We start from the raw sequence: 72,089 nt of genomic DNA, 5'->3' as shown, positions 1-72,089 counted from the left end.
TTAATTTCCTAAAACAAAAAGTAGAAATCAGATTAGGAAACTAAATAACTATTAAAATCAAATTAGGAAACTAAATAACTATTAAAATCAAATTAGGAAACTAAATAACTATCTTTTTGACTAAGCTGTCTTTGACCAATCTTTGACAAATTTAAGCTCCAAATAAGCTTCTATATGCATTTTAGGATGCCAAATAGGATTATCATTGAGTCCCATACGTTTTCGTTGCTTGGATCAAAGAGAAAATGCCAACTCAGCAAAATACAGTAAAACCAGCCAAACTTCCTCCTATGTGCAAACCACCTGTTTGATTTCCTTTGAAGCTGCCTTGACTTGATTCCATGACCTCTTATATATATTTATTGAATCCATGAAGTGTCGGAACCATTTCTTGCTGCCTGAAGTCCATATTTGCACGAAAACAGTTATTTGGGTCTGTAACGGCTTCCACCACTTGGATGCTTAAAACAAGCTTTGTATCTTTGGGTATTGACAAGCCCTTTTGAGAATTAATTACTCCCTATATAAAAGTATCCAGGTTTCCCTTAAATCTCTTGGCTTGAGCTCTAGTGATTGGCCTGGTCTTCATCTGTATCGAGTCTGCACCCCAGCGGGTTGTCGGTTGTGTTGGTTCGCGCGGATTCTCATCAGTAAGCTTCCAGATCACTTTTTCACATAAATGGTGGAATGTTGACCTTAATGTTTCCAAGATCATCATATTCTCTAGCTGGTCTCCCATGAGTTGGCCTTGCTTGGTGAGCAAAAATATCATCAACCCCTTCTTCAAAATCATCTCCAAAATTACCCCCTTCAAATTCTTCCTTAGGCCGTCTATGAACTACTCATCCTCGTCCTCGGCCTCCATGAAGTTCTTGCCTTGGATTTGGCCTACCTTAAGATGTTTCTAACCTATCCGTCCTTTAATCTAGGCCATCAAAATGAGCATTCATCCTTTGACGTTGTTCCAAGATCGCTATCATGTCGGTAGGCTCACCTCCACTTCCCGTTGCTCAAAAGTCACCTTTGAACCCTACGGATTCCTCTTCATTAATTCTAAATGAACTATCTCCTCTCCTCATCCTTGAATCTGCCATGTTAGTGTAAATAGCACAAAAATTCTCACCAAAATCACTCCCTCATGTGTTTCACTAAAATAAGGTCTCGACACTCGTGTTTGCACACTAATTTTGGCTTTTAACCCTCTTTTAAGCTCACACTCTCTTGTCTTTTTCCACTCAAAGAATTATCTCAAAGTTCTAATTAAACACACACAAAACAGCAGCTAGATCATAATTTTTCCTTAATTTAACTTATCAACAAAACAGCAACTAAAACAAACAAATATCGAGTGGATTGACAAAACCTATTCTCGGCCCAACTAACCAAAAAATAAGATAATTCAACAAGTAATTTTTGGAATCAATGAAGAACTGAACAGAATATTAAGAAACCAATAATTCAAGAATAGAATTTTGAAAAGAGATTCAAACAACAAACAAGAAATAATTCGAACAAATATGGAGTAGTTGTTGGTTGTTGTTCTTGTAATTTAAGTCTTTATATCAAATCCTTTACCAATTTTAATCCAAACAATTTTAGCACTCAAAATTCAATTCTCCAGCGACCAAATATTGAATAAATAGGCCATAACTCAGCAACTCCAACAATTTTTCAGCAAACAAATTCAAATTCTAAACTTCAACTAAAACCGGCCTTTTACAATTTTATTTTTTTTAATCTCCAGCTTTTTTTTTTTTAACTTGGACAATATAAAATCAACTCCATTAGCAGGAATCAACACCAAAAATTACAATTCCAATGCCAAAAATTCAACAAACCCGAACCAAACTCCAAACAAAAACAAATTGCACAATTTTTAGATTTTTATGCAATATGCTTTCAAATATCTTCTTTTTTTTTTCTTAATATATGAATGCTACTAATTAAAATTAAAATAGCAATTAAAAATCAACAATAAACCAAATTAACAAGAACAATGATGAAAAAAACAATCAACAAACTAGAAAACAAAAATTACGATGAAACAAGGAAACCAAATTTGACTAGGAAATTTTTTTTTTTTTATGCAGAACATGTATGAACTAAGAACAATCTCAACCTAATGTTAAAATTGCAAAATAACATAAAACAAAATAAATCAAATAAGATAGATCAAACCTGAATAAAATCAGGCTCTGATACCAAATGATACGAACCTAAGTCGACTTGCTCCTAAACACTTATTATGTTAGCCCGGAATCAAAAAATTAAGTTCAAGTTTTTATGGTCATGATGCAAACCCGCCCAAGCTCGCACCACCGACAACTCACTGGGGTACTGATCTGATATGGATGAAGACTGGACCGATCACTATAGCTCAAGCTAAGAGGTTTAAGGACAATCTTGCTGCCTTTATCCAGAAAGTAATTCATTCTCAAAAGGGCTTGTCCATACCTGAAGATAAAAGACCTGTTTTAAGTATACAAGTGGTGGAGGCTGATGTATCGGACACCCATACATCGGATATTTTATATCGGACACCCATGTCTCGGACATCTGATCTCGGACTTCGAATATCGAAGCCTTGCCTCGGACATCTGATCTCGGACCTCGGACATCAGATGTAACTTAGCTCGACCAGACACAACTTAGCTCAGACAGACATCAGTTAGCTCGGCCAGACACAACTTAGTTTGGACAGACATCAGTTAGCTCGGCCAGACACAAGTTATCTCGGACAGACATCAGTTAGCTCGGCCAGACACAAGTTATCTCGGACAGACATCAATTAGCTCGGATAAGCCATAAGTTAGCTCGGTTGAAGACATAATTCAGCCTAGATGTCAAAGTCAACTCGTTACCTAATTTGCGATTGACTTTATTTCTTTTTGGGTTCTTATTTATTTATTTTCTGGACAAATAACTTTAGGAAGGTTTTTATTTTATTGTAAATTAATTAATTCCTAATTTAATATAAAGGAATTAATTAATCAAACTTAGATTAGGAAAGGAAGTATAGTTGCGGTCAACTAGGTTTCTTTATGTGTGTGGCCGGGTTTTATCTACGGTTTTTAGGGTTTATTTTGTTTCTTTCAAAGCCTATTTAAAGGCTTATTTTTCAATAAGAATACAACTTTGATTTGATTGAGAAAATACTTGTGAGATTAGTTATCTTTTTGTTCTTTGAGAACACCTAAAACACCATTAGAGAATTGGTTGTTTTAGCTTGACTTATCAATAGGTTTTCCATCCCTTATTGTGGCGTCTACATTATACCAAGGTTTCTAACCACAGGTTGGTTAGGGGTTGAGGTCCATTCCATTAGAACTTGAACTTAATTGAGATCCGGGCTAATATAATACGGGTTTAGGAGCAGGTCATTCTAGGTTCGTATCATTTGGTATCAGAGCTAAATTTTGTTCAGGTTTGATCTATCTTTATTTCCTTTATTTGTTTTTGTTCTATTCTGCAATTTTAGCATTAGGTTAAGGTTGCTTCTATCACCATACACGTTCTGCATCTTAAAAGAGAAAAAAAAAATCATTCCTAGTTGAATTAGGATTTCCTAGTTTTATCGTATTTTTGTTTCCTAGTTTGTTGGTTGTTCTTCATCATTGTTCTTGTTGATTTTGGTTTTTGTTGATTTTTCTTTGCTGTTTTAGTCTTAAATATTTGCACTCATATATTCCAAAAAAAAAAAAAACTGCACATTTGTGTTTATTTGGGGGTCACGGGTTTGGTGTTTGTTTTGGAGTTGGAATTGCAATTTTGGTAATTATTCTTCCTACTACGGTTGTTTATGTTCTGTGAGTGAAAAAAAAAAAAAAAAGAAGAGGTAAAGCCGAATAAAAAAAAAAAGAAAGAAAAGAAAAATATTTCGGTTTGTTGAAGCTGCTGGTTTTTTGAATATTTATTCAATATTTGAGTTGCTGGGGAATTATTTTTGCTGCTGGATATTTGGATTTTGAGTGCTTAAATTATGTGGATTAAAATTAGTTAAAGGAATTGATACAAAACTTGAATTACAAAGAACAACAACCAACAACTTTTCTATATTTTTGTTCTCTTTGATTCTTGCTCGTATTTGAATTTCTTTTTCTAGAATTTTATTCTTGAACTCATAATCTACTACCATCTGGTGCAGTTTTCAAAAATTCCAACGTTTTCCCATTATTTTATGTGTTTTCTTGTCTAGAAAGCCGAAAAATTAGGATTTGTTGGATTCTTTCGGTATTGCCTACCTTTTGCCTTCTATTTTGTTGATAAGTTTAATTAAAACATACTAGTGATCTAATTACTATTTGTGGGTGTTTTAATTAGAACTTTGAGATAATTCATTGAGTGGAAAAAGGCAAGAGTGTGTGAGCTTAAAAGAGGGTAAAAAGCCAAAAAAAGTGTGCAAACACAAGTGTCGAGTCCTTATTTGAGTGAAACACGTAAGGGAGTGAAATCGTAAGGTCCTATTTTATTTCTATTGCATTATTATACTAACATGATAGAACCAACACTGAGGAGAGGAGAGCTAGATACAAACCTAGGACGACCTGCTCCTAAACCCGTATTATATTAGCCCGGATCTCAATTAAGTTCAAGTTCTAAAGGAATTGACCTCAACCCCTAACCAACCTGTGGTTAGAAACCTTGGTATAATGTAGAAGCCACAATAGGGGATGGAAAACCTATTGATAAGTCAAGCTAAAACAACCAATTCTCTAACGGTGTTTTAGGTGTTCTCATAGAACAAAGAGATAATTAATCTCACAAGTATTTTCTCAATCAAATCAAAGTTGTATTCATATTGAAAAATAAGCCTTTAAATAGGCTACAAAGCCATGAAATAAAGCCCTAAAAATAAAGAAAACCGGCCACCACACATAAAGAAACCTAGTTGGCCGAAACTATACTTCCTTTCCTAATCTAAGTTTGATTAATTAATTCCTTTATATTAAATTAGAAATTAATTAATTTACAATAGAAAGAATAAAATAAAAACCTTGCTAAAGTTATTTGTCCAGAAAATAAATAAATAAAAGCCAAAAAGTAATGGTAGTTTCCTAAAACAAAAAGTAAAAACAAATTAGGAAACTAAAAATGCTAGCCTTTTTTATCAAGTTAACTTTGATCAATCTTTGACCTCTTTGAGCTCTAAATCAGCTTCTAGATGCTTTTTAGGATGCCAAATAAGCTGAATATGAAGGCCCACACGTTGTCCATGCTTGGAAAAATAAGAAAAGGCTAATACAATAAAATACAGTAAAGCCAGCAAGCAATACAGTAAATTCGGCCAAATTGTTGATGCTGTCCGTACAAGCCCTTTTTGATTGCATTTGAGGCTGCTTTAAATCGATTCCATGACCTCTTAGGCATATGTATTGAACCCATAAAGCATTGGAACCATTTCATGCTTCTCAGACTCCAAACATGTAACAAAACCGTCACCCGGGTCCGTATTGGCTTCCACCACTTGGATGCTTAGAATAGGCTTTGTATCTTCAAGTATGGACAAGCTCTGTTGAGATTGATTACCCCCTGTATAAATACTCCTAGGTTGTCCTTAAATCTCTTAATTTGAGCTCTTGTGATTGGCCTAGTCTTCATCCGTGTCGAGTCAGCACCCCAGCGGGTTATCGATGGAGCGGGCTCGGGCGGAATCACATCATTCCCCTCCTCTTGAAAAGGATTTGTCCTCAAATCAAGATCATCACCTGCAGCAAAAGGAGTTAAATCAGCAACATTAAATGCAGCACTCATGTTATACTCACCCGGTAAATCAAGCTTGTAGGCATTCTTGTTATTCGGCTCCAAAACTTGAAAAGGTCCATCCATAGGCGGCATGAGCTTTGACTTTCTTTGTTTAGGAAACCTTTCCTTTCGTAAGTGCAACCAAACCAATTCTCCTGGGTCAAACACTATTACAACAAAATCTAGAAATACATGATCATTATGGTAAAAATTACACTTTTTAAAGTTAGCAAACAATATTTTCCAAATTTTCAAATTGCCACTAAGTAAAACTCTCAACAATGCAGATAAAGTTCTATGCAATAAAGACATCTTTAAATAAGTATCTTTAAAATTCATGGTCAGCAATGATTTCTTATTCATAATTACTTTATTAACATCACCAAATCTAAGATAAAAATTTATATTTTTCCTTTCTTGTCTTCCTTTTCCTTTCTCACTCACTGCCATCTCACCTTCCTCACTCTTGGCTTTTGCACCAAATTTCTCACTCTTGGTTTTATTAAAATTTTTCCACACAACCTGAGTATTAGAAGACTTACCTTGGACAGCAAGCTCACCTTTTCCCTCTTGATTGGATGGTAGTCCACTTGGAATTTCATTTGGGAAGACATCTCCAAATTCCTTCAAAAGAGAAATCATCGAACTTGGCAATTCAAGTTCTTCAAAGTTAGTTTGATCATTAAAATAATTTTCGTTATAAATCATGACCAGCAAAGGTTTCTTACACTCAATAACCTTATTAATATCCCTAAACTCAAATAAAAGTTGCTACTTGACCTTTCTTTTCTTTCTTTTTCTTTTTCTCCCTTGGATTGGCGCAAACCTTCAGATTTCCCTTCCTTCTCCAAGCTCTCGGGTTTGCCACTTTCTTTCCCCTCTCTTTCAGTTTTTCCTTGATCTTTCCACTCAATATGAGTCTTAGAAACCTTACCTTGATCAGCAACCTCATTCTTACCTTCTTGAAAGGATGGTGAAGCCGTTGGTGCCATACTTGCTTTTTCCTTTAGCTTTTCGGCTTCTCTCCTTTGTTGCAATTGTAATTGGTCTTTGTAAACCTCTTTAGGAGATAATGGTTCCAACTTGACCTTCTTCCCTGTAAACCTAAAAACAATACTATTTTCTCGACCAAAATGAGTAGCATCTTTATCAAATTGCCATGGTCTACCTAGTAGTATATGTACAGCAATCATGGGAACAATATCACATAAGACTACATCCTCATATCTACCTATACTAAATTTTACCTTGGCTTGTTTATTCACTTTTATTTCACTACTATCATTAAGCCATTGTAATCTATAAGGTTCTGGATGTTTAATAGTTATTAAGCCTAATTTATCAACTACAATGTTACTAATTACATTTGTACAACTTCCACTATCAATAATCATACTACAAATCTTACCTTGAATTTCACATCGGGTGTGGAAGATGTTCTCTCTTTGAATTTCATCCTCATCTTTGTATGCAGCAAGTACTCTCCTAGAAAGCAAGTTTAATTCAGCATTGGATGCTTGCAAGGTTTTGGGTTCATCCTCCAAGTCCTCCTCCTCTTGCTTGGCTTCATCCTCACTTTCTTCACTTTCCGATTCTAGCTCGTCATTGCCCTTTAACACCATGATTCTTCTATTCGGGCATTGGCTAGCGATGTGTCCTCCTTCCTGGCACTTAAAACACACAACATCATGAGTTCTAGAAGGTTTAGGATCTAATTTTACCTCATTCTTTGGTGCTTGGACAGATTTGATTCTAGTCTCCTTCCTTGGCCAGTTTGAACTTTCTTCTTTGACTTTCGGCTTTGGCTTGCTTTCATAGATGGGATTGTTCCTCCAGCCACTTGAATTGGACCTTCCACTGTTGGAAACACCTCCAAACCATGATCTTACACCCCTCCTCTTGAATTGATGCTCTAATTTAATAGCCACATGCAACATCTCCTCCAATTCCACATATTGTTGCAATTCTAGTTGATTGGATATTTCACGATTCAAACCACCAAGAAACCTTGCCATGGTTGGTTCCCTATCTTCATTCAAGTTCAATCTCATCATAAGCATCTCCATCTCCTTGTAATAATCCTCCACGGATCCATGTCCTTGAGATAAAGATTGAAGTCTTTGATGCAGCAACCTATGATAGTGTGATGGTACGAATCGCTTCCGCATGGCTCCTTTCATTTGTCACCATGTAGTAATCAAGTCATCACCAACTCTCCTTCAGGTGTTTTGCTCATTGGTCCACCATTGGAGTGCATAATGGCCAAACTCCATTGCTGCCAACTTCACTTTCTTAGCCTCTGAATAATTATGGCGGTTAAATATCATCTCCATCTTTTCTTCCCACTCCAAATATGCCTCGGGATCACTTTTTCCCATGAATGGTGGGATGTTGATCTTGATATTTCCCAAATCATCATCTATATCTTCCCTCCTATATCTTCCACGGCCAGCTCTATCTTGGACAGCAAAAGTTTCGTCCATACCTTCCTCAAAGTCTCCACCGAATGGCTCCTCATCAAATTCCTCTCTCGATCTCTCGCGACCTCCTCGTCCTCGGCCTCGCCCTCCATGGAATTCTTGCCTATTTCTTGTATTAGGCATTCCTTGTGAGGCTTCTAGCCTTCCCATTCTTTGGTTCATATGCTCAACTTGAGCACTAACCTGCTATATTGACTCCAAAAAAGCTCTCATGTCCACTTGGTCTCCACTCCCGGTAGCTCGAGCATCGCCATGGAATGCTACGGACTCCTCCTCATTGATCCTCAAGGGTGGCTCTCCTCTCCTCATTCTTGATTCTGTCATGTTAGTATAATAATGCAGTATTAATAAAATAGGACCTTACCAATTTCACTCCCTTACGTGTTTCACTCAAATAAGGACTCGACACTCGTATTTGCACACTTGTTTCGGCTTTTACCCTCTTTTAAGCTTACACACTCTTGCCTTTTTCCACTCAATGGATTATCTCAAAGTTCTAATTTAAACACCCACAAAACAGCAATTAGATCACTAGTATGTTTTAATTAAACTTATCAACAAAACAGAAAGCAAAAGGTAGGCAATACCGAAAGAATCCAACAAATCCTAATTTTTTGGCTTTCTAGACAAGAAAACACATTAAATAATGGGAAAACATTGGAATTTTTGAAAACTGCACCAGATGGTAGTAGATTATGAGTTCAAGAATAAAATTCCAGAAAAAGAAATTCAAATACGAACAAGAATCAAATTGAACAAAAATATAGAATAGTTGTTGGTTGTTGTTCTTTGTAATTCAAGTTTTGTATCAAATCCTTTAACTGATTTTAATCCAAATAATTTAAGCACCCAAAATCCAATTATCCAGCAGTAAAGATAATTCCCCAGCAACTCAAATATTGAATAAATAATCAAAAAACCAGCAGCTCCAACAAATTTCCAGCAAACAGGTCAAACTCCAACAAACCGAAATATTATTATTATTATTATTATTATTTTATTCGGCTTTACCTCTTCTTTTTTTTTTTTTTTCACTCACAGAACATAAACAACTGCAGTAGCAAGAATAATTACCAAAATTGCAATTCCAACACCAGAAATTCACAAAACCCGTGATCTCCAAATAAACACCAATGTGCAGTTTTTTTTTTTTTTTTTTTTTTTACATATATGTTGCTGCAAACTCTTTTTTGTTTTGTTTTTTTTTTTTTTTTTGAATATATGAATGCAAATTTTTAAGACTAAAACAGCAAAGAAAAATCAACAAAAACCAAAATTAACAAGAACAATGATGAAAGACAACCAACAAACTAGGAAACAAAAAATACGGTAAAACTAGGAATGAATTTTATTTTATTTTATTTTTTTTAATGCAGAACGTGTATGATGATAGAAGCAATCTTAACCTAATGCTAAAATTGCAGAATAACACAAAAACAAATAAAGCAAATAAAGATAGATCAAACCTGAGCAAAATTTAGCTCTGATACCAAATGATACGAACCTAGAATGACCTGCTCCTAAACCCATATTATATTAGCCCGGATCTCAATTAAGTTCAAGTTCTAATGGAATTGACCTCAACCCCTAACCAACCTGTGGTTAGAAACCTTGGTATAATGTAGATGCCACAATAGGGGATGGAAAACCTATTGATAAGTCAAGCTAAAACAACCAATTCTCTAATGGTGTTTTAGGTGTTCTCAAAGAACAAAGAGATAATTAATCTCACAAGTATTTTCTCAATCAAATCAAAGTTGCATTCATATTGAAAAATAAGCCTTTAAATAGGCTACAAAGCCATGAAATAAAACCTTAAAAATAAAGAAAATCGGCCACCACACATAAAGAAACCTAGTTGGCCGAAACTATACTTCCTTTCCTAATCTAAGTTTGATTAATTAATTCCTTTATATTAAATTAGGAATTAATTAATTTACAATAGAAAGAATAAAATAAAAACCTTCCTAAAGTTATTTGTCCAGAAAATAAATAAATAAAAGCCAAAAAGTAATGGTAGTTTCCTAAAACAAAAGGTAAAAACAAATTAGGAAACTAAAAATGCTAGCCTTTTTTAGCAAGTTGACTTTGATCAATCTTTGACCTTTTTGAGCTCCAAATCAGCTTCTAGATGCTTCTTAGGATGCCAAATAAGCTAAATATGAAGGCCCACATGTTGCCCATGCTTGGAAAAATAAGAGAAGGCTAATACAATAAAATACAGTAAAGCCAGCAAACAATACAGTAAATTCGGCCAAATTGTTGATGTTGTCTGTACAAGCCTTTTTTGATTGCATTTGAGGATGGTTTAAATCGATTCCATGACCTCTTAGGCATATGTATTGAACCCATAAAGCATTGGAACCATTTCATGCTTCCCGGACTCCAAACATGTACCAAAACCGTCACCCGGGTCCGTATTGGCTTCCACCACTTAGATGCTTAGAATAGGCTTTGTATCTTCAAGTATGGACAAGCTCTGTTGAGATTGATTACCCCCTGTATAAATACTCCCAGGTTGTACTTAAATCTCTTAATTTGAGCTCTTGTGATTGGCCTAGTCTTCATCCGTGTCGAGTCAACACCCCAGCGGGTTATCGATGGAGCACGCTCGGGCGGAATCACATCAGAGCCACCCTTGAGGATCAATGAGGAGGAGTCCGTAGCATTCCATTGCAATGCCCGAGCTACCGGGAGTGGAGATCAAGTGGACATGAGAGCTGTTTTGGAGTCAATACAGCGGGTTAGTGCTCAAGTTGAGCATATGAATCAAAGAATGGGAAGCCTAGAAGCCTCACAAGGAATGCCGAATACAAGAAATAGGCAAGAATTCCATGGAGGGCGAGGCCGAGGACGAGGAGGTCGCGAGAGACCGAGAGAGGAATTTGATGAGGAGCCATTCGGTGGAGACTTCGAAGAAGGTATGGATGAAACTGTTGCTGTTCAAGATAGAGCTGGCCGTGGAAGATATAGGAGGGAAGATATAGATGATGATTTGGGAAATATCAAGGTTAACATTCTACCTTTTATGGGTAAAAGTGATCCCGAAGCTTATTTGGAGTGGGAAGAAAAAATGGAGATGATTTTTTACTGCCACAACTATTCGGAAGGTAAGAAGGTGAAGTTGGCAGCAATGGAGTTTGGACATTATGCAGTCCAATGGTGGACCAATGAGCAAAGCACTCGAAGGAGAGTTGGTGATGACTTGATTACAACATGGCGACAAATGAAAGGAGCCATGAGAAAGCGGTTTGTGCCATCCCATTACCATAGATTGCTGCATCAAAGGCTTCAATCTTTGTCTCAAGGAAGCAAGTCCGTGGAGGATTATTACAAAGAGATGGAGATGTTAATGATGAGGCTGAATATGAATGAGGATAGGGAGGCAACAATGGCGAGATTTCTTGGTAGTTTGAACCGTGACATTGCCAACCAACTTGAATTACAACAATACTTGGAATTGGAGGAGATGTTGCATGTAGCAATTAAGCTTGAGAACCAATTCAAGAGGAAGGGTGTTAGCACACGGTTTGGAGGAGTTTCTAGCAATGGAAGGACAAGTTCAAGTGGCTAGAAAAACAATTCTACTTATGAGAGCAAGCTGAAGCCGAAGCTTAGTGAAGAAGCTACTAACCGGCCAAGAAGGGAACTTAAAGCTGAATCTGTCCAAGCCATTAAAGGTGAGGTAAAATCTGAACCTAAACCTCAAAAGTCAAGAGAAATTATTTGTTTCAAGTGCCAAGGAAGAGGACATATAGCCAGCCAATGCCCGAATATAAGAATAATGGTAATTAAGGGTAATGGAGAAGTGGAATCCGAGAGTGAGGCTAGTGGGGCTGAAACCGAGCAAGAGGAGGACTGCAATGAAGATGAAGCCGAACCTGTAGATACATCTAATGCCGAGTTGAGCTTGGTTTCAAGGAGAGTACTTGTTGTCTACAAAGATGAAGAGCAGGTACAAAGAGAAAACATCTTCCACACTCGCTGCGAAATACAAGGTAAAATTTGTAGCATGATTATAGATAGTGGGAGTTGTACTAATGTGATAAGTAATCTTGTAGTTGATAAATTAGGCTTGAAAACAATTAAATGTCCAGAACCCTATAGGTTACAATGGTTAAATGATAGTGGTGAGATGAGGGTAAATAAACAAGCCAAAGTAAAATTTAGTATAGGTAGATATGAGGATATAGTTTTATGTGATATTGTTCCCATGATTGCTGGACATATACTACTAGGTAGACCATGGCAATTTGATAAAGATGATACTCATTTTGGTCAAGAAAATAGTATTTTTTTCAGGTTTAAAGGGGAGAAGGTCAAGCTAGAACCATTATCTCCTAAAGAGGTTTACAAAGACCAATTACAAATGCAACAACGGAGAGAAGCCGAAAAGCTCAAGGAAAAAGCAAGTATGGCACCAACAGCTTCACCATCCTTTCAAGAAGGTAAGATTGAGGTTGCTGACCAAGGTAAGGTTCTAAGGTTCATATTGAGTGGAAAGATCAAGGGAAAACCTAAAGAGAGGGAAAAGGAAGTGGCAAACCCGAGAGCATGGAGAAGGAAGAAAAATCCGAAGGTGTGCGCCAATCCAAGGGAAAAAAAGAAAAAGAAAGAAAAGAAAGGTTAAGTAGTAACTTTTATTTGAGTTTAGGGAATATTAATAAGGTTATTGAGTGTAAGAAACCTTTGCTGGTCATGATTTATAAAGAAAATTATTTTAATGATCAAACTAACTTTGAAGAACTTGAATTGCCAAGTTCAATGATTTCTCTTTTAAAGGAATTTGGAGATGTCTTCCCAAATGAAATTCCAAGTGAACTACCACCTATTCGAGGGATAGAACATCAAATTGACTTTATTCCAGGAGCTGCCATACCAAATAGACCGGCTTATAGGAGCAATCCCGAGGAAACAAAGGAGCTGCAAAAACAGGTAAGTGATTTGCTTGATAAAGGATACATTCATGAGAGTTTAAGTCCATGTGCTGTTCCTGTTTTGTTGGTACCTAAAAAGGATGGTTCTTGGAGAATGTGTGTTGATTGTAGGGCTATAAATAACATTACCATCAAATATAGGCATCCCATTCCTAGATTAGATGATATGCTTGATGAGTTGCATGGTGCTTGCATGTTTACAAAAATTGATCTTAGGAGTGGTTATCATCAAATTATGATGAAAGAAGGTGATGAATGGAAAACCGTATTCAAAACTAAATATGGGCTGTATGAATGGTTAGTTATGCCTTTTGGATTATCCAATGCACCTAGTACTTTCATGAGGCTTATGAATCATGTAATGCATCCATTTATTGGTAAATTTATGGTTGTTTATTTTGATGACATTCTAATATATAACCGAAATTTGGATGACCATGTGGATCAACTTAGGCAAGTTTTGCAAGTTCTTAGAAAAGAAAGATTGTTTGCTTACATTAAAAAATGTGAATTTTGCAAAGATGAGCTTGTGTTTCTAGGGTTTGTAGTAAGTGCTGCAGGAATCAAAGTTGACCAAGCTAAGGTGAAGGCAATTCAAGAGTGGTCGGTTCCTACTTCTATCACCCAAGTGAGGAGCTTTCATGGCTTGGCAAGCTTTTATAGAAGATTTGTCAAGGATTTTAGTACCATAGCAGCACCATTGAATGAAGTTGTCAAAAAGAATGTCGGCTTTAAATGGGGGGAAGTACAAGAAAAATCTTTTAATTTGTTGAAAGAAAAATTGTGTAATGTACCTTTGTTAGTTTTGCCAAATTTTTCTAAGACTTTTGAAATTGAGTGTGATGCTTCGGGTGTAGGTATTGGAGCTGTCTTAATGCAAGAAGGAAGATCCATAGCCTACTTTAGTGAAAAATTAAATGGAGCTACCCTAAACTACCCAACTTATGACAAGGAGATGTATGCTTTGGTGAAGGCTTTGGAGACGTGGCAGCATTATCTCATGCCAAAGGAGTTTGTGATTCATACGGATCATGAGTTTTTGAAGCATATCAAGGGTCAAGGAAAGCTCAACCGAAGGAATGCCAAGTGGATTGAATTTATTGAAACCTTTCCCTATGTGATCCGCTACAAAAAAGGTAAAGAAAATGTGGTTGCCGATGCATTATCCCGAAGGTATGTACTCTTTTCTACCTTATATGCTAGATTGCTTGGATTTGAACAATTGAAAGAACTTTATGAGCATGATAGTGAATTTGGAGAAATTTTTAGAACCTGTTTGAAACATGGATTTAATAAATTTTACATATTTGAGGGATATTTGTTTAAGGAGAACAAACTTTGTGTGCCTAATTGTAGTATTAGGGAATTATTGGTTCGGGAAGGACATGGGGGTGGTTTGATGGGTCATTTTGGTATTTTGAAAACTTTATCCTTGCTGCAAGAACATTTTTATTGGCCTAACATGAGGAGAGATGTTGAGAGAATTTGTGAAAGATGTTTGAAGTGTCGAAAAACAAAATCAACATTGAAGTCGCATGGCTTGTATAAGCCTTTGCCGATTCCTACCTATCCTTGGGTAGATTTGTCTATGGATTTTATTCTTGGGTTGCCTAGGTCAAGGACAGGTAAGGATTCAATTTTTATTGTAGTAGATCGGTTTTCTAATATGGCACATTTTATTGCATGTAACAAAACTGATGATGCATCCAATATTGCTAATTTATTTTTCAAGGAAATTGTGAGATTGCATGGAATGCCAAGAACTATTGTTTCGGATAGGGATGCTAAGTTTTTAAGCTATTTTTGGAAAACTTTGTGGGCTAAATTAGGTACTAAGCTTTTATTTTCAACTACTTGTCATCCACAAACTGATGGACAAACCGAAGTAGTAAATAGAACCTTGTCTGCATTGTTGAGAGCATTAATTAGTAGAAATTTAAGAACTTGGGAAGAATGTTTGCCACATGTTGAATTTGCATATAATAGGTCTTTACATTCAGCAAGTAAATTTACTCCATTTGAAATTATTTATGGTTTTAATCCTTTGACTCCATTAGATTTAACACCTTTACCTATAAGTGAGCGTGCTAATCTAGATGGAAAACAAAAAGCTGAATTTGTAAAGCAGATTCATGAGAAGACACGAGCAAATATTGAGAGGAGGACCGAGCAATATGCAAAGGTGGCTAATCAACACCGAAAATCAATGGTGTTTGAACCTGGAGATTGGGTGTGGCTGCATTTAAGGAAAGAAAGGTTTCCTGAACAAAGGAAATCCAAACTCATGCCGAGGGGCGATGGACCTTTTCAAGTTTTGGAGAGGATAAATGACAATGCCTACAAACTTGATTTACCGGGTGAGTATAGTGTTAGTGCCACCTTTAATGTTGCTGATTTATCTCCTTTTGCTGCAGGTGATGACTTCGTTTTGAGGAAAAATCCTTTTCAAGAGGAGGGGAATGATGCAAACCCGCCGAGCTCGCACCACCAACAACTCGCTGGGGTACTGATCCGATACAGATGAAGACTGGACCGATCACTAGGGCTCAAGCTAAGAGGTTTAAGGACAATCTTGCTGCCTTTATCCAAAAAGTAATTCATTCTCAAAAGGGCTTGTCCATACCTGAAGATAAAAGACCTGTTTTAAGTATACAAGTGGTGGAGGCTGATACATCGGACACCCATACATCGGATATTTTCTATCGGACACCCATGTCTCGAACATCTGATCTCGGACTTCGGACATCGGAGCCTTGCCTCGGACATCTGATCTCGGACCTCGGACATCGGATGTAACTTAGCTCGGCCAGACACAACTTAGCTCGGACAGACATCAGTTAGCTCGGCCAGACACAACTTAGTTCGGACAGACATCAGTTAGCTCGGCCAGACACAAGTTAGCTCGGACAGACATCAGTTAGCTCGGATAGGCCATAAGTTAGCTCGGACATCAGGCAGACATAAGTTAGCTCGGTTGAAGACATAATTCAGCCTAGAGGTCAAAGTCAACTCGTTACCTAATTTGCGATTGACTTTATTTCTTTTTGGGTTCTTATTTATTTATTTTCTGGACAAATAACTTTAGGAAGGTTTTTATTTTATTGTAAATTAATTAATTCCTAATTTAATATAAAGGAATTAATTAATCAAACTTAGATTAGGAAAGGAAGTATAGTTGCGGTCAACTAGGTTTCTTTATGTGTGTGGCCGGGTTTTATCTAGGGTTTTCAGGGTTTATTTTGTTTCTTTCAAAGCCTATTTAAAGGCTTATTTTTCAATAAGAATACAACTTTAATTTGATTGAGAAAATACTTGTGAGATTAGTTATCTCTTTGTTCTTTGAGAACACCTAAAACACCATTAGAGAATTGGTTGTTTTAGCTTGACTTATCAATAGGTTTTCCATCCCCTATTGTGGCGTCTACATTATACCAAGGTTTCTAACCACAGGTTCGTTAGGGGTTGAGGTCCATTCCATTAGAACTTGAACTTAATTGAGATCCGGCTAATATAATACGGGTTTAGGAGCAGGTTGTCCTAGGTTCGTATCAGATCACCTCAACCTCTAATCAATCTATGACTAGAAACCTTGGTATATCAAAAACGCCACAATAGGCAATGGAAGGAGGCCGCGGACATTTTAGGGAAGATGTTGGAGGAAGTGATTTTGGAGATAACCTTGAAAAGGAGTATGAAGACATATTTGCATTCCAAGGAAGGAAAAACCGTGGAAGGCAAGTCCAAGAAGAAGATGATGACCTCGGAAATATTAAAGTTAACATACCATCATTTTTTGGAAAAGTGATCTGGAGGCTTACTTAGAATGGGAAGAATGAATAATCAGTATCATAACTGTAACCACATTTGATATAGCAATAATCTCTTACTGCATCATCGAAAAGACTCTACCTCTGGCCAGTGATTGTCGCTGCTAACCATTGCCTAAAACTCTAAGTGCTGCCAATGCTCTATTACCAGAAAAAGTAGTGTCAACCAATTATGCCTGAGCACCTTGCCTAGCAACAACACTAGACTACTACTATAGATAGCTAGAACAAGTTTACTAATATGATTTAGTCACTAATAAGATCTAGTCTGTTGATATGGATAGCTGAACCTAGAAGCTTTCATACCGTCTCCAAACCAAAGAGGACATGCCCTCTTAAAATGACCATGTTGTCCATAGTAGAAACATGCATCACCATTCTGGTATATCCTTGTATGGAATTTACTAGGAACGCTACAAAGAGTATGGGGTGGCCTACCAAGTCGAAGGCTAGAACCAAATTTTGAAAATTAATAATAATATAAAAATTAAAATAATTAATAAAAATATTTTTATATTTGTATTAATATACAAATAAATATATAAACATCTATATTTATAAATTAATTGTATATATGATGTCAAAACAATATAAAGATTTTACCAAAAGAATATTATGATTTTTAAACAATTATTACCTAATTTGTAAACCAAAACGTGTCTAACATTGTTTTGACCAAAACATTTGTACCACAGCATAAAATCAGGAGTGCGATAGTTCATAACCTTATATTGATAAGCTTTACACAATGTTGTTATGGTCAAACTCAAAACTTGAGTACACAAAATGATAGTACTCGCCACAACAATCCCTTTTAGGATCTCTTGGTGGTCTTGTCTATTGAAGTCCTATTGGGTAATACCTAAAGAAATACCTAATGGAACCTCATTTAAATTGCAAACAAACAAACATGTACAATATCAAATAATACCTTGATATATAAAGTTACAATAGCATGCAAGTCCACATCTATAGTTCACAACTAAAACCTATCATACTATAAGTCATAACAACATATGCATAATAGCATCATTACCATGTCCAATATTTAGGTTAGAAAATTTAATTTGAAATACAAATTATGCGAATAAGTCTAGAAAAATAAAGATAATAGGGAAAGATAAATATTGCTACTGCTTTTGCTGAGGAAAACAAGAAACAACAAGTAATGTGTGAGGTAGACTATCAGATAACTAGTGAAATAAAGATATCTTACTGAATGGTATGATACAAAAGAAAATTAATGTTTTATTTCTGTAAATCTTTCTCTCAAAACCTCTCATTCCACTGGTTTAAAAGGTTTCCCATTTAAAAATTATTTCACAAAACTCAAATTGGTATCCCAAACCATTATCATAAAACCAATGCTCAAATAGTATAAAATCAACAACAATTAGAATATAATCAAATAAATTTATCATAATATAAATATTGAGCATCAAATATATAAAAATAATTTCACAACATAATTAGAAAAGTGCAGTAAAACCGTAAATATTAAAAAATAAACAATGTACTCAGAAAAATATAAACAATGTGCTATATGATATACCTAGCTTTGTCAAGTGGTACACGGCATCCTGAAACACCATCTAATAGTAAAAAAAAAAAAAAAAAAAAAAAAACTCGTGGGATGAACCCACCTCATGATTCCTAACGTCATAAAAAAGCATAGTGGCAATACAAATCTATGGGAGCAACCCACCTTATGACCTTTAATAGTGGAAAGGTATCGTGGCAATAATGAACCCATAGGATAAACCCAACCTCATGATCCTTAGCATACTATAGGTAGCGTGGCAAACCTACATGCTATAATATAATACTGAACTGAAAAACTAATACTATATGGTACATCAATTAAATATAATAGCATAATATTCATAAAACAATCTTTGTAATATTGTACTTTTCAAAACAATATTGTACCATAAAATATAATTTAATATTCAAATTCAACCATTTATTTAAATATTTCAAAAATTCTAAATCATCATTTCTTGCCAAAACATAAATACCAATAGTAAAATATATATCACCATAATCAATTTTTAAACACTTAAACATGCTTAAAAATGTATAATTTTCAATCCGCTCTCTCAAAATCAATTATTTTTTAAAATAGTTAAAACATCATTTCAAATACCAAGATATTTAAATATCATGATCCATAAATTCACTATGAACTTATCAAAGTTTAAAACCATTTAAAATTTTATCCAAAGTCATATAAAATGATACACATATATGTAAAAGCAGATATTTATATATGCATAAAATAAACATTTAAATCAAATAATATATATATATATATATAGTATCCAAACCATATATATTGTAGTAACATGCCCAAAACTATTTGAAAATATAACCACTTATAGATACTGCTGATGCTAATTCATATTCCTCCATAAGATCGCCTCCAGGTTCAATATGGATGCCTAAAATATAATAAAATATCTTTCAAGCTCCAACAACTAGACCAAAGATATTGGTGTGCACCAAATATCTTAAAATAATTTATACAACTATAGAATTACATGAATTGGATACCAAGTAGTCCAATTATACCGCAAACCTTTACTATCTGGTACCTGAAATTAGTGTTTTTAACCCAAAGGCCAATTTTATGAAATTGAACCTTCTAATGGATCCTATTAATATTTTATTACACTAATCAGGCTTCAATTTTGTCCTATTTGATCAATTTTTGTTCAAACACAGTGCAATTTTACTCGATATTTAACTAATTAATCCGAGAATGAAATAATTATCAAAAGACATCCAAAATCTATAAACTTTATATCAATGGAAAGCTCGTGAAATTTGGCCGGCTTGGTTGCCCAAATGTGGGCATCATGGGCTTCCATGATGGCCAGCGCATGCGGTGTTATAGTGATCGGAAAGTGATTAAAACTGGCTTAATCGAATTGGTGTGACCCGATTCAAACTAGTATGTCTGAGGAAAGGTTTTTCGAGCATGGTTGATAATACGAGTACTTTGGAATTTGTTCCCTATTGAGTATGCTTCCTAACATTTATATAGAGCCTTGATCACTAGCAGAAAAAAATATGGATTAGTTTGGAAATCGATATAATACTGATGTTTAAAACTTTCCAAAACAATAACTTTTTAACTGTGACTTAGAATTTCGTCTACTACCAATCTATGAACTCATATTGACATGCTTTGTGCAACCGTATATCAATCAAACTAAAAAATTAAACATATAAAAAGTCAAACATGGGACCCATAAACAATCTAGTTGGTCAAATATAGTCAAAATTTCAAAAATTTGGACATTTTTTTGGGTAGGAATGTTACACAAAAAGTTAACTCTCGAGCATACATATAGTCGAGTTGGTCAATTTTAGTCAAACTTGATCCAAATTAAAAAACTTGGTTATTTTCTAAGATGGGTTATTATGTCGGCAGTGTATCAAAGTGGCTTAAGTTGTTTTTTTTTTTTTTTTTTTTCATTTTACATTATTTAACTTTTGTAATTACTAGTGAGTATTGCTATTTGTTTCAAATGATAAGCGGTTGAAAAGATTATTATTATTATTTATTTATTTATGTTTATTCAATATGATCTTTTACTATAATTTAAAATCTATATGGAAAAGGGGTGTTATTATCAAAGTTCTTAAACTATACTGCTAGTGACACTTAGGTCCTCAAATTATTTTTTTGACAAATTATTGAGCTTGCTAATTTGTTTCATCATTAATCTCTAACTAAATTTCCATCTAAAAGTTTGTTATCAAGGGGGATCAAAGTTAATCTTTTATATAGTTTAAAGACTACATACACAATAAACAATAAAAACTACATAAATAATAATTTTAAATACATTTTTCAATAAAATAAATATTTTTTATTGATAATTATTTAAACATCTTTAAAAAAAATTATTATTTTTTATAGAAAACCATGAAAACTGGGAAATTATTTTATCCTTTGGGATATTTTTTAAAAAGATAAAAATTTTAAAATATATAAAAATTATTTATTAATAATTTTATTTCTAAAATCAAATGTCATTTGGTAACATTTTATTTACATCCTCATTTATTTATTATAAAATATAGATTTTTTTAATTTATGGGGATGATTTATGATATTTTATAATTTTTATATTGGTTTTTTAAATTTCATATTTTATTGATAAATTTCAAACATTTAATACTCAAGTCAATTTTTAGATATACTTTTGTATATCCCAATTTATCGGGAAAAAAAAAAAGATATGGTTTTGTATAAAAAGTATAATTTTTAGATTTTAAAAAAATTTTTGATAAAAGTATTTATTTTAGTAAAATATATATTTGAAAATATTATTTAGCTTCTTTAAATATTTATTGCCTGTGCGATCCCTAAATTATATAAAAAATTTACTTTATTCTCTCATAATAACAAAATTTTGAATGTAAAGTTTTGTTAGAATTAGTGGTGAAAGAAATTAGTAAATGTTTGGAACCAATTTGTTAAAAAAATTGTTTGAGGATTCAACTATTATTAGCAGTATAATTTAGGAACTTCTGGTAACAATATTGCATAAAAAGATGAATACATAAAATTATTGTAAAAATCTAGTTACACTACTGAATTCACTTTATATAGTACTATTTATATAAGTTTATTAAAATCATGGTTTAAAATATCCAAAATTTATTTGCAACTTTTTTGAAATTTTTATTTTTTTACGGGGTCAAAATAAAATTTAAGTTCCAAATGGAAATGGATAGAATTTCCATAATATCCATTGAAATTTCAAAAATATCTATGTAATTTTTTAATTTTTAAAAAAATTATAAATATTATTGATATTTAGTAAAAACAATTATCAAATTAACTTCATTGATAATTTTTTATCCTTTAATTGTCTTTTAAACATTTAGTGATATAAGCAAAATAAAATGAATTGAATTGAATAACATTAATAAGTTCTATTTATTAAATATCGATAAAGCAAAAATACAAAGATTGTGGATTATATTTTTGAATCTGGAAAATCTTATTGTTAGGAATATTTGTTTTACAAATATGGGTAAATAGATGATAAAACATATACATGGAGATGTCACAACAAGAAGAGAATTCGATTTATATGAATCTTGGATCAATGAGGGTTGGAAGTCATTTTCATAATCCTTATTTAATGGATATTTATGGAATATTATCAAGTAGCAATTTATAGATACCATCTCAAACTCAACCATTAGAGAGTAATAGTTATACACTTAGTCAACCAATAATGCAAGATCTATATGGTTGACATATTAATAATTATATGCAAAATTATCAGAGAGATACATATTTTCATAACTACTTATCACATTTCACATTTCAAAATCAAAATGAGCAAGAAACTGACATGTGATATTAAGATGACATTTATGAACTACAATGTAATTGTAATAATCATTTTATATATTTTAGTTAATAAATAATTTTATCATATATGTTTTTGTTTTTACAAATATATTTTTATTAATAATAATTTATATATGATCATTAAATTTACTATAAATCAATTCAATAAGAACAATATAATATCCATTCAATATTTTAGCAGATTTTATAATCAATTTGATAATTGATGGATTAAATAAGCTAATTCTAAAATTTCAATTAAAATTTTTATTTTTTAAAAATAAATTTTTATTATTTTTTTATAATTTTTATCGATATTTGATATTTTTAGATATTTATATGAAAATTTTTATATTTTATATTTTTTATATTTTCATGGATATCGATTTTTTGAACTGAAATATCCTTACAATTTAAATATTTTTTATTTTTTATTATTTGGCAATTTTCATAGCCACCATCGCCCGTGGATGAGTGACAATGGTTGCTTGAGGGTCTATGGAAACCTCAGCAAGGCACGATAGCTCTCCCCCACTACTGGCTCCTGGGCATTTCTTCTTCATTTTTATGTTTTCTATTTTTTTCATTCCTTCATATGTCCATATCAACGGGCAACAACCTTTGGTGACTAGACAACCGTTGACCTACTATGAAGATCCATGGAAGAGCTTCAACAAGCCATCGGCGGTCCATTTGTTTTTGGTGGTTAGTTGCTGGTAGAAGTGAAAGAGAAGAAATCCTGAAGAAATTTTTCAAAAACAAAAAAAAAAAAAAAAAAAAGACAACAAAACAAAACAAAAAATAAATAAATAAATAAATTAAGAAAATAAAAGAAACAAAGAAAAAAAGACCAGCATCAGCCGCTGACAGAAAATGTGGTATAATTGCCAACCCACTGCTTTTTTGGCTTGAAGCGTCACATTGTTAACTGGATTTATAGGCCTTTATACCAATCTCTACATGAGCTCCAATCCATTGATAATTATTTACTCCAAGACATCTTCAAAATCGCAGATTTCGAACTAGGTATTGTATGATGTAAGCTGCCTGCATTTTTTCCCCCCCCCCCCCCCCCCCCTTAAGAAACTTGAAATTAAAAATTCAAAAGGAAAAATAATAATAGATTGAAGGGTATTTTAATAAATCAAATTTATGTGAGACAGAGTAAAATCCTTTTGGAATTGTATAAATTGTCATGTTACCTACGGGTGTACGATTTATTTCAATGTAGTTCAATTTGTTTGTTCTCGCACATTGCCAAAAGAAATTTGTATCTGATCCGTGTATGACATTGTGCATTAATAAAAGATAAATTTTTAGCGTATAATATATAAAACGTTAAGCTATTATTCAATTTATTGTGGGATCCATTTGCTTAAAATATGAAACAACACTGAAATTTTTCTCAAACAAGGCCAACAAACGAGATCTGGGATTGGGTCGAACTAGGGAGGTAATGCATATATAATATCTTCACCTCTAACCAATTCTTCATTAACCCATATAATTTACTTTCAATTTTGAAATTAACTTCTTTAATTTCAATTTTGAAATTAACATCTCTCTTTTGTTGTTTTCTTATAAAAAGTACACCACACGTAAGCATATAAATATAGTATAATATATAATTATATTATAAAGTAAAAGTGATATCATATCACAAAGAAAAAAAAAAAAACACCATCCATTAGAATTAGTAAGACAGTCAAATTCAACTTCATGATCTATAGTAATTTTAATTTGGAAAACTAAGAAAAGACCCAATAGACGGCAGGTGATCACAAGCCATCAACCGATTTGACGTGGTGGTCCTCCTCGAGCGTTTTTCTAATGTCTACTGCACTATGATGTAATCAGAGACTCTAACAAGTCGCTTAAAACAAATCCTCTTTAGTCAAGTTATAAATCATTTAAAGCGAATCCCAATAGACTCCAAGAAGAAGTTATTGAATTGCATTTTGCTTGGGCTACTGGGAGACTTCTTGGCCCCTAAGCATCACCATGACGTGTGTCCAACACTACATTTTCTTCAAAAAATAAATTAAACAACAATTGGTGTAATTTGATGTTGGACGCGACGAGAAGTCGAGCATCTAATTCTTTTCATATATATATATATATATATATTTTTTTTTTTCTTTCATAATTTTTATTATTAGCTGCTGATACAATTTAAACTGTATTTAAGATTTAGTACAATATTAAAATTCTAAAATGATAAAATATATAAATTTATATAAAGTTTAAATATTTTTAAAAGTTAATCTTTTAAGCAATCAAAAGAATAATAAGGAAAATTCTAATGTGAGAAAGATTTTATCTTCGTCATCAATTTTTGAGATTTAAAATGTATTTAATATTTATATGGGTTTGTTGAGTTGTATAAATTCTAAATATATTCTGATAATAAATTGTAAATATTATGATAATAAAACTATTGGAGTGTTTTGATAAGAGAATAACTAATATATATATATAGTTATATAGTTATATATAAGGTTGATTCCATATACCATGATTTTGACAAATATCATCTTATCTATTAAATGGTTAGATCTAATAGTGTATAAATCATGGAAATAATTACCATAACTTTCCAACGCTTATTCGCTATTAGACATACATAATCATAGGCCAAGAGGATTTATTAAAAGAAATTTATTAATTATCTTTATACATTAAAAGCTTCTCATTCATATATATATATATATATATATAAATTCAAGTTAGGGCTTTTTTTATTAACCCTTGTATTGCTTCAAATCCTAGGTTGGTACCTTATACCTTTTTTAGCCATTGTATTGTTTCAAACGTTAAAATTTAATGATTTAAAAATTAATTTGATATATATATATATATATATGTATAAATCTATATAGAATTTACTTTGACATTTTAGGATACATTTGGTGTATTAATTAAGAAGGGGGATTGTATTAAATAATCCAAAAGCAGTGTTTGGCAAAACGGCACAAGAATTCCTAAGCCTATCAAAAAATGCTTGGCCCACGAGTTATCCTCTCCACACTGATCTGTATTGATCCTAACCCCTTGGTTTAAGGTGTATTAGCCTTTATTACCCTTTTATTCCTTTTTTTTTTTTTTTTCTTTTTTTTCTTTTTTTTTTCACCTTTTTTTTTTTCTGCCTTATTACGCCCTCCCCATGTATTTTGGTTGTATTAGCCTTTTTCTCTCTCTGTTTCTTTTTGTTTGTTTCCAAAAAATCATTAATTTTCTTTTAAGATTTTTTTAATATAGTATTTGGATAAATGTTATTTATTTTTTCATATAAATTAATTTTTGATCATTTATTTAATATAGTAATAGAAAATATATATATATATATATATAATACAAGTTCCCTGTGCAATTGCACTAAACAACATATATTGTTAATAAAATACAGATTAATATAAAACAAACTAACATAATCTACCATATCAAATGTATCCTTTGGATTTTAGTATTTCACTGAATACTAATATATTCTAAGATTATATTTTAAAGTCTTAGCGTTTGTAGTATTATAGATGAAATAGAGTATTTATTTATAAAGTTCTTTTTATAAGAGATCTTTGTAAAGAAAAGTTTTTATTAAGAAGTTAATGAGAATTTGGTTTTAAGTAACAAAAAAAGGAAAAAAAAAAAAAAACTACATTAGATGGTCTTTGGTTTCCCCATAAGATGAGGTAAAAAAAAATAATAAAAATAATAAAAAATAAAAAATAAACTTTTTCAGAAGAGTTCAAAATTTACACTTTTTTAAAATAGATTTAAAAAGTTCTAATTTTAATCGATATGTGTTTGCTGAATATTGTCAAATGCCTAATTTTTTGAAAAATAGAACTTTTGGCCATTAAGAAAAGCTATTGAACCATAAATATAAAAAAGCTCCACCAAACAAATGCTTAACCTTCGAATCAATTTAATGACTAATAATAAATGTTACATCCTAATAGGACAATGATTATATATATATATATATAATCAAGCTCATATTAGATCAACATGGTTGTTTTAGCATCAAAACTTCTTTTAGTAGCTTTTGAGTCACTTTAAAATTTGAGGTATATAGCGCTAAGACTAAAATATTAAAATCCTATATGGATTTAGAGAACTGTTAATACATTTTTAAATATTAGCAATCCAAGGGATGAAAGAATCCAAGGGAGGAAGGAAATCCAATATTAATCCGATGGTTGTAAAATGAATATCTGACTTTGATTAATAGCTTACTTTTTTCTACCTTAATGGGGTGTTTGGTAAAAGGGAAAGTAGTTGAAGAAAACTGATTCTTGGGAATCAGTTTCCTGGAATTTAGTTTCCCTGAGAATGATTTTCCTGATATTCTTTTTATAGTGTTTGGTTAATTATGGAAATCCTAATACAATTTTTACCTTTTTCCTTTAACATTGTTTGGATAATATAAGGAAAACAAGAAGGAAAATAATGTAAATTATTAAAATATCCTCAAAGTTATATATGTATAAATCATATTATTCTTTTTTATTGTAATTATATTTTAAAGTATATAATTTCTTTCAACTAAAATATGTAAATAATATTTTTTTATAATTAATCTTAATTACAACCCCTAATATGACACCTCATAAATTATATTTCAAAATAAAAAATAATAACAAATACCCTAATATCAAAAAATAATAAATAAAAAAATATATTTCTGTAAATTATATAATGGCAACAATATGGATAATTAAAATGAAGTAAAAATCATGAAATAATAAGTATCAATGATTAAATCATTAAAGCATATATGAGTTTAACAACCAAAAAAAAAAAAAAAAAGAAAAAAAAACGCATATATGACTCAACTTAATAAATCCTATAAATGAAAATTGCCTAAGTTATTGAATTTTAAAAATAAGAAAAAAAAAAGAAAATATAAGACATTAATAGCCTATGGAGTTGCCAATATTTGGGCAATCATATTGAGACGCAAGTCTTCTGGACAAGTTAAGAACATGTTGACATAAGATGGATCCTTCATAATAACTTGTGCTGCATCCAATTTCTGTTGAAGAGTTAATTCTTCCATATTATGTACAATTGTATCCACCTTTGCTTAAGGATCTGAATCTTGGTTGAGAGACACAGTAACAGCTTTCACATAATCTTTTGAAATTTCAACAAGAGAAGAAATTAAAGAGGCCATTTCACTTACACTTGAAGATATCTCTTGAGAAGATTTTTTCCTCTTGTGTGATCTTTGAATATTTATGGATGTTAAAGGATTTTGTGTAGGCATAGTTGGATTTAAAGAATCTTGTTGTGCATTAAAATTATTTTGCATATCTTTAAATATAAGATCTTCCATTGTATCTTCTAGACCATCATTAACCTCATTGCCAATGTAGTTTCAATTTGTTCCACTGCATCTGCTAATGAATAAGATTCTGCTCCTGTTGCTCGGTCTTTTGCATATATATCAGCTAATGAATCATAGTGTACAAAAGGTTACATAAACAAATCTTTCACTGCCGTATGAGACTACAATGCATAAATAAAAAGAAAATAAAAATTAATATATAAAATTTTGAACTATTAAATAAATAAAAATAATAATGAAACTAACTTTTACCATTTGCCATTGATCAAATACAGCTTTCTCACAAACTACCCATTTGTTTGTGTCACACCAAGTAAATCCACTACCTTGTGTTAACATCTCATGAATAGCCATACATTGTGTCTTAAGAGTTTTGACACGTGATTTAATATGTGGGTCTGCAAGTGTAGCATTCTTAAATCCAGTGTTAGCTTTCCATTTCCCATTTAAACTTAACTCAATTAAGCATTCCACAAGTGTAGCATCTTGATGAGCATTCCAAGTGAAATTGGTCTTGGGCCTTTTAGATCGCATACATGAACTGGGAGTTGAATCATTTGCATCCATCTTAAAAAAATACAAATATGACAAAAATATTTAAATATAGAATCAATAAAATAATATCATTTCGAATACTATATGTTGCTAATAAACAATACATAGCAAGTTCTTCAAACATGAAGTAAATATATGCTAGTGAGTCATGCCTCGTCACTCATTCCACATTTGTGTTGCTAAATTTGTCCTAAATGTTTGACTTGAAACTGATGCATCTATAAATTCGATAGCCTCACCTTGTACTTGAACCCATTCTCTTTCTAAATCATCTAATTGAGACTCATAAGGATCAATTGACATCTCTTGCCTAATAACATTATGTAAAAGAGCACAAGCCATAATTAACCTATTTTGAGTCTTCACAGGATAAAAACTTGGGCTTCTAAGAATTCCCCAACGCATCTCTAATAACCCAAAACATCTTTCAATAACATTTCGAGCACTTGAATGCTTCATGTTAAAAAATTCCTCTTTGGTGGTAAGTTGATAACCATCTTTCCAATCATTTAGATGGTATCTTTGTCCTCTATATGGAGCTAGAAATCCTTCACTATTTGGATATCCAGCATCAACAAGATAATAATAACCTATAAAAAATATATAAATTCTATTAGCAAAACAAATATATATATATATATATATATTTGAAGTACTATTAAATATTTTACTAAAGAAACATACCATGTGGGACTCTTAACCCATTTCTTCTAGTAATTGCATCTCTATGTATCTTAAAATCTGCAACGGAACCTTCCTAGCCTGGTTGTATATATATGAATTGCATGTCGTGAGAGCACACTCCAAGGACATTTGTAGCAATTTCACTTTTTCTAGTACGGTACCTAGCTTTGTTACATCAGGCATATGTAATTTGATATATGTTCCATTTAGGGCCCTTAAGCAGCTCTACAAGTAAAAAAACAAAATAGTTTAAATATTTTTTTCTTCATATTTTAATAAATAATAATAATAAAAAAAAGTTAATCAATCTATACCTTGAACCACTTCCATTTGTTTGAGTTTTTAGTCACTGCTTCAGGTTTTTTGAGCAATTGTTTGTATATCGTATGATGCCATCTAATATACTATTAAAATATCTACCAATTGTCTCACCCGAACGCATAAATCTATCTTTTATTCCCCTATTTTTAGCATGATTAGTAAGTATATATAAAAAACATTGCAACTATCTCATCTACACTTACATTTTTAGTGTCACGAACCTTTCCAATTGTTCTAAGCATATAACATAATTTTTGGAAAGTACGTCTATCCATTTGAAGTTGTTCTTTACTTGCCAAATTATCCTCGTACACCATTTTATACAAATTGTTAATACGAGAAGGAAGATGCCATAATGAGGATGATTTCCTAAAATATTTAATATTATGGATTTCAAATAGTACAATCATAATATTACAAAGTATTATAATAAGATCAAATAAAAATCTAAGACCCTCTACCATTAAAATTTTTTTTTTCTCTTCGGTACCATCAATCTTGTCATGTTTAAAATGCACTGTCATAACACAAAAATATATGTTTAATTACACATATAATTCTAGCAAAGATAAGAAAATAAAAATAAAACTAATAAAAAAACACAAAAGAAGAAAGATAAGAACCAGACGTAAAAGAAACCAGATTGACATACACGCCATTCAATAAACAATAAAAAACTATTCTTTATTTTTTATTATTATTATTTTTTTTTGGGTGAGTGGAAAGGAAAAGGGATCGAGGAGATCACGTTGGAGACTTCTTTTGCTCCATTTAATGATGGATAAAAAAATCTTCTTTTTTTTTTTTCATTTTATGGAGAGAGTGGGGAAAAAGAAGGGGTAGAAGAGTGGGGACAAGGAGGGGCTCTGTTCACGTTAAATATCAATTTAACTGCGGATACGTCTTCTTTCTATCATGAACACATAAAAATTCCTTTTTTCTTTTTTTTTTTTTTCTTTAGAGCCTAGGGCAAAGGGAAGGGGGGGTGCTGTTCATGTTCTTTACCATGGACATAGTAATAGTACCATCATTATATAAAAAATATTAAAATATAAAAAATAATTAATTTACCTCAAAGTGATGTTGAGTATACAGGTGATATTGAATCTTTTGCAGTGATGAAGATGAAAAAGAAAGAAAAAGAACGGTAGGTTTTTTGTTTTTTTCTTAAATAAAGAACGACAGGATTTAAGAGAAAAAAATAGAATTAAAAAGTAATTAAATAAATTTATGCATTAAAATTAAAAGATAAAATTGCATTTAAAAAAATACGTAAAATCAAATTTCTAGGGAATTTCAAAATGACACCTCTTTGTAAGGATCCACTTTCCACCTCAGTTTCCCATATTGTGAGATTTAGTTTCTCTTAGGGTCCACAAATTCTTACTTGAAAAACTATCCAAATAAAAAGAAATTTCACTTTCCTAAAAAATTTTAAAATCCCATTAACTTTACCATTATCCAAATACCTTATAAGAGTTTTCAGTTTTCGGCTTCGTTAGGAGTTGCTCCATATTATGAAAAAATCAATAGAAGCTCTACTTAAAAATGATATGTTTAACTCGATTAATGTTTGATAAATTATTATTTTAAGACAGCTAAAAGTTACAAAAAAAGAATTAGAGTGTATGGTGAAAAATGTACCTAACTATCTTAATTATATATAATGATCAAAATAGATGTGAATAATTACTTCATTAGGTATATATTATTATATTAAATATATGGATAAAAACGAATTTTACGATATTTAAGGATATATAGTAGTTTTAATTTTAAAATTTTACCTACGTTAGAAGGAAAATATGATAAGTTATCCTTGATTACTTCTCATATTCTAGTTTTTTAATAAAATAGATTATTAAAAAATCTAACATGTATAGGTTTATTAAATACTAAATTTAATAAAAATTTGCTCATGTAAAAAAAGTGAGGGTTTAAAAGCAACCCAAACACATAAAAGTCATTATCTAGGGATATATAAAATTATGTTTAGTAAAATACTTAAATAATAAATTTATTAATATCTTTCTTCTTTCCGCCACAAGAGTACGCCATTTTCAAAATCTTTGAGCAGCTGCTTGCTTAAATTGAATGCAGGACGACATATTTGTCTAATTCTGGTGCACTTGGCTCAGGAATAGGGACTAAAGACTTTGTAAAAGGCTACTAATAATTAAGCTAAAGTCAGAAAATTGTTTGAAATTTGTACTGTACAGTACGGTTGAAAATATATATTATATTAACATATGTATGGTTGTGGTTGCGTACCCTGAATTAACAATAAATGCATTGTGCTGATCTGAGAAAAAACGATAGTTATATATTGAAATTTGACATGATATTTTTTGGGATCGTTGGGCTGGGCAATGACGTTTTCAAATATCAGTCTTCTAATAGAGTTGGTGCAACGTTTTCAAATGCACATTCTACCAGATATGCCGTATATAACAAGGTAATAAAAGACTTGAACAATTTTCTACATTATTTTGTAATCTATACTCTCATATTCTAAAACTTTTACTTAGCACATCTCTAAAACAAATGCTAGAATATGTCAAAATATCAGCACAGCACTTCAATAAGAGATATTTTTATAAAGAAAAATAAAAAATAAAAAAAAGTCAATAGTGTTTGGTAAACGACTGTTTCAAAATTGCTATGCTTAATGACATTGATTATTATGATTTTCTTTGTAGTATTATTATAATAATACGTAAATTTTTTTTTTTTTGGTGGTATTACAGCTGTTAGTTGTGTGATCTTTTCTTTTGGAGGGATATTTTGTTCAACTAAATTTTTTTATTTATTTAATAAATTATGGCTTTGTGGCTTTAAAACTGTTTGGAGGGTGCATACATAGGCCCTATATGCTTAGGTCTATCCAACCAGCTTCTTCTGATTATTAAATATTTATTTATATTAAGCAAAACAATATTCAATATATCAAAACTCATTTATTATAAAATTGGAAATTAAAAAATATATACTAGCTTTATCAATAAGGGTAAAAATTGATATTTTTGTGATAGATATGAAATAAGCGAAAATCAAAATCTAATAAGCTACTTTTTTGTTGCTTCTCAAACCAGCTTCTAGAATAATAAAGATTTTTTTAGAGTTAGATTTTTAAAATTTTACCATATATATGAGTAAGTTTTTAATTGCTTTGGAATCAATTTTGATGATAAAAAAGAAATTATAAACGAGGCCTTAATGCCAATGTCAAAAAATTCACTCACTAGCTAGATGATTGTTGGAGACAATTGTTTTCAAAACTTGCCACTACTAATTTCTAGTATATAGTATCGTGATAGTTATATGCATGGGTTGTTCCCATACTAATACTTTTGAAAAACAATTTTGACAAATAATTTTAATATTTAAATTTATCTAATTTAATGATAAAAATTTAAATTTTAACTTTAAAATTTGTCTAATCTAATGGTAGAAATTTTATTCTTTTTATATTAATTATAATTTATATTCTTATATCCAAACACTCTCAAACATTTCTATTTTCAATAAATGACATTAATTGCTCTAACGACTCAATAATGCATTCATATCTATTCAACATTTTCTTTTTTTGGTATGCTTTCTTTAACTCCTGAACAATTTCAATTTTATATGAACTACGTTCAAAGTTTTCGATTTTTTTTATTTTTATTTTTTATTTTTAAAGAGAATATCGTTTCCCATGGTGTTTGTTAATAAAATAATTTAAGCACAAACACTTGCATATCTAGATATAAGATATTTAATCCATGAGTCGATGATTATTGCGTTTGGCAGGCTTTAGTTCTTTTTATGAATTTTCCATTGATATATTTTATTTTTTAGAAATCAGTTTTTTAATTTATTTATTGGAGAAACCTCATGTTTGGTCTTTGATAAAGATTACAGCTATGGTGTTTTCCATTATTAAATTAATGGTAATTTTGTGTTTTGTGAAACAATGAAGATTCAAGCTACTGTATATTCAGAAAGGTTATTTTAAATTCAAAGCCTTTTCAAAGGTCTTAATAAATAAAGTTCTTAGAGGAAGAGTGGGCATTGGAGGGGATTATTCATTCATAAGTATCAAAATTTCCATAGAATTAAATTTGTTTAAAGGTTGAGGAGACAGAGAAATTTGATTAGAGTCCATGAATTAAATAATTGGGAATTTAACAAAGAGAACAAGGGTTGAGAACTTAGAAGAGACAGGAAGATTGTTATTGAAAATTATTTTAACTACAATAAATAATTTACATAAAAACTAATGTGTTTGGATAAAGATATAAAAGAATTAAATCCCATTTGCAAAGTATCAAAATTAGGAGGAAAATTTATTTTCAGAAAATTTATTTTTCTCGAAATTAGTTTTCTGATAATTAATTTTTCTTTTGTTATGTTTGGTGAGTAATAAGAAAATTAGAACCTGTAAATAATTAAATTTAATATTGTATAATAAATTAAGGATAAATATGTAAATTAAAAAAATTTCAAAATTATTTTCTTTAAGATTTTAAAAACGACACGTGGAACAACTTTCTTATATATTTTTCTACATTTGTGGGAATTTAATTCTCTGTATCCACACTTTTCCATATCACAATAAATATCCAAACAAAAAAAAGCATTACTTTTCTAAAAAAATTAGATTTCCACTAATTTTACCGTTAGCCAAACAGACCATAAAAAGGTTTAAAAATAGGAGGCATTCCCCATAATAATAGTATATTTTTGATATAAAATTTTGACAAACAATCTTAGGGCTTGTTTGGCCATATTTTCTGTTTTTTATTTTCAAAACATTATTTTCAAAATAGAGAATAGAAAATTATTTTATGCTGTTTAATGAGAATAAGGAGTGTTTAGCCATTAATATTTGAAAACAATTTTCAAAACTAAAAAATAAAAACATGTTCGGCTAAACATGTTTAGAAAGGTAAAAACAAAAATAAACAATAAAAAGTAAAAAAAATAAATACAATGGAAGATAAGGGGAAGTAAAAAAAGGAGATAAGGAAAAAAAACAAAAAAAAAAAGAATAACTTATAGAAAAAATAGAAAAACAATGAAAACGAAAAAGTAAAAATTGAAAAATTAAAACAAATTATCTGATAGAAATGGAAAATTAGGAAAAATAACAAGATAGAAAAGAGAGAGAGAGAGAGTATTTGATAAGGAAAAAGAACAACATGGCAAAATAAATAATTGATATAAAAAATATTTGCCAAAAAAACAATTGATAAAAGAAGTAAGATAAAAAAAATAAAAAAATAAAAAGTAAAAAACTAGTATGTGTATAACGAAAGAAACGAAGGAAAGGAAAATAAAAAATAATAAAAAATAATTGATATAACTTACAAAGGATTAAAAAAAAAGGAATAACTATTTTTTTAAGTTGTTCTATTAAAAAAAAAAAAAAGAGGAAGATAAAATAAGAAAATAAGAAAATTTAATTGGATACATTTATCAAAGCATAATATTCTATCTTTCTCTCTCTAAGATATTCCAAAGACTTGAAGTAATATTTTCTCTCTACAACTTTCTTTCTATAAGATAAAAAAACACAGACTAAAGAAAAACGATGAAGAAAACAAATTAAAATAATATGTATTTTATTATTTTCAAAACAGGTGAAAATATCGTTTTATTGTTTTCAAAATTTTTTATTTATTTTTTAAAACTGTTTTTGAAAACTGGTGGTCAAACAGGTAATCTTTTGTTTTAAAAATAGTTTTCTATTTTACAGAACAGAAAACTGTTTTAAAAAACAGATGACCAAACAGACCCTTAGTTTTTAGAAATTAGTTTTTTTTCTTTTATTTATTGGAGAAATCTCAAATTTGATCTTTGATAAAGATTATAACTATGGTGTTTTTCATTCTTAAATTAATGGTGATTTTGTGTTTTATGAAAGAATTAGGATTCAAGCTACTGCATATTCAAAAAAATTATTTAAATTCAAAGTCATTTCATGTGTCTTAATAAAATTAGATTCTTAAAGGAAAAGCAAGCATTGGAGGGGATTAGTCATTCATAAGTATTAATATTTCCATAGAATTAAATTTGTTTAAAGGTTGAGGAGAGAGAGAAATTTGATTAGAGTCCATATATTGAATAATTTGAAATTTTACAAGGACAAGAAGGGTTGAGAACTTAGGAAACCAAGAAAGATTACTATGGAAAACTATTTTAACAGCAATAAATAACTTATATTAAAAAAATGTGTTTGGATGCATATATAAAAGATTTAAGAACTTTAAAAATCTATATCTATATTCGATATAATATATAAAATAAGAAGAGTCTGTATCACGTATCATCCTTATATTTTTTCAGTTCTCATCCAAAACCATTAATTAAAAAAAAATCATCTTTCCATCTTTTTATTATTTATAATCTTATAAAAATATTAATTAATATCAAATAGAACAACTTTTTAAAAGTATGAGATTTTTTAGTTCTATTTGTTGTATGAAAAAATTATATTTTTCTTATTATAATATTATATAATTGATTGAAAGACTATTAATTTTCTTACCTTTTATGATGTATCCAAAAATATATAAAATCTATAATAATAATAATAATAATAATAATAATAATAATAATAATTATTATTATTATATTATATTATAATGATTTAATATAGGAAAATTAATTATTTGCAAGAAATCAAATAATCCATTTTAATTTGAATTTGAATTTCATAGATGGAAAATATTATATAAATACATTTGAATTTGAATTAAATTATATAAATACATTTGAATTTGAATTTAAATACCATGGATGGAAAAAAAATAATATAATATCATTCGATTTGAATGTATCATTAGTAAAAAATTTTTATAAATGTCATATTTAAATATAAGTAATTATTATAGATTATTTTTGAAATCATATATTTTGATAATTAATACAGTGTATAGTACGTAGATTAATGCTAGTAATATATAAAAGTAAGAGAGTTAGAAAATTTTTTTTGACATATATCATCCTCTAATTCATTCTATTCCCTCCAAAAGTATTAAAAAAAATTAAAATTCAAAAATAAAATTATCTTAAAAATTCAACAATCTTTAAAATCATTATCATATATCATTCTTAAATTTATTTTATTTCCTTCCAAAGGCATTACAAAAAATTAAAATCTAAAAATAAAATTGTTTAAAAAAATCCACAATCTTAATAAAACTTGAAATGAATAATTTGATATTAATTTTTGAAAATTTCCATATTGTGTGGGTATTATCATGATTTGGCTATAAATCTTTGCAATAACTTGTACAACGATTTTATCATAATTTATATAAATACTATATCCATAAATAAAATTCTATAATTTTCAAAAAAGTTGGAAGGAAAAATTTAATCTTGAGTTTTGAAAATTTCCATAATTTGTGGGTTTGAAAATTTTAATTTTGGTGATGGAACGATACTTGGCAAGAGGAATTTTTTTCCTCCTTATTTGGTTTCTTTTTGAATTTTTTAAAGATAAGATAAAAAACATATATATAATAAAAGATATTTTTATTATTAAAGATATTTCACACAAAAACTCTATACACTAATACATATTTATTTATGGATATATGATAAATAGAATTTTATTGTAAAATATTAAGATTAATATATGATAATTAATAATGAGATTGATCTATTTATTAGAAATTTAAAGTGAATAATGCATTTTTTTTCAATATTTTACAAAAAAGTTGCTTAAAATGTACTTATACATACATGTATGCATATATGACAAGATTTCAATAATATGGAGTAATATAAAATTGATTTTATCTAAAATATGGATTTCATATTTAAAAGTATATTTGAATACTTTTGGATTTGATGTCTGGGGTTTAGGGTAATGTAAATTTTTTTATGCCAGATAAAGAATCAAACCTATTTAAATGCTCTTGCTATTCTATATTTTCTTGAAAAAGGCGCTCAATTGGCTTGTTGTTTGGTATTCTGTATCTGTACAAAAAAAACCTCCTGCCTAATTCACTAATTCCTGGAATGATATTGAACTTTTGTATTTGAAAATTGTTTTAGGGGGGATTTCTGAAGTAGATGGTGGTTGATAGAGTAATCCTTGATTATAATTTCCCGTATGAGTATTGTGTCCAACACAAAACTTGTGGCTGATAGTAAAACACCGATTTACCTGTTGAGATCTAATTCGATCTTCATAGATTTCTCAAGATATTTGCTCCAAAATTTGTTATAGCATCTATAACGGCCTTTGGTTTAGGTGGACAGCCGGGCAAATAAACATCTACGAGAATTATCTTATCGACCCCCCGAACAGTACTATAAGAATTAGTACTTGATTATATTTGATTGTTATTCAATTTCAATTGGCAGAAGTAAACAAAATAAAATAAGGTGTATAAACAGAACTTCTATTTATATGCCTTATTTTGCTTATTCAGACCCACCACCTAGTTAAGATATCGCATTAGCCTCTACTCTTGTCCTATCTCGTCTAAGAGTGAGATTTGCTTCAATTGTTTGTCTCTTGCCTCAGCTTTACTCAAGTTAGCTTCTGCTATTTCAAGAGTTCGTTGAGCTTCTTGTGGATCAATGTCATTGCCCTTCTCCCCATCATTTACTAAAACAGTGATCTCATTATTGCCTATTCTAGCAAAACCACCCATCAGAGCCATCATTAACCATTGGTCGTTAAGGCATATTCTCAAAATATCGATATATCTACAGCTGTGGCAATAGGCGCGTGGTTTGGTAATACGCCGATTTGTCCACTATTAGTAGATAAAATTATTTCTTTCACTTCCAAATCCCAAACAATTCGATTCAGGGTCAGTACATAAAGATTTAAGGTCATTTTTTCAATTTGCTCTCCGTTTCTAAGTTCGTAGCCTTCACAGTAGCTTCATCAATGTTACCTACCAAATAAAAAGCTTGTTCAGGGAGACTATCTAATTCGCTAGAAAGGATCAATTTAAATCCTCCAATTGTTTCTGCTAGACCAAAATTTTCCTGGTGAACCGGTAAACACTTCTCCTACAAAAAAGGGTTGTGATAGGAAATGCTCAATTTTTCATGCTCTTGCTAGGTTAAGCGATCTTCTTCGGATAATTCATCCAACCCAAGGATAGCTATAATGTCTTGAAGTTTTTTGTAACGTTGTAAAGTTTGTTTAACTCTTTGCGCAGTTTCATAATATTCTTCACCAACGATTCGAGGTTGAAGCATAGTTGCCGTTGAATCTAAAGGATCTATTGCAGGATAGATACCTTTGGCAACCAATCCTCTTGATAGTACGGTAGTACCATCTAAATGTTCAAATGTTGTGGCCGGGGCAGGATTGGTCAAATTGTCCACGGGTACATAAATTGCTTGAATAGAAGTTATGAACCCCTCTTTGGTAGAAGTAATTCTTTCTTGTAAAGAACCCATTTCGATACTAAGAGTGGGTTGATATCCCACAGCGGAGGACATTCTACCCAACAAGGCCGATACTTCGGATCTCGCTTGGACAAAATGAAAGATATTGTCAATAAATACAAGTACGTCTTGTTCATTAACATCTTGGAAATATTCCGCCATAGTTAGAGTAGTTAAACCAACTCTCGTATGTGCTTTCAGTGACTCATTCATCTGACCGTAGACTAGAGCTACTTTTGATTCTGAAATATTTTTTTAATTAATTACTCCAGATTCTTTCATTTCTATGTAAAGATCATTGCCTTCATGAATATGTTCACCTACTCCGTCAAATACGGATACGCCCCCATGAGCTTTGGCAATGTTGTTGATCAATTCCATAATAAGTACTGTTTTGCCCACTCCCACTCCCCTAAATAGTCTTATTTTTCCTCCACGTCGATAAGGGGCTAAAAGATTTACTGCTTTAATTCCTATTTCAAAAATCGATACTTTTGTATCTAACTGTATAAAGTCAGGCGTAGATCTATGAATAGGAGATGTTGTGCAAGTATCTACAGGACCTAAATTATCAATAGGCTCTCCAAGCACGTTGAAAATTTGTCCTAGCGTAGCTTCACCGACTGGAACACTTAGAGGAGCTCCTGTGTCAATCACTTCCATTCCTCTCGTTAGACCATCTGTAGCACTCATAGCTACCACTCTAACTCACATATTTTTTAATAATTGCTGTACTTCACAAGTAACATTAGTTTTTTGACCAACAATATCTTGGCCCTTAACTACCAGAGCACTGTAAATATTAGGCATCTTACCCGGTTGAAAAGTTACATCCAATACCGGACCAATGATTTGAGCAATACACTCCAGATTGTTTTTTTGAAGCGCGGGAACCCTAGGACCAGAAGTAGTAGGATCTTTGTGGAGTGAAAGGGAGACTACATTGGATCGGCACGAACCTCCTGACAATATCCATAAATGACTTGTTTTGGTAAGAGATGGACATTACTATATGTAAATTCCGATGCGGTATACATTGGTACTCCAGTACATTATTAAGAAAATTTTAAAATATATATAAAAGGAAAGATCCCCTAAAATGAAAAGAAAAAAATATATTAGATAATCAAAGAGATTTAGGAGAGTACAATTATTTCATTTAAATCGAATTCTTATCTAATCAAATTAAATATTTTATATGGAGAAATAAGATATATTTGAAATTTATATTTTGATGGAGAGATAAAGATACATTTTAAATTTATATTTCAAAATATAAATTTCAAAAATTAAAAGTTAAAAATAAAAAATTAAATTAAAAAAACAAATCGAAATTCAAAATCACGTTTTATCAAAAGTCTCATAACTTTATAAATAGAGGGAGAAATAGAGGGAGAAACCAAAAGAGAAAAAAATGTTGGAAAAACAGCAGAAAAAAGGTTAAAAATACAAAGAAGAGAAAAAGTGAAAAGAAAAAAGAGGGAAGAAAAAAAAAGTATAGGGAAAAAAATATATATATATTTACATGGGCATAGTAGTTATATGAAAATCTAATGTTATAGATGTTATAGATTAATATTTTTTAATATTAAATTTTATCTAATTGTTTGCCCATATTTTAAGTCCGATTGAATATGATAAATATGAATTATTTGGTAAGTATAAAGTTGATTATGCAATGATTTATGCTTCTATAACTGATTTTTTTTTTTTTTGGATCAATTTTGTTGAAGATATAATTGAAAAGGTTGTAGTTAAAGGCAATGCTAATTCTAAGAATCTTGTAGAAGGACAAACAAGTTTATTGATATTGTGCTTTAGAATTAGGAGTTATTTTATTCATAATTATTTTAAATGTTAAATAATAATCTTATTTGCATATATCATTAGACGAGTTTTGCTATATATTTTTTCAGATAAAACAATTTTATGTATATTTTGTGGATGAATTTATATGCGAGATTAATGGTTGTCTAAAAATAATTATTATATTTCAAATATATAATGCCTAAAGATTCAAAAATTATATTAATTTATAATTTCTAAAATTTATATATATTTTAATTAAAAATTTTATTTGTGAAATGCTATTTATACAGTACTTTAATATTTGATTTGATTATAATTAATTAATTATTAATAATAATTATTGCAATCATCTATAACAGTTATACTTTCTGTGCATCTCACGGGTTTAACACTGGTGTATATATATATATATATATATGTATGTACCTTTAGATTAGATTAATTAAATAATTTTGATTATTTATCAAAAGGTTTTGTTAAACAATTTTGTATGGAAATGCTCCCATATATATATATATATATATATATATCTTGACTGATAGTATTAGATTCACGTTCCTTCCAACGAAGATGCAGATAGCCAATATTGATATATTTATAGTATTGACTGCCATTTTAACATCTAATCGGAGATGCTCTTGCAAATGTTTGATATTTGTTATATGTATGTTAATTTGGGAGCTATATATACACGCCATAAAAATCTTTACACAATTTATTTTGATTTTACATAAATATTTTAGCTGACTAATTGGCTTTTAATTCGATAAGACAGAAAATTATATATATGAATGATATTTTCTAACACCATATTTGATAGAAAATTATGTATATTAATGATATCTTTTAACAACATACTTGACACTTTTAAATTACCTTTATCTAGGCCCCAGCAAAAAAAATTACCTATTTTATAATCTTCAATACGTCATTCCTCATGGTTGATGAAACAAATAACTAAAACAATTATTTTATAATCTTCAATACGTCATTCCTTATGGTTGAGGGGACCAAAAAAAATCTTTGACCAAAAAAAAAAAAAAAAGGTTAAAAAACAACCTACCAATAGAAAGCGTTAAAGGAATTCAAAATTATAACAACAAATCAAATTGATGACATCATGTTTGCTCTTTTACTAAAAATTTAGGCTAGATGTAGTAAGCTAAAAAAATAAAAAATAAAAAAAGAAAATAAAAAGAAAAAAGAAAAGAAAAGATTACAGTAGGTGCAATTAAATTAAATGAATTTATTCAATATATATGTCAAAATTTAGATAATAATTCATGTACGGAATCAATTTATTTATTTATTTACATTATATAACACCCAATTAAGGTTTAAAATTTTGGTATCAATAGAAATATTGAAAGTTCAAAATATGAAAATTTTCATAAAAATATCGGAAAGTATCGAATATCGATAAAAAATTACAAAAAATGATAGAAAATTACTTAAAAAATTAAAATTTTTATTGAAAATTTAGCATCATCTTATTTAATCAATTATCAAATTGATACTAAAAATTGCAAAAGTATTGAATAGATATTATATTTCTTTGGATCAATTTAATTTATAGTAAGCGATAATGATAAAAAAATAAATTATTATTAATAAAAATATGCAAAAATATATATTTGATAAAATTATTTATTAATTAAGATTAAACAATTATTACGATTACATTATATTTCATAAACATCATCTCAGTACTCATAGAATTTAAAGGTGGTTAAAAATTTTTGGTTGCTTCCCCATTCTCATTTTGAAATGTGAATTGTGAAAAGTAATTATTAAAAAATATATTTCTCTAATAATTTTTCATGTAATTATTAATATGTCAACTATAAAGGTCTTATATTAAATGTAGTTGTCTTTGATATTTAGTATAATATATTCTATCATCTTTTTATTTATTTTTTAGCTTAATATTATTAATTTAAATACTATCAATACAATATTAAATTCTACATAATATTGTATTTCTATATTATTATTTTATGTTATTATTTTATATTCTTATATAGTCACTATTAACTTGTAATTATGGGATTATAATGAATCCATCTTATAAAAAATGTATAGCAATTATATATATATATTTTATCAATAAATGAACATATCAAAGTTATTCAATTTAATTCATTCCATTTTATTTATATTATTAAATATTTGAAAGACAATTAAAAGGTTAAAAAAACTATCACTAAATTTTTGGTAAAATAATTTACTAAACATTAATAATATTTATGAATTATTTTATAAAATTTTGTTAAAAAAATTTCATAGATATTTTCAAAATTCCATAGAAATCTCATAAATTTACATGAAAATTTTTGAAATTTTTATGGATATTATGAATTTTTTAACCAAATTGTTAAGGATTTCATGTGAATATTTTGATGGAAATTTCCATGGAAATTTCAGTGAAGTTTCTAAAATTTCAATAAATATTATAGAAATTCTATCAGTTTCTATTTAAAACTTAAATTTTCTTTTGACTTCTTAAAAAAATGAAACTTTCAGAGAAATTTTGGCAGAAATTTCAAATATTTTAAACCTTGAACCAACTACCAAATAATTTATTAATTGAGAAAAGATAAAGTATAGATGAATGATTGGTATAGATAAATACATCAAAAAGGGAAAAAAGACAAACTATGAACCCAAAAAAAAAAAAAAAAGAATGAAATATGTTAAAGTAAAGAAATAAGAGAAAATACATTTAATTGAAGAAGAATTTATTTTAACGAAAAATTAAATGCTGAAATCTATAGTGATATGATTGCTTATGGATCCCTTTCTAGATATTCAAGAGGGTTCCGCTAGGGAAACTCCATTAAATCAGCATCGAGAATTCAGTGAGACATTTCCATAAATTGTATATAACCCAACATTACAAACAAGATATCATAAATATTTTTAATAGAAATCATAAAAAATCATAAATCAAAGATACCATAAGATTTATAAATATTAGGTTATGATACGAACCTAGGACGACCTGCTCCTAAACCAGTATCATATTAGCCCGGATCTTAATTAAGTTCAAGTTCTAATGGAATTGACCTCAACCCCTAACCAACCTATAGTTAGAAACCTTGGTATAACGTAGACGCCACAATAGGGGATGGAAAATCTATTGATAAGTCAAGCTAAAACAACCAATTCTCTAATGGTGTTTTAGGTGTTCTCAAAGAATAAAGAGATAATTAATCTCACAAGTATTTTCTCAATCAAATCAAAAGTTGTATTCTTATTGAAAAATAAGTCTTTAAATAGGCTTTGAAAGAAACAAAATAAAACCTAAAAATCCTAGGAAAAACCAGCCACACAATGAAGAGTTCTAGCTTGACCGAATCTTTCCTTTTCCTAATCTAATTAATTAATTCCCTTATTTTTAATTAGGAATTAATTAATTTACAAACAAAATAATAAAATAAAAACTTTCCTAAACTTATTTGTCCAGCAAATAAATAAAAAACCTAAAAAGAAAAGTCAAAAGCAAATCAAAAACCGAGTTGACTAGTTTGACAACTACGCTGACTTATGTCTGATGTCCAAGCTAACTTATGTTTGTCCGAGCTAACTGATATCTGTCTGAGCTAACTTATGTCTGGCTGATGTCAGAACTAAGTTATGTCTGATATCCGAAGTCCTAGGTCAGATGTCCGAGGCATGGGTGTCCGATGTATCAGCCTCCACCACTTGGATACTTAAAACAGATCTTTTATCTTCAGGTATGGACAAGCCCTTTTAAGAATGAATTACTTTCTGGATAAAGGCAGTAAGGTTGTCCTTAAACCTCTTAGCTTGAGCCATAGTGATCGGTCTAGTCTTCATCCGTATCAGATCAGTACCCCAGTGAGTTGTCGGTTGTGCAAGCTCGGGCGGATTCGCATTAGGTTAATTTTCCAGAGCATTTAAAGAGTACAAATGAACTAATGCAAAATATTGAACATGCTCAATATATCGTATACATCAAAATTAGTAAAATAAAGAATATTTACTATCATTAGAGTTAGAGGAAAATAATAATACATTAGCATTGGAATAGCATAAAGTCAGTAAAGATGTTGGAGATAATGTATGTAACTTGTCAACTAAGGTCTAGGGAAACAGTTTAAAAAAAAAAAATACATAACTATAAAACAAGTTTAGTGAGTAAAATATTATGACAATAATTATTATTCTTATAAGTCATTTCTTTGAACATCTCACTTTAACTTTTTGAAACTTCCCATGCTTTAACAAATAATTTTTACCAAACCCATAGTCATCCCCAAAACATAGCATTTTCATAAATCGTAGGATAAAAATATTAAAATAACATAACATCCATCCCTTCATAAATAAAATAATACTTTAATAAATCATTACTCATAATTATCGATAATCATATATATATATATATTGTATTCGTAGTGCACTCATCAATATCCCTGTGTATTATAATTATTACCATAATCTATCGCATGATCACAACTAGAGTCCTAGTTTGTCGTTGGCTACAAGAGAAAGGAGAAATTATCAATACAACTCTTGGCGTTATTGAGTACGACCTCTTATCCAATCTCCAAAATTACATGATCAAGCAGGGTGTGGTTAAATAATCATGCGTAATCATAATCCAACAAATCTTTATCTATAGTATAGTATGGTACGCAATAATCCACAATACAATATCCTACTTAAAATCTAATATAGTTATAAAATTTATCAAATAATACACATAATCATCATATCAAAATATTGTTACAAATACCAACATAAAAATATATAAATGTATTTGTATAGCCATATATCAAAATTTATTTATACCTAACCAATCCTTTTAATATACCATAATATGATAAATCAAATCATTTATTAATAGCATGTAATAAAGCATATGACTTAAATAATTCCAATAATTAGATAATTAATATATTATATATATTCAAACCTATATTTTCCAAAATCATTTTAGAAAATAAGGTTCACTCACAAATCATAGCTTAAATTAGCTCCTTTGCCAAATTGCCTCCGATATTAGTCTTGATGTCTAAAATAATAATAAAATATTTCTCAAACTTCAAAATTTAAACTAAAAATATTAGATACATACCAATGTCCAAAAATAACATTAATAATTCTAAAATTTTTGAAATTGGATATTGAACAGGTCCAATCATACTGTGAACCGTAAATACCCTATATTCAAAATTGTGAGTTTTCACTCAGAAGATAATTTAATGAAATTAAACCTTTCGCTGAGTCCCATTAACGATTAATTACACTAATTTAACTTTAATTTTGTTTAATTGTGTCCAACAACAACCTAATTTTATTCAATATTAAAGTAATTGATTCAAAAATGGAAAAATTATCCAACAATATCCAAAATTTACAAACTTTGTATGAGTGGAAAGCTTATGAAACAAATAATACATTGATGTACTGACCTACTGGTGACTAGAAAACCTCTTCAAAGTTTTGGCCAAATTTGATATCATTGGATGTTGCAAATAGTGGAGAATTTTGAACAAACAAAGACTGGGAATGAGTTAAAAGGGTCCAAAATAGTGGGGATAGGGGTATGGGGTGGGCTGAAATAGCCGAAATTCTGATGACCTGACTTAATGGCAATGATAGCTTCCTAAAGCTGATCCTATGGCATTGTTGGCCGTTTGGCCGTGAAAATTGGAGGGTTGGCTAGAATTTGAGTGGGCAACCCAATGGTCTAGTGCGTGTAGAAGGTCGGGATACTAGAGGTTAATGAAACTAGTTGATCCATTAGGTGCTCAAACAGGTCGAGCAAGTCCAATTCATGTTTGTTGGGTTTAGGAAAGGTTTTTCAGACTTTTTGGGTATCTTTCTAATTTTAAATGATGGGCATATGTCTTCATGTATATATAAGCCTAGGATTCACTAAAAGACAAAAATCTAGAACTGGTTTGGATATAAATAAATAATGATATTTAAATATTTTAGAATCATAACTTTTTAACTGTAACTTAGAATTTGGTGTGCCGCTAATCTACGAATTCGTATTGACGAGCTTTACACAATGGCATAAGAGTCAAAGTGAAAATTCATCTCCAAAGAAAAGTTAAACTTGATCCCATTTAAAAATATAATTTAGTCAAACTTCATTAAACCGCCCAAAAATTTAAATTCCAAAAGTTCTATGGAGATGGGTCATTACATATAACAATTATTTACCTTTTAAGATTAAGAGTACTTTAGTAAATTGAATTAAATTAAAATAACTTGTGGGGCGATACATTTTTGTTTTTGTCATGATGTGGGGTGATAATTGCCTCCAACATATGGAGGCTCTTCTCTTGACTCTTGTGATGTGTGATCTTACTACTTATCTATGTGTTCATCATGTAAATTTAGTAATCAATTAAATTTTTTTAGTTAAATGGAAAACTGCAATTAATCTTTTTAATAATTATTTTTTATTACTGATATTATTTACATTTTCTCTTTTGCATGGATAATTTTTTTCTTAAACAGAGATGGTGTTAAATCATTAAATTCAAAGATATATATGTACATATATATACATATATATTAATTGATTGAAACAAAAAAGGTAAAACCACAAAATGCCCTTACAAAGATTTAACTTGTTCTATTCACTTTTTTTTTATATAAAAAAAGGAACAAAAAATAAAAGAGCAACAATTTTCTCCTTAACCAAAAGAAATGACTGAGATGCATAAAAAAGGCTCATGCATGACTACTACTTAGGCAATCCCAAATAAGAACGAAAAAACATGGACAATATATTAAAAAAGAAAGTAATATAGAGTTAAAGTGAAGAAATCCCACATAATAAAAGAAAACACATACAAGCGGTAAATAACCATGAACCCTCAATTGGCTTCATTGAGAAAACCTCAAAAGGAAAAAAGACTACCAATTAACAGAAACGAAAAGTTCTGTCACATCATGTATCATTAGAATATGCCTAGATGCACTACTTAGGAAGCAAGAAAGACATCTTTTATAACAATTGGTAATAACAAGTTTAAACAAAGCATCTATCACCATATTTGCTTTGTTATATATATGAGATACTTTGAAAGAAATGGAATTCACATAATTGATACAAATGGACCTTTCTAAAAGCAACTTCCATGGAACATCAAGAGAACGATCATGAAGAAGCTTTACCACATAAGTTGAATCACTTTCTAACAAAATATGATCCAAGAAAGAAGATTGAGCAAACTTCAAAGCATAAATCACCACCCATAATTTCGCTTCAAAAGAAAATGCAGAACCAATATGAGCTATAAAACACCCTCTAACAAAACCATGAGCCATTTAGAAAACACCGCCACATTAAGAAATGCTAAGACTACTTAATGTTGCTCCATCAACTTTTAATTTAAGCCAATTGGAATTAGAAGCTAATCAAGTAACAAGAAGAATTTTGTTAGCCTTGTAAAGATTTTCGAGAATTGATAATATTTGTACCTTTTAACAATCTTATTACACAAACTGCTTTCATATATAATTACATGTGAATTGCATATATTAATACCATTACTCATGGTAGTATATATAGTAATTATGAGCTATGCATCTCAACGAAAGAATAAATAGACATCAATGCTTGACTTGTAAGAGTAAGTCTCGATCTTTAAAATCATGTTGACTTGATGATTGGCTTGATAATAGGTTTCCTTCAACATCATCAGCACATCCAGCACATAGTTTTCCCTTAACAGCACTAGTACAAGCTTTGCATGGAAAACCAGCACAACCTTTGCGTGACAAATTACCATTTGTGTATATGTGACCATCCATGCATATAATATTACCTTTAATACTTTGGACAAAATTCCTTGAACCCTAAAATTCCTAAGAACCATTATACTCAAGACGTTTCATACTGGCATGAAACATATGATTAATAGTTAGATGTAAAGCATTGATATTGTCATAGAAGAGCTAAGGAGGCTGAAGAAGTGGAATACCAATATCACAAATTAGGTATGTAATCCATGTAATCTTAGTAGTAGCATAGGCCATAGATCGATATTATGCTTTTGTACTAGATTTGGAGACGGTTGTTTCTTAGAACACTAAGAAATGCAATTGGCCCCAATATAGATACAGAACCCAGTAGTGCTTTTTCGGGTAGATGGGCAACTAGCCCAGTCTGTGTCTGAAAAACCATACAATGTGGGAGAGCTATTTGACAGAATATATAGGCCATGATCTTGAATACCTTTAAGATGGCGTAATATATGCTTGACAGCCTTGAGATGAATCATTGTAGGATTGTTAAATGATTGATAAACTTTGTTAATAGCATATGTAATATCTGGTCTTGTAAAAGAGAGACATTGAAAAGCTTCTACGATGGTTTGGTAGTCATGGACATTAACAGGATCATTATCTGACCATTGAGCTTTTCTTTTTGAGTGATTGAAGTAGCAAGTGAAGAATAAGATGATATACCGACTCAATGAAGGAGGCCTTTTATGTACTAAAATTGAGAAAGACGAGCTCCCCTCTAAAAATATTTGGTAGACACACTCAGAAAATAACGTAGATAGCCTAGATTTTTAATAGCAAACTCCTGGCCAAGCTTCTATAGTAATGTATGAATGAGAGAATCATCATTTTCGGTAACAATAATGTCATCAATGTAAATTAAAAGTAGGATAGCAGTAGATTGATGATGATAAATGAATAAAAAGGAGTCTACTTTGCTGCAAAAGAAGCCTAGATGAGGAAGGAATTGTGATAGCCAATCAAACCAGGGATGAGGTGCCTATTTCAATCCATAAATTGATTTTTAAAGAAGATAAACTAGGTTGGGGAAGCAAGAATCAATGAATCCAAGAGGTTGCTCCATATATATGGTTTCTCTTAAGTTTCCATGAAAAAATGCATTCTTGACATCTAATTGCTTTAAAGTCCATCGATGAGTATGAGCAAGTGATATAATGAGACGAACAGTGGTAGGTTTGACAACTGGACTAAATGTTTAATCATAATCATGTCTACGGATTTAAGTGAAGCCTTTAACAACCAATCGAGCCTTAAACCGATTAAGAGAACCATAATCTCTATATTTTAGCTTATAGACCTATTTTGAACCAATCACATTGCCATGAGTTTGGTGTGGAACAAAGGTCCAAGTTTTATTTCTTTCTAATGCTTGTATTTCTTCTTGCACCAAAGCCATCCATCTAGCATCCTTGAGAGCTATTTTTAAGATTTTTTGTTCAACGACATTAGAATCATCAGTTGCCATGAGCATCATTTGAGAAGCAAGAGTTTGATCACTCTGAAGCTTTCAATGGGTTATCATGTGGTGTGTGGGAGCTGGAGAGGAGTTTTGAACTGTGGAGGTTGTTGTAGAACCAATAGGAAGTTGAACATACAGATGGTCTGAGATATCATGTTGAGATACAGGTGGAATGTGAATGGTTATTGATGCAGCAGTTGTTGTGGAAGAAGTTGGAGAACTTTCACTATTTTTAGTGATAACTATTAAGTGTCCTAGTATCCACACGATATTGAGAATGACTAAGACTTTTGGAATCCACATGAGTTAGAATAGGTGGCGTGGTAGTGAGGGACTCAGTGTGACTAATTGTTCCAGGAGTAGTGAAATTCTCTGTTGGCAAGTGAGAAATATCTTGACCAATGTTGATAAAATGATCTACATATGATGAGTTATCATATTGCTGAACAATTTTTGAAGGACGCAGACTCTTAGAAGCCGTGTTTAGTTGAGTTACACCATTCATCAAATTTTAGGAATTTAGTGAGTTCCAAATTATGTGGACTTTTATTGTAACATGCGTTTGAAGCATATGGAAAACAAGTTTTATCAAAGACAATATTTCTACAAATAAAAACTCTATTTGTGGGTGGACATAAACACCGGTAGCCTTTGTGAAATGGACTATAGTAAATGAAAATACACGATTAATCTTTTGTTGAAAATTGTTGTGATTGAGATGTCTAAGTGAAGGAAAACAATGTCAGCCAAACACTCTCAAGCCTTTGTAATTTGGATGCCATTGATAAAGTTTGAAATATGGTGAGCTATTGTTCACAGTAGATAGTGGCAGTCGGCTTATCAAGGAGACTGTAGTTAAAAAGGCATCAACTAATACAAACCTAGAACGACTTGCTCCTAAACCCATATTATACTAGCCCAAATCGAAATTAAGTTTAGATTCTAATGGTTATCTTGACCCCTAATCGACTTGTGATTAGAAATCTAGGTATATGATGAAGACACCACAATAGGTGATAGATGTCCTGCTAATAAGTCAAACTAAAAGACTCGATCTTTGTTCGATGTTTTAGATGTCCAAAGAGAACAAAGAGAATTATTCTCATAAATAATTTTTGAATAATAATCTAAATTGCCATTCCATTGAAAAATAAGACCTTAAATAGGATAAAGTTACAAACAAAAATCCTAAATCAACTAAAGGTAAATTCGGTCAACATAGGAAAGGATTAGGAAAGTGCCGAATTTTTCCAAGTTTCCTAAACTAATTTGTATTAATTAATTCCTAAAGTTTGAAATAGGAATAAACTAATTTACAATTAAAATAATAAAATATCAACCTTCCTAAATTAATTTTTCCAGAAAATAATTAAATAAAAGCCATAATAAAAAACTATTTCTTAAAACAAAAAGTCAAATTTCAGATTTGGAAAGTAGTTGATAACTTTCCAAACAAGCTGTCTTTATCCAATCACCAGCTAATTTAGACTTTAAATTAGCTCCAATATGCCATGTAGGATGCCAAATAGGATTAAAACTGGTTCCCATACCTTGCCATTGGTTGGAATAATCAAAGCTTGCTGAAACGCAAGTAAGGTCCTTGCTAGTGCCAAAACAGTCAAAATCTGGCCATGTTGATCTCTTGCATAAATGTGTTGTATAGTCAGCCTTGCTTCTGCCTTGGTATTGTTTCATGGCCCCTTGGTGAGTTTAATGAAGTTCATAAGCTAACAAATCTGTCCCTTACTGCCCAGAGTCCATATATGCACCAAAATAGCTTCCCGGGTCCATTTCTGCCTTCATAACTTGGATGCATAGTATAGGTTTTTGAATCTTCATGTATAACCATGCCTTCTTAAGACTTAATCACACCTTGAATAAAGTTAACCAGATTGTCCTTAAATCTCTTTGTTTGTGCCCTTGTAATTGGTACCGTCTTCAGTTGCATAGGATCAACACCCCAGTAGGTTAGAGGTTGTAATGTTAAATCAGTTTCCACAGCATGTCTATATAAGTTTTCATTCAGCAACTCCATATTGTTCAAGAATTACAGGACAAGAAACTTACTACTGAATTCCACATTTTTTGAGATGTAGGAGAAACTCATTTGAGTTGAACTGACCTTCATCATCAATTGAAATTTTTTTTTTTTTTTTGCCAAATTGGTTTCAAACAGACTTTGAAATAACCATGAGAATCTAGAATGGTCATTAATAAAAAGTTCATAAAATCAAAACTTCTGAGAAAAGACTATTAGAGCATGTCCCCAAAGGTCACAATGAATTTTCTCAATAGAAAATTTAGAAAATTTATTGGATGATCCAAATAGAAGTTTACAACTCTAACATAGCTGACAACTAACACAAATTGAAGGCTTAGAAGCCCAATGACTAACACTAATATTTTTGTTTTCCTTCAAAATGTGTAACAACTTAGATTCCCTAATCTTTTATGCCAGATTGGTTAAGATGCTGTACTTCCTTTTATTGATGAGAAGACTTGATAAACTGGATCATCTAAGGCATACAGACAACCTTTCTATGCCCCCTCGCTATTATCCTTTGGTTTGGATCCTTTATCAAGAAACCAGATGAATTGAATTCAAAAGAGTAAGGATTATCATAAATCAGTTTGCTAACAAACAATAAGGCCTTGTTTGGTATGGTGTATTGCCATGTATTACCCTGGATTGTACTATATAATGATATGTTTGGCAGTTGAAGATATGTGAAGGGTATTGTATTACATAATACCCATCCATGTTTTTTAACTGAGTGAAGGTGTATTAGCTAATACACTACTTTGCCCTGTATAATGTAATACCGACCCGCAATTTCTCCTCCCACAGCTTCTCCTCCCCCAGTCTCTGTTCTCTAGTAAGTCTTCTCAATTCTCTTTTTTTTTTTTCTACCATAATTGACCCAGTATCTTTCCATATTAGAAATCGTCCCCCTCAGTCACTTTCATTTCATTTTTATTGCCCGTTTTCTAACTCTTTCCATATCAAAGAGGAAAAAACAAAACAAAACAAAACAAAAGAAAGAGGCTCTCAAACCAGGTCAGATAAACACTGACTTTGATCGTCATAGAAAGTGTTAGATTTTGACGAAGATTGCCACTGGAGACTTCGTATTCCGGTTAAATGGTAGCCAAAGACTCATCGGACTGGCTTCTTGCCAATTGGTCCATCCAATTCAGTCCGCTAAAGACTGGTCGCAGAGTTCAGCTTCTCTTCGTTACTTCTAGGGCTTTTTTTTTATTTTTTTTTTATTTTTTAGGCTTTTTTAGTATTAGGCTGGAATTTTGTAGCTTGTTGTAATGGATTTCATTATGGACTTGTTTTTGGTACTAAAAAATCTTTGGTTGTATTTGGTGAAAATATTGGTTGAATTTGGTGAAAATATGAGTTTGATTGCTTAATCACTAAGCTAACTGATGAAAAAATGCTAGGTACTTTGACTATCTTTGATATGGAGCATATATAACCCTTTTGTCTTATCTGCATGTAGTATGAAATGCATTTGGGTGTTTAGAGTTTTGTTGGATGTGGGAAGCATTTGCACTTAGGCGGGACAAAAAATAGGTTTAATGTTTGGTTTGTGCATTGTTGTATGATTTTATTGAGCGTTCATGAGCTGTTCCTGCTTCCAAATGGTTAAATAGACTGAGGTGCTTAGTTTATTCTTTTTGTTGCTAATTTTTAAAGCTAAGGAATTGTTGTACTTTGTTCTGTGAGTCATTTTGAAATGTAAACTCGACCAAGATTCATGGTGGTGACCATGACAATATGAAAGGTCCTATATTAAGCAATTTAAGCTTAGCTGAGTTGAACTTTGGTGTTGATGGTCTGTGTTATTATTGGGTAGTTTTATAGTGGAATAATGATATGGGTTGTTAGATTTTTGAACTAACTTGTTAAAACTTGACATATTTTACTCATGGTACCAAAGCTTTGAATGTTTTATGATTTTTTATGTTAATTATTGGCAAAAAACTGAATTGCATTTATTCTTTTTTTTTTTAGAATTTTGTAAATATGGAAACTGGGAAAAAGTTCTCTTCTATGTATGATGTTCTCTACTACATTAAAATGGTAAATACTGCTCATCAAAAGCCTCTATCTATTAATAGGCACATTCAAAGACATTCAGGAAGAAATCCTTTACAAGTGAGTGGGGCATTGGTGGATGCCTTTTATTGGCAAATATATTGCTATGCTGATTCAGCCAGTAATTTTTTTCGTTCTTAAACCATGTTTAGCTTACCTCCTTTTCTGTATATGAATTTGGCTATACGTAGTTAATGTGAAAATACTTATATAAGTTAATGTGAGGTTATCTTTGTCTCCTAAAGTTACAAATCTGATTAATTACTTATGTAACTGTATTTTTATTGTAGTGTTACATTGATCCATCAACTGGATATAAATTCTATTCCAAGCCAGAGTTATTTCGATATCTCAGCACTGTAAAGCACAAGAATCATATACTTCATCCAAAGAGGATGTTCTGTTGTATGTGGAAATTGGACAGAGTAGTAAATGTGCATTTAAATCAATAAATTATGCATCGGTGATCTAGAGTTGTTGAATGAGGAAGTCACATTGAGTGTGGACTTTGTTATATATTGGAGTGTCATACTACTTTTCATCACTAGTATCCTTGTATGTGACCTATTTTGAATTTTCTATCCACTTTTTTAATAATTTTTTATTTTTTTCAAAGTTTTATTTTATTTTTTCTAAAATGAAAATAATATGGAAAGAGAAATATAAGATATTTTTGTAATGTTTATATTTTTAATAGCAATGATTTAATAAATAATCAATAATAAAAAATAGTACATTACAATACCAAGAAATATCAAACACTGTATTATTTTATACATTCCAGCACCAAACACAACATAAGTATAATATAATACATTTCAATACAATCCAATACAATACAGCTTATACCAATACAATCCAATACTGCATACCAAACGAACCCTAAGTTCTTTATCAAAGCAAGAACAACAAGCACATTTTTCAATCTCACTTTCCCATGGCTTTTAGGAATATTAACATCACCAATATGTGAAATGGATAAACTTTCTTCATTACCAACATAAATAACATCTTTTCCATGATAAATTGAGGGTTAGCAAGTTTACTTGCATTGTTGATCATATAAGATGATGCTCTTGAATCCATATATAAGGTTTCATCATTTGGTTCATTAAAAGAGAGGGTAGCCAAGGTATGAGTTACTTCATCTAGTTGGTATGAATAATCATACATCTTCCAACAAGTTGCAGCAGTGTAATATAAGTTATCACAGATTTGACAGTGAACCTTTGGATGCTTTTTCTCTTAATTACACTAGGAAGAGTGATATAAGGATCTATGGTTTTTGGTTTCCTTGAAATTTTTTGAAATTTGGCTTTGGTGAGATAGAAATGAGTTACTTGAGTCTAGTCCACATCCAGTAGTAGGTGTAAAGCCTATCCCACATGAATTAAAGCCTCGACCACCTCTGTTGTTCCTTCCATGTTCTCTCCATCCTAAAAATACCTGATTGTAATTTAAAAACTATTTTCCCTTCTTCTTGCTGAATAAACAATGCTTGTCCATGCCCTTGGAGAGCAAGAACAAATTGATTAAATGTAGGATATGGTGGTTTAGTAAGCATAGCAAGTCTAAAATCTTGGTATTTTGGACCTAATGCTCTTGTCAGCTAAAAAGCTTGGTCTATGTTAAAAACCGATTAGCCTATAATAGCCAAGTTGTCACATATAATTTTGAATTTTTTTAGATATTCATTAAGAGATAGAGATCCCTTTTTAGGCAGCATCAAAATGTTTTTCAATTGTCCTTCCTTTTCCTTTGTGGACAGTAGCAGTGGCTTTTTTAGTGATGCCCACTTATGCTTTACTAAATCTGCTACTACAACTAGGTTTAACACATCTTCAAATATGTTTCCACGAAGCCACATTACTAGTAAATCAACATTCATGGTCCATACTTCATATAAGTTGGGATGGACCTTAGAATCTGGTTTTTCAGCATTTGTAATATAATGAAGTAATCCCATTCTTCGAAATAAAGGCAGAATCTGAGAATGCAAGAAGAAAGTTGGAAGAAGTTCGGTGAATTGAAACAAGATTGGTACATTGATGAAAACTTTAAATAGTGAGCACCGGTTCGGAGAAGGTTGAAGAAGACATGTTTTGGCTTGTAGGCTGAGGCTCTGATACCATAAAGATTTTCAAGAATTGAAAATGTTTGTACCTTCAACAATCTTTTACGTAGACTAGTTTTGTATAGAATTACATGTGAATTGTATATAGCAATACCATAACTCATTGTAGTATATATAGTAGTTATGAGCTATGCATATCAGGGAAGGAATAAACAGACATCAATGCTTGACTTGCAAGGGTAAATCTCGATCTTTATAATCACGTTGACTTGATGATAGGTTTCCTTCAACATTGCAAGCACATTCAACACATACTTTTCCCTTAACAGTAGTCGTACAAGCTTTGAATAGAAAACCAACATAACCTTTGCATGACAGATTACCGTTTATGCAGATGTTTGCATCTATGCATGATATATTATTACCTTTAATACTTTGGATGAAATTCTTTGAAGCCCAAAATTCCTAAGAACCATTACATTCGAAATGACACTATTCATGAACCCTAAATGAAAACATCTAGTAACTTTAATAGAAGAAAAAGCAAAAGCCAAGGGGTGTGACATTAGAACAAAATTAGGTTCATAGTGATTCTAATTCCTTACATACCAAGCGATGTGAAAAACTAGGAAGCAAACTGCAACCCAAAGAGCTTTAACTTGCAAGCTAAACTTTTAGCCCATGCATCGAAGAGAAAAACCAAACACCAAACTATCATAGCATAGTGAAATATCAAAGTAAGAGGATACATAATCCCATAAGTCCCTAGTATACATGCAATGGACAAATAAACATATGTAATCTTTAGCATCCCAATGGAATAAAGAACAAATAGATGCTATCTGAATTTAAACATTTGATTCGATTATCCGTAAGGAGATGTGACACTAACAAAATATGGATCTTGAAGGAGGAATGTGTTTTAACCAAACAAATTTACACCAAGGAGGAAAGCCATTATGGTTAACAATGAAATTATAATAAACCTCATAAAAAATAGAACAAGATAAGGAAGGCTTCCATAATAGTTTATATGAAGTTTAGGAAATCATAATGTTTTCAACGAGCAGCATAACATGTGTGATCGCAACTCGAAAAGAAGTTGGAAGTAGCACGCAATACCTTGTCTTGGTACATGTATGAATTTTAAAATTTTAATCGAGTTTGACCAATTGTACCATTTATGGGTCTCAATTTTGACTTTTTGTATCGTCAACATTTTAGTTTGATTAGTACACAATTGTGTAGAGCTCATCGACATAAGTTCATAGACTAGAGACATGATTAATTTCAATTTACAGTTGAAAAGTTATGGTTTTGAGAAGTTTCAAACGACAATATTATATCAATGTCTTAACCAATCTAAGTTTTTATTTATTACTTATCCAAAGGCCAATATATATACTTTGTGAAGCATACCTCAAAGTTAAAATAGATCTAAAAAAACCAAAATTATTTTTAAAAACACATAACCCATGTGACCACTTGCAAGCTCGCCTAAAACTGGGTTGACCCACATACCCATAATGTAAGTAGTTCAGGCTTGCCAAAACTAATCAACTTCTAGTAGTTCAAACGCTCCATGCGCTACCCTATGAGAGTACCCACCTTTCGGTGACCTTAGTCGTGAAATTTTACAATAATCCCTTTGGCGATGAGCTTAAATTGGGTAAAGCCATGGCAACGCCGTCATGAGTCGCCAGTAAGTTGGTAAGATTTTTTGCTGTTTTAGGCAGACCCATGCACCTTTCGCCCCTAATTTGCACCCTTTAAGCTTGAATACAACCTTCATTTATCAAAATTCTTTATGATTTAAGAGATCTATCAACATCAAGTTTGGCCAAAACTTTCTTTTTATTCTAGAGCTGTCGACGGTGTTTTTAGACCAAGTTGAGCTTACCATTTTGTTACCTATTCTAAAAGTTTTCCATTGATATATAATTCGTGAATTTTGGCCATCGTTTGATATTTATATTTTTGAGTCAATTAATTAAATACCAAATAAAATTGAAATGTATTTGGATAATTTTGAACCAAATTGCAATTGATTTGCTTTATTAGATGTTAATAAAACCAAATAGAAGGTTTAATTTCATAAAATTAACCTTCGAGTGAAAAAACTCCAATTTTAGATACTGGATCCTAAAGGTTTGTTTTATAATTGGACCACTCTTTATCTAATTTATGTAATTTTATAGTAATATAAATTGTTTTAAGATATTTGTTACACACCAATATCGTTAGTTTAATTTTTTAAGTCTGACCAATATCTTATTATATTATAAATAAGTATATTATGATTGGAGATGATCCTGCAAAAGAGTAGGAGTGAGCATCAGTGATATCTGTAAGTGATTTATGTTTTTGAACAATTTTGCGCATATTAGTACAATATGTATATAGTTTGAATATTATATATATTGTTCGAGTTAGATGCTTATCATATATATAATATATGTATATAAGCATTATTAGTTTATGCAATTTTTGACAACATTATAAATGATTTTAAATTCTATTGAGTTCATGATGAATATGAGAATTTTAGTATTCGAATTGATGTTTTAGTTTATTTGGAAAATAATTGGTTTTGAGAAAAAAGTAATTGGAAATTGTATATTTTAAAGCATATATAAGTATTTTATATTTCAACTTAGACTTTTTCGGAGCAGTTGATTCTAAAGTTTGAAAGAATTCCATGGTTAAGGTTGCTCTAGTAGGAGCAATATTAAAATGAGCAACATCTTTAAAAATTTGAATAAAAAAGCCCATAACAAATGGAGGGGACCTCCTAGAAAGTTTGAACAAAAAAATCCATAATGGATATGGTACTAGCTACGTGCATATATTTATGATCTAGTGGAGAGTAACATCACCAAATAATATACGATAATACTAATTTACAATATATTTTTTTATGTTTTAATATTAAAAAGTTAGTATAAAAAAGTGACCATTTTAATAGTAATTTATTAAATTCTCGTAAAAATGTAAATAACATTGAATTTATTTTTATTTTTACCCCATTTAATATTCCGTTATATCTATATTATGCCCCATAAAATAAAATAGATAGTTCACTACATCAAAACTATATATTTATATTATATGGTGCTCTTGGAAATGCAAACTTTTTCGTCCTATTAATTCTTGGTGTGTTTAAAAAAGAAAAAAGAAAAATTGGCGTCTCAAGGCTAAGGTACAATTATATATGAATAGAAAATTTATGAAAAAATCCTTGACTAAAGTATAGCGTACCAAACTGAACTTCTCTATCCCTCAAAGAGCTATCCCTCAAAGTGAGGCCACACGGGGGAGCATTACGCGGTCCGTAATGGAAGATACAATGGGAACATTCTAAAACTGACAGCGACATTGTCAGTTTAATTTTCGAAGAATTCCAACTTCCAATGGAAACCCCTTTTTTATATTTTTTTTTTCCTGAAAAAAGGAAGAAAAAAAAAGTAAAAATTAAAATGGCATTAAGTGTTCTTTGTTCTTCTAATCGTCGTCTTCTGATTTTCCAATTGCTTGAAAATGCACACAACATTATTAGAGTTTGAAACTTCTGTTGACCCTTTTGTAACTGCCCCATTATTTATAACTTTATCACTTTTCTTTGAAAAGCTTTCAAACTTGGCCACCATATAAGGTTTCTTATATCTTAAAGTTGAAATATTATAGTCAAATACTTGTTCGAATTATACTCATCTTTTGTTTTTAAATATATATATATATATATATATATATATTTATATATATAATTAGTATATTTTGCGATTCACGTGCTTTGTCACCTGCATAATTTTTACAAAAATATGTCCATGCCGACTGCTGACATCTCAAAAACATCTTCCCAACTTTGGGGATATTTATATATTCCAAATTTCTTTAGCGTTATTATATTTTATTATATTAATAATAATATTTTTGTTTGTATGTGTGCGTGACATTAGTAATTTATAATATATATATATATATATATATATAATATTTTATATGTACATGTAAATATACTTGGGGGAAGATAATTATGTGAGTCGCTTTATTAGACCAACAGAAGAAAGGATTTTTATTTTATTTTAATTTTTAAATTTTTGTGGTAGCATTGTATGGAAGAAGGCTTATTTATATATATATATATATATATATATGATATGTAGGATAGTTCCATACTCGTTCGGGACATGAATATTGACATTTTGTTGCATGTGTCAAGATCATATAAGAAATTTAAAATAGGGCAAATTTCATTTAGCATTCTTTAATTTTGTTATAATGACACTTGAATTTTATGTTTTTGAAAAATTATCATTAACATTCTTTTAGTTTTTTTTAATATATTAAAATATATTTATTTTTCAATTTTTTTTAGTTAATTTTATAGTTAAAGGCCCAATAAAAATTGAAATCAGCATTTTATAATTAAATAATATTGCAAAATATTATTATGATTTAAAAATATATAAAAATGTTGACTTGCTTTATGACTTTTTTATTCGCTCACTTATACATTTATATAATCTCCTAAATTATTTTTTTTATTTATTTAAAAAGTGAAAAGGTTATCATATACCATCACACACACATATATATATATATATATATATATGTATCATACACATATTTATAACAGCCAATAAAAAAAGTTGTTAAGTAAATATGATGAGCGGTCATATCATACAGTTGTGGATCGATGGGCTGCAGAGTTTGAAACGTTCAAAATTAGTTGAAAAATATTGTTTGCGCATTGGTGATGATCATTAGTGGACTTTAGATGACTATGTCACAATTTAATTTCTTATTTCTTTGAGCTTATTTTCCTATATAGAATTTTTTTTTTTTTTTTTTTTTGGTTTAAAAAGTCAAAATCCATTTGTTGAAGGGTAAATTACACCAAACCCTCTTAAACTTTTAGCTACCTACAAATAATCCCTCAATCTTTCAACCCCTAAACTATGAAAAACTTACAATTAAAGGGCAAATTAACAAGATTTTATTAATAATTATTTGGAAATAATCATATTACCCTTAGATACAAAATATTAAATATATGTTGTATAGTATATGTTGTGTTATCTAGGCATAATATAGGGGTTATTTGTTACTTACATAGTTCGAAGAGGTTAGTTATTTGTAACTTATTGTTAAAAAAAAAAAAAAGCTTATTTGTAATCATAAGATAGTTTAAAGAGATTAAATGTATTTTTTCCTTTATTAGACAGAGATATTGGTACTAATACATGCTAAACTATACACATTTTAATATTTTGTATTCTAATTTTTTGCTTCTGACATTATGCATCTTAAACTTCACAACTTTTTTTTTTTTTTTTTTGGTTGCGTGTTGAACTTTTCACCTTTTTTCTATTAACTTTTTAACACAATTGTCATATGATTGGCACATGAGATTAAAAATGAAGATGTAAAATGTAGTTTTGTATAATTAAGTGTGCAAAGTGTAAAAATTTTCAAATAAAAATTTTAATGAACAATCCATAAAATTTTTGTTACTAAAAAGAATTATTACTCTTTCAATAAATTAAAAAGTTTTAACGGAATGCGAATGTAATTTTTTAAAAATAAGACTTTATAAAATAGAAAAATGGAAAATTATTATTTATAAAATATATTATTTTGTTTACTATATGTGTTTTTCATATTTATATTTATTATTTTGGAAAAAGGATACTAATAAGATTTTTTTTATTCAAAAAAAAAATTATTTTTTCAATAAAATTTTTACTCTTCCAAAAAAATTTAAAAATATTTTTTAATAAATATATGTCTATTTATTTATTTATTTGTTTATTTTTAAGATACCTGCTATATGTAAATATTTTATTTTTGTTTTTGAAAAATTACACTTGTAATTTTTTTAGTTTTTTACTAACTTATTTAAAAAGTAATAATATCATTTAGTAATTTTTTAATTTTAATTAATTTTTTTATTTAAAATTTTTGTACTTTACACTCTAATTGCATTTTACACATGCACTTTTGATCCCATATGCTAGTTGATAATTCTAATAAAAACATGACATAAAAACGGAGGATAGAACGTGCGAAAAAAAAATTGAAGATTAAGGTGTACAATGCCAGAAAATAATATATTGAATGCAAAGTATCAAATCTATATATAGTTTAAAATGCATTGGTGTTAATTTCTTATTAAATAAGATCAATTTATTATTGTAATATCAATAATGGATCTCGGTGAAAAAAAAAAATTAATAATAATAATACACAATTGTAGTAAAAAGTTCCGTATGTGTGGAGTAATCTGTACAAGTGCATTTAATTCGTAGCACCGAAATTAACAAGCGTGGTCCTTGGGGTTGAAGCCATCGGGTATTCAAAACCAAAAGCCAATTTCTTTTAATCTTTATTACCGTATACGTGAAGATCGTTCAAACGATTAAACGTAGATAGAAAATCAAAACAGGTTTTAAAAAAGGAGGATTCGCCACCAATGACGTTAATAAGTTAGACCACTCTATCCCAGAGAGAATTATGGGAAAATTGAAATTTAAAGAAACAGTACATCTGGGTCTTTTCCGTGTGGTTGATTTTCTGTAATGGTATCCTTATTAGAAAATGGTCGGTTTGCCTTGTGTGTGGCAACTTCTAATTCCCCTTTCCATATTTCAAACTCGCTGAGCTCAGAATGGTACGTAATAGTCGAAGAAATAAATTAAATACTTATTGGCTCTCAATACCGACTCTTTTTTTACGTTCATACTACTGTGGATTTTAATGCTATAAAAAACAGCAAACTAGGCGTATTAGCCCAACATAAGCTAGCTTGCTCTGCTCCAAATCCACAATTAAGTTTAAGCTAAACGATGGAGAACCTATTCACCCACTTCTTGCTTTGCAGTTTTTTCATTGGTCTTGTTTTAAATTTATCCCCAGCAACATCTCAGGAAGTTGGTAAGGGGCTGAAAATATATATAAACAATTCGACGTTTAATTCTTTGATTATTATATATATATATACATGCATGCATAGACGTCCTATTTACATGCGTGTGCATATATATATATATATATATATTTTTTTTTATCACGATCTTATTCATTAGCCTTTATATTAGTTTAATTGAATATAGATTTGAATATATTTTCTTTTATAGTAGTTTAATTAAATATAGATTTGAATATATTTTGGTGTATCAAATGAATTAAAGTAAAATTTTAAAATTTTAAAAAAATAAATCAATTAATATATCAACTTATTGACATAAATAATTGGACTTATACATTTTTGAATCCCACAATTATAAGACGATCTCGACCTAAGAATTCCTAAACTAGTACACAGTAAAATGCACTCTAAAACATTCATTGTTTTATCATTTTGGCTGTTGTTTACTTTGTTCTCTTGCCCTTTGGTTATTTCATAAAATGGTACTATAGCTGGTGCTTGTGGTTTATATATTGTAGGATTCTCGTTCCATTGCTTATCATATATAACTTTTTTATTTCATGTTGCAGAGGATGAAAGCGAATTCAGTTACGTAGAAGGGAGTGAGAACGGACCATCTCGGTGGGGAGAGATTCGCCCTGAATGGAGCATATGTAGCAATGGCTCGATGCAGTCTCCTATTGATCTCTTAAGTGAGAGGGTTGAGGTTGTCTCTCATTTGGGGAGGCTTAAGATGAACTACAAGGCTTCCAATGCTACTCTTAAGAATAGAGGCCATGATATGATGGTAGGCAAAACTAAAACATATAATTAATTAATTGTTAAACCATATTAATAATTAATTTAATTAATTACTTAAATTAACTAGAAAATATGAATGAAAATAATAATTAATAATTTTTCCCTTATTTTGTAGGAAAAAGAGAGTATTTTATGTATTGTCCAACTTAGCAAGTTCTTTGTGTAAAAATCAAAATTAATTTTTATGGGATTTAAATGCAGTTGAAATGGGAAGGCGATGCCGGAAATCTTGAAATAAATGGAACTGAATATGCACTCCGGCAGTGCCACTGGCACACACCTTCTGAACATACCGTCAATGGCAAGAAGTATGACGTTGAGGTCCACTTGGTTCATGAAAGCCCACAAGGAAACATCACTGTGATTGGAATCTTGTACAAGATCGGACGGCCGGATTCTTTCTTGTCATCGGTAACTATACTTCATAAAACATCGATTGTTGATTTTCTGCATTAGCAAGACTCTCTCTTTATCTCCCTCTCTTTTTCAGGCTGTCTCTCAATTATTTAACCATTTTCTTTTTCCTCTTTCTTCTTCTTGTTTGACCTTAGATGGAGGATATATTGGAAGAAATTTCTGGTAGTGAAGAAGGAGAGAGAGTTGTTGGAATAGTTAACCCAAAAAATATAAAAATAGGCAGTAGAAAGTATTACAGATATATAGGCTCTCTTACAACTCCTCCTTGCACCCAAAATGTTGTTTGGACTATTGTCAAAAAGGTAAGCTTTCTTCTATCTTCTATCCGATCAAAAACGTCATTTTTGCTTTCTTTCTTTCTATCAATAATACTATATACACTAAATTGTTACCGATTTATCTACCAAATAATATTATATTATTATTTTATTAGTATATATTGAATTTCATCTATTTTTTTAAAGTTCAATTTATATCTATGTTTATATTAATTTTAAAATGAATAATTAATTAATTATAGCTCCTTTTTTGCCATATTATTTGACAAACCAGTTGGTAAATTTCTGAATGTCTTTAGCCCTAGTATTTCTTTTTTCTTTTATTATTAAGGAATCAAATTAAATTTGTAAAGTTAAATGAATTTTATTTATCCGCGCAGGTAAGGACTGTGACAAGAAAACAAATGAGATTGCTTCGTGTAGCCGTTCATGACGTAAGTTATTGTAACTATTGTCTAAGATATATAATATAATCCACACGATAATAATTTTAAATTTTAGTTAAACTTATCTGTAAATTATTGTGTGATAGACTGATAGTAATATTCATCAAATTTTTGCAGGATTCGCACACAAATGCAAGACCACTACAGGCAATAAATAAGCGATCGGTGCTAATGTATAGGCCAAGAGAGAGATAATTGCATGTTTTGGGAATAACGTTGGGAATATCTGGAGACGCTGGTTTAATTAGTATATGAAAGATTTTTTATTATTTTATTTTCATCATAGGTTAATATATATCATCAGAGGGATTACTTTTCCTCTTCTTTTGTTATATGATAATGAGTGCTATTATGAATAAATGGTTGTTTAGTAATCTCTTTATTATTTTAATTCTAGTTATTCTTATATACTCATATTTCTTTCCTCGAACAACACACCCCAAAAGGAAGGATCAAAACGATACAGCTAGGAACACACCCCAAGAGAAAGGATCAAAAGGATATATATTTAGGAGATGTCTTTATTTTTTATTTTTTATTATTATTACTATTATTATTATTGTTATTATTATTACTATTTTGTAAACATACTAAAAGTACAGAGAGGTCATATTGAACATTCTGGAGAAACTCAACGCTAATGTTACTGAACAAATTGGAGTCGAAACTTCATTGTTAATGCTGAAACGAAAATAATGAAAGTATACAAATTGAATTCAATTGTTAGCTGTTCGCATCTCAAATATAATTAAGGTTACAAGACTTTACTAAACATTGTGAAGTTTCCTAAAATGCATAATTTTTTTCAGAAAGTTAATTTTTTTTAACGTATAAAAAAAGTTGATAAAATATAGTTAATAGCTGTAAATAAATATAATTAAGGTTACAAGATTTTATTAAACATTGTGAAGTTTCCTAAAATGCATAATTTTCTTTTCAGAAAGTTAATTTTCTTTTTTAACATATAAAAAAAGTTGATAAAATATAGTTAATAGCCATAAATAAATATTACTATTTAAGAACATTTTTAAAATTTATTTTATATTTATGCCTTTCAAATTAAATAATATCAATTTCATACCATATAAAAAATAATTTATATTTATCATTTGAGATATTCTTATAATTTATGAGATTAATTTTGAATATATATGTACATATATAACCAATATCTCATTAGGATATTCTAATGGATTTTTAATCAAAACCTTATTATTAGTTCTTGTATATATTCAATGGTTGAGACTTAAAGATGTATTTAAGGTTTATATGACTTTTAACAGGGTTCACTTTACCTTTGTAAAGTTATAGCATTTGGTGCAACTCACATGCATCAATAATCCTTAATTCTAAAGGCCTATACTTTTAAATGGCAATAAGATGAAGAACAAACTTGAATTTTGTTGAAACTCATGATTGCTCAAAATATATTACTAACGTATAATCAAAAAGTTGTTTCTTCTTACACACTTACATTCCATTAGTAACATATATATATATATATATTTAAGTTCGTAATTATGAGATAACGTTAACACTTATCAAAGACCTCTCCAATAACTATTGGAGTTATTGGAGATAATCCTCTTTTGGTTCGGCTGCTTATTCTTTGCTTTATCAACAGCTCCTTTATCACTCTATTTCAGTTGCTCATGAACATGGGTCAATAGAGGCTGCTTTTTCCTTCATCAAGAGTAATAGCTTTTAGTCTATTAGGCCCCTTCAAATGCAAGAGTGGAATAGTGTGAACTCCAAATTTGGTACGCAATTTTTGGAATGAATAGAAAGCAGTGGCGTGGTGAAAATATGAGCAATTTGATTTGGAAGGGATAAATAGTGAATAACCAATGAACCCAGCACAACCTTTTCCTATAAATGAAAATCAATATCTATATGTTTTATTCTTGCATGGAAAACTAGGTTAACTATCATGGATAGAGCATTTACGTTATCGCTGAAAAATTGTACTAGTTTATGATATGAGATGCCTATGTCTTGTAACAGAAAGGTGATCCATGTTTGCTCTGCTATGGCAGCACTCATGGCTAGATATTTTGCTTCAATAATAGACCAAGCAACCATTGATTGCTTCTTTGATTACCAAGATATGCAATTCACTCCAAATAAAACACAATAAACAGTTCTACTCCTTCGTGTAAGTGGGAAATAAGCCCAATCAGCATCTGAACACCCTGACAGTGTATTGTGGCTTTGCTCAAGGAAACAAAGACCAGATCCCATTGTTCCTTTTAAGTATCTTAAAATCCTTTTGACAGCTTTTAGACATAATTTGGTTGGAGAATGAAGATGTTGGCAAGCTTTATTGACAACATGTTGTATGTCTGGTCCGGTGAATGTTAAGTATTGTAATACTCCTAAAATACTTATATACTTTTTTTCATCAACAGCTTCATCATCATCAACTAAAGAAGTGGTTTTCATAGCTATGAGAGTGGAGATGGTAGATGTGTGTAACATGTTGGCATGCTTTAGAATATCATATGTGTATTTTGCTTGAGAGAGAAACAAACCACCTTTAAAATACTTTGCTTCAAGGTCGAGAAGGTAAAGTATTATCCGCAAGTCTTTTAATGTGAAGTCCAGGGTCAGCTTATGTATAATATTATAAATTAAAGTTGGACTTGAACCTATTATCAAGAAATCATCTACATATATTAGTAACAGTATGATATGGGTATCATCATTGTACACAAAGAGAGATGAGTCAGCATTACTAGAAGTCGAGTTTTAAGAGACTTGAGGAAAGTCTTTCAAACCATGCTCGTGGGGCCTGTTTGAGTCTATATAGTTATTTGTGAAGAAGACATACATGATAAGGAAACAATGGATTAATGAAACCTGAAGGCTACTCCATCTACTCATTCCTTAAGCTCACCATGAAGGAAAGCATTTTTAGCATCCAATTGATGAGCTTGCCATTTTGAAGACATGACAATTGATAAGATGAGCCAAATTGTGGTAGGCTTTACAACAGGACTAAATATTTCATCATTATCAATTCTTACTATTTGAAAGGATCCTTTTGCAACCAATCTTGCATTGTAGCGGTCTAGTATTATATTCTTTTATTTTGGTGTGAAAGACTCATTTTGCACCAACCACATTTATGTTTATAGGTCGTGGAACTAGTGTTAAAGTTTTGCTTTGATGAAGAGCATGCAGTTCTTCCTTCATTGCATTTATCTACTCGGGATGTTTTAAGGTTGGGCGAATTGAAGTTGGCTCAGGAAGAATGGTTATGAGAAGAAAAGAATGAGGAGGGTTTAATTCAGCTTCTTGTTCTGGGTGGTCACATAATTGTTTGTGTGTTAGCATTGGATGGATATGCATTGGTTGTGGTTGAGATATTGGTAATTCTATGAAAAGATTATTGGATATATCCTAATGTAAAAAAGATGAGTTAGATTCGTGAGATGCGGTAGTAGATGATCTGTTGAAATTATCACTTAAAGTATCAGTTTGATGAGGTATTAGATTAAGACTATGAGTTTGTGTAGTTCATGTATCTTGGCTAGTCAATGAGTTGACCACATGAATAAGGGGTGGAAAAGGTTGTGTTTTGGTACAACACTCATTCGATGAGATAGCATGAGATTTGGTTTTGCTGATGATGTGTCATTGTGGGTTTTATGGGTTTAGAGGATGAGATATGTTGGTTCTATTCATTTTCACTTTGGATATGTGGATAGTAACAATGAGTCCTATGAAACTAAAACATCAGAAAAGTTAGACTAAAATGGTAGAATTGTCTCATCAAATACCATATGTCTTGAAAGAAAGATTTTATTATTCATAGGATTCAAACATCTGTACCCCTTGTGTAATGGACTATATCTAAGGAAAATGCATTGGTATGACCTTTTTTGAAATTTATTATATCCTAGATGCTTCAAATATGGGAAACAACGACACCAAGAATGCCTAAACCATTATAATTTGGATTTTTACCAGATAGTTGAAAATATGGTATCATGTTACCAATACTTGTGGAAGGCAGTCTATTGATTAAATATGTAGATGTTGGAAAGACGTCAACTCAATATTTGAGAGGCATATTTGTATGAAAAATCATTGTTAGGCTTGTCTCTACAATATGACAATGCTTCCTTTCATCAATGCCATTTTGTTAGGGAGTACTTGGACATGATAATTGCTAGATAATACCATATGAGTCAAGATGAGCTTGGAATTGATGAGATATAAATTCTCCTCCTCCTTCTAACTGAAAATTTTTAATTCTTTTGTCAAACTGATTTTCCACCATCCTTTAAAACTTCAAAAAGCAATCAAATAAATTTGATTTTTTCTTTAAAGGAAATAACCAACGAAAATGAGAGAAGTCATCTACAAAGAGAACATAATAATAAAACCCTTGATTTGAACAAATAGGGACTGGTTCCCGTAAATCACAATGCACCTTTTCTAATGGAAATTTATAACAGTACTAGAATCATAAAAACTCAATTTACACCTTTTGCCCATTTGAAAACTTAAACAAAGTGTGTCTTTATTTGACCAATTGGAAATATGTAAAAATCTTATTTTTACTAAGAATCTGCAACTACTTTGGAGTGGGCATGTCCAAGATGTTAGTGCCACAATCCAGATGATTTTTGACAACCATTGATTGCATTCAACACCATGTGATATCCCTCATCCAATGCATATAATCCATTCTTCCTATGCCCTTTTACTATTATTTATTACTTTTGATCCTTAATCACAAAACCCAAAGATTTAAATTCCATAGTACAAGTATTGTTAGATGTTAATTTGCTGATGGAAAGAAGATTTTTGGTCAAAGAAGGAGCTACTAATACATCTTTTAAGTTTAGATTTTTTGAATCAGTTTATAATGTTTGATCACCTGTGTGAGATATAGGAAGAGCTAAACCATTACCTATATAAATTTAATCCTTTCCATGATAGAGTTGTGGTAAGGATAAATTACCTGAGTCATTTGTTATGTGGGCATTGGATCCACTGTCAACATCGAAGCTATTATCATCATGACTTTTTTGAACATTTAGTGCTTCAAAAGTCTGTTCACCATCATCCAAACAATAACAACGATGCCAACATTTATCAACAGTGTGATATAGCCTGGTGCAAATCTGGCACACAACAGTGGACTTAGCTTTAATGTTAATATGCATATTATCTTGATGTCGTGAATGTGAAGAAGAGTTGCTTCTATTCCATGATTATAGTTTGGTTGCTGTTGAGCAATGGAATGACTAGCTCCTCTTCCTTTATTTCCAACAAAGGCTTGAGTATGGTCAATTTGTCTTTCTTCTTCATGATGCAAGATGATCTGTTCATGGCTTCTGAGTGCTAGAACAAAATGAGTGAAACTTGGAAATGGAGCTTTGGCAAGCATCGCAAGGCAAAACCCTTGATACTTTTGTCCTATAGTATGGGGTAGATGAAAACATTTATCAAGATCGTTAATGGGCTTATCAATGGTAGCTAGATTATCACATATAGAATTAAATTTGTTAAGAAAATCATCAAGTGAAGAACTTTCCTTTTTAAGTCCCATAAGACTATATGTGAGAAATAATTCTTATAATTCTTTCTCCTTGGTGGCTAGCAACAAATGCTGTTCAATCTTGCTCCAAACAAGATATGCTGTACCCAGGATAAAAAAAACTTGAGAACTTCCTTAGTCATGGTGCTAGAAGTCATGTCATCAAGAGTCCATCGTTACTTATCCAAAGAGGATAAATTGGATTAAGTATTTTATGTTCACTTGAATCCTTAATTTCCTTCATAGGAATATTTGAATAAAAAATATGATGAGAGATCCCTAGACTTCAAATAAGAGGTAAGATTTGAGGTCTTCATAGAATGTAATTTTTTGAATCAAGTTTAAAGGAAATCAAACTTGAGCACTAATGGAATGATTGAATAGTTAATTTTAGTTCAGCTTTTGAGTTTGTATTGAAATTTGGTTAAAGGATCACACTTTACTCTGATACTGTGTTGAAACTCATGATTGCTAAAAAAATATTACACACATATAATCAAAAAGTTATTTCTTCTTACACACTTACATTCAATCAGTAACATATATATACAAGTTAGTAATTATGAGATAACATTAACAACACCTATCAAACACCTCTCGAATAACCGTGGGAGTTATTGGAGATAATCCTTTTCCAGTTCAGTTGCTTATTCTTTGCTCTATCAACAGCTTCCTTATCACCTATTTTGGTTTCGCATGAACAGGGGTCAATAGAGGATGCTCTTTCCTTCATCAATAGTAATAGCTTTTAGTCTATCAAATTAGACCTAGTATTGAAAATCAATGCATTATATTCGAGCTTGGTTCTAAGGGCTTGATAATTCACTAGATTCCCATTGTGGGGAACATCCAGAGACCATAATGTATAGCTTGCAACAAAGTGCTTGACATTCTTGCTCATAGAGGGACCCAACTATTGAGTATTGAACATTGAACAATATCGCACCAGGCAATTGATCAAGTTTGGTCTCTTTGAACATGTTGGAGAGAAGGCCAACACTAGTCATCGATTGGAGTACATCGATGTTGATAAAGATGATTCTGGCTCCTTTTTGGTCATGATGTTAGAGTGCATGTAGGGCAATAGAAAAGAGATGAGAAGCTTCTAAGTTGCCATATATTCCAATAATCATGCATCCTCGCATTGCTTATTGTCATCATCATCCTTGGCATCAACATAGCGGATAAAAGCTCCATCTAGGTATGATTATTTTGTAGAGACAATGTCAAAAATAGGATTTCTTGCCGAGATGGTTAAAACAATTTTCTGGGTATTAGAAAAGGTTGACATTTTGAAGGGAAACAAGGTTTTCGTAGGGGTTTAGTGGAGAAAAAAATGAGCATTTAGAGATGGGATTATAGGGAAAGTTGTGGATTTCAAGAGAGTGGAAGAAAAAGGTGAAAGATTGTTTACCATGGAAGATATTGGACGCAAAAAATCTTTCATTTCGAAAAAATATAGAGAAAGAGAAAAAACACAGAGAAAGAGAGAGAGAGATAGAGAGAGTGAGACTTGAGTTTTAGAAAGAGTGAGATGGAAATATCTTAGAGTTGTCACAAAGAATAAGCATTTACAAAAGTAGAGAAAGAAAAGTGAGATGGATGACGATGGGAGAGAAAGAAAACGGAGCGATTAGATTTTAAGTTTTATCACCTTTTTTTAATCTTAAATTAATTCTAAAAATTGAAAAAGAAAAAAAGAACAATAAGTTTTGGGGTGATATGGTCATGGGATTTGTT

At 30.4% G+C, this 72,089-nt stretch overlaps 1 protein-coding gene and 1 pseudogene across 1 annotated transcript; one reads left to right on the top strand and one right to left on the bottom strand.

Moving 5' to 3' along the window:
- Positions 1-38,114: 38,114 nt before the first annotated feature.
- On the bottom strand, positions 38,115-59,304 carry LOC125420801 (ATP synthase subunit beta, chloroplastic-like; annotated as a pseudogene).
- A 3,426-nt stretch (positions 59,305-62,730) lies between these two features.
- LOC107411389 (alpha carbonic anhydrase 7) lies at positions 62,731-65,172 on the top strand. The gene is made up of 6 exons (XM_048469207.1): positions 62,731-62,861; positions 63,426-63,643; positions 63,859-64,068; positions 64,209-64,376; positions 64,733-64,786; positions 64,916-65,172. Exons 1-6 carry the CDS (start codon positions 62,774-62,776, stop codon positions 64,991-64,993), a joined length of 816 nt encoding a protein of 271 aa, XP_048325164.1. The 5' UTR covers positions 62,731-62,773; the 3' UTR covers positions 64,994-65,172.
- The last annotated feature ends 6,917 nt before the right edge of the window (positions 65,173-72,089 follow it).

This window comes from Ziziphus jujuba, chromosome 10 (genome assembly GCF_031755915.1).
Source record: "Ziziphus jujuba cultivar Dongzao chromosome 10, ASM3175591v1".
In the NCBI taxonomy this organism is placed as follows: domain Eukaryota; kingdom Viridiplantae; phylum Streptophyta; class Magnoliopsida; order Rosales; family Rhamnaceae; genus Ziziphus; species Ziziphus jujuba.
Note: the sequence above shows the minus strand (reverse complement) of the source record. Positions and strands in the feature narration are given on the sequence as shown.

Excerpts from the sequence above, each read along its gene's own strand:
- LOC107411389 (XM_048469207.1), top strand. The coding sequence starts at position 62,774 with ATGGAGAACCTATTCACCCACTTCTTGCTTTGCAGTTTTTTCATTGGT. Across the intron at positions 62,862-63,425 it reads AGCAACATCTCAGGAAGTTG|AGGATGAAAGCGAATTCAGT; the intron begins GTAAGGGGCTGA and ends TTCATGTTGCAG. Across the intron at positions 64,069-64,208 it reads CGGATTCTTTCTTGTCATCG|ATGGAGGATATATTGGAAGA; the intron begins GTAACTATACTT and ends GTTTGACCTTAG.